At 38.8% G+C, this 65,045-nt stretch overlaps 1 pseudogene across 1 annotated transcript; it reads left to right on the top strand.

Annotated features, from left to right (window-relative positions):
* Positions 1-4,704: 4,704 nt before the first annotated feature.
* LOC149832666 (uncharacterized) lies at positions 4,705-64,434 on the top strand (annotated as a pseudogene). The gene is made up of 14 exons (XR_016433359.1): positions 4,705-5,165; positions 40,627-41,308; positions 41,456-41,794; positions 42,195-42,413; positions 44,438-44,670; positions 53,449-53,523; positions 53,845-53,916; positions 59,692-59,790; positions 60,024-60,095; positions 60,175-60,289; positions 61,448-61,516; positions 62,393-62,720; positions 63,146-63,275; positions 63,745-64,434. The product of XR_016433359.1 is annotated as an uncharacterized LOC149832666 (transcript).
* The last annotated feature ends 611 nt before the right edge of the window (positions 64,435-65,045 follow it).

The raw sequence follows: 65,045 nt of genomic DNA, 5'->3' as shown, positions 1-65,045 counted from the left end.
TCTTACTTATTGCAGTTTATGCTCTTTCTTGTCCTTTGCACTCCTACTAGTCTGTTGTGTGACTGACCCATTTTCATGGGCAGGTGGTGAACAAGTTGAGACAGCTTGCGATGGCATGATGATGCGATGCATTCAAGGCAATGCCCTTTCCTGACGTTGCGCTCCTGGGGACTCTTTTGATAGATGGTACAAGGTTTCTTTGAAAGTATCTCTTTCGATTATAACTCTGCATTTCTAAAACTGTATTACCAAAATGTGGTTCTTCTTTAATTTCAATAAAATATCTATTTGAACTACAAATCAGTTTGTAAGGGGGAAACTGCTTTTTGGTTGTAATGTGCCCAAGGTCTAGGGACTTGTTGTTTTGAACCTGATCTTCCGCTGAACTTCTGTTTTAAACTCTGATAAATGATTGATTTCAAAGCTTTCAACCTTTTTCATAAAAGGTTTCAAGTCCACGATTTTGGGGCGTTACACATCACCTTGTGTTGGGACGTTGCAAGTTCGAATCCCCATGGTATCATTGTATAACTTGTAAGGGTCTGCTTAACCTCAGCTTTCTCTATAAAAAAAAAAAAAATATAGAAGCAAATGAAACATGAAAAGTAAACACATAGAAAGTAATATGAAACGAGAATGAAGGTAAATAAGAAACTATACGAAAATGAGTGCAAAGTGATAAAAAATCAACACTTAAGCTTCTTATAAAAAAATATTATTTTTTAATATAAAAAATGTAAGAAATGAGGGGAAAGAGAATTGGAAATGATAAAAAAGCGAGGGGAAAATGCTAAGAAAGAAATGGGAGATTGATTTGGGAAGTGAGTGGGGAAGCTAGCTTTTCGCGGTCATTTTTTGTTTAAAATACCTCTATTTCATAAATAAATAAAATTTTTTTACTCTTAAAATACGCAAAACAATCATTATTATCCGATGCATAAATGATTACCAAGGCATTTTTGACTTTCCAATACGTTTGTTATTTAAGATGGAGTTAGGATTTGAAAGAATGAAACTAAAACGAGCTTTAATTATTGATGTAAGTCAAGTATATGGTTGACCCTTCAGGTTCATGGGCTTATTTAAAAAGGGTGAGGGTGGGATTTTTTAAAGAGGCGTGAGGCTGGGATTCGAACACAAAACCTCTTGGGTAAGACTTTTTTTTGGCTTTGTTTTATCAACAAAAAGTGTAGATGACCTTAATCAAATGCCTTGTAAAACTACATCAATCAAGCTTAATTAATCAAGCTCAAACACTTGATCAAGCTTGGTTCGTTTATATTAAGAAGCTAGAGCTCTTGTGCAACCTCTGCTTATTCACAAACTTGAACGAGTCCAAGCTGGGTTTAAAGAAGCAGAGCTCCATCTAGCTCGGCTCCTTGTGTATACCTTTATATTGGGGAGTGTGGTTTTTTTATTTTTTCGTATTGCCATTTGAAGTTGAGAAGAAAAAATTACCTTCGTAAGAAAGAGGTGTAAATATTTTGGTCATGGATTATGATGGGTATTATCGCCACTTGATTCAATCTGACTGAGATTTAAGTATTTTACGGATGGGTAGTTCTCTTTTTGGAAGTCCTCGACCCGTTTCTGAAAATTCAGAAGTATGAGGTTCATTTTCTAAATTATTGGCAAAAGGTTGGCCCTTAAATTCCCAAGATGAAAAAACATTAGTAGATATATAAATTAAGAAAATTTTTATTTATAACTCCAAGAAACTGCACTGGGCATGAAAACCTGGTTCCGTTGGCTCAGCTTGCTATATCTAAGATCATCACGCCGGCAACATAAAACTCCAAGGCTAGGACCCCTTGCCCCAAAGGCATGTGCACCGAAAGAGCAGAAAAAACTATTTAGCATGCAGCCATTACTCTCTCTCTCTCTCTCTCTCTCTATATATATATATATATATATATATATATATATATAAAGAAAAATGCTTTTTGAGCCACTGATTGCGCACACAATCAGCGGCAGTCAAGAACCACTATTAGACACTCTTTTTCAAAAAAAAATTAGTGTGTAGCCGCACGTTCGAGCTCCTTCAATGCCAAAGGCATATATATATAAAAGGAAGGGGGACCGTCCAACCAAAGGAAGGTTCAAAATCAATAACCAATGACAATCGATAGCGTTTTTTCTCTAACAATCGAGCTTTCCATCGATCTGACTTTACATAATAGATTTTTATCATTCATTTAGTGAGCAACATGTTTTGGATTATGAATTTTCGATGTTTAGATGCATTTTTGTAAGCACTAAAAATCAACAACCCACAATACTTTGCATTGTCGAATTTTAAATGCATGATAAGCCACGATTTTTCATGTATCAAAAAACATGTCTCTCTCTCTCTCTCTCTCTCTCTCTATATATATATATATATATATATATATATATATATATAGTAAAGTCTCCCTGTAAAGCCTATGTCACGTAGGTGAGAATGCCCATCTAGCAGCCAAGGCCCCACACTACTATGCCAACAGCCTTGGGACAACTAAAATCTTGGTTGCCTTTTTAAAATTAAAAGTACCCTTGAAATGGCATCTTCTGACCTGATTCCCTGGGGAAAGCCTTTCTTACTTATTTTGAATACTAAAATTGATCATTTTGATTGAAAGCCTTTTAATTGCAATATGAACATGTAATTCCCTTCTGAAAAGACACGTGATTCACATAGAAAGCAAAACAATGTACTAAGTTCATTACATTGAGATCTCGGATTAGCCCAAGAGGGGGTTGGCCTAGTGGGGATGGGCTTTGGCTATCACAAGGCTGGTTAAGGTTCAATCCCTATGGGGTCACCTCCCCGCACAAACTGACATTCAACATATGCCCTAAGTAGGGATGGCAGTGGACTGGGGCGGGAGACAAGGTCTCCACCCCTGCCCCGTCTCAAAATCCAAACCTCCATCCCTGCCTTCATCCCCACACAGGGATGAATTTTAACCTTCACCCTCGCCTCCATCCCCGTTTCAAGTCTTTCCATCCCCGGTCCAAACGAGGGTGAGGCGGGGTGGGGCCCCGTTTCCCCTTGATTTATAGTCATGACTTGAAGGATTGAAGATGGGGCAAGGCGGGGCAAGGTAGGGATTGTGATGGGGATGGGGCGGGGCGGAGGAAAGCGTAAGTCCATCCCCACCTCCATCCCACACGAGGATAGATTTTAACCTTCATCCCCGTTTCATGCCCTTCATCCCCGGTCCAAACAGGGCGAGGCGGGGCCTCATTGTCCTCCGGTCCACTGCCATCCCTAGCCCTAAGGCAAGGATCCTAGCCACAGAGTTTTCCCCTTTGGAAGGTCAATCTATGATCTACCCATTCCCAGTGCCTTGGGTTTTTCCGTGTAACTAAATAAAAAAAAGAGTTCACTCCATTGAAAAAATGTGAAATTATAAAAATGAACCTAATATCAATATTCAAAAGCAACACATCTATGCATTTTTATTTATTTTAAAAAAGTCAAAATCATGGTTGTCTTAAAAAGTAGTAATAAAAACTTTTTTGGGATTTATTACCCGAAGAAACCGCACCCGGAACGAAGACCTGATTGCGCTAACTCAACCTATCATACCTACGGTCGTGCTGGCAGCATAAAACTCTGAGGCTAGGACCCCTGCTATGCTATGCTATGCATTGGCTTGAGTAGAGGGGTGACACCCATGAGAATCTAACAAGGCCCCACCCCCGCTATTCCAACCCCCCTTAGGGCATAGCAATAAAGCTTAAAACAGGGAAATAACCAAAGCTAGGTTCTCGTGAGAAATTGAACTTTTGATTTTATAGTAGATATAAACATAAATATCAGGATAAATTTGTGATATTTTAGTCTAATTGGCCGTTTTAAACTGCAACTATCATGCTTTTTCATGATATTTTTAAAATATCGTCAATATTTCTCACCACGGTTCTAATGAACCCTGGCTAATCAATGGATTGAATTTTATCTATAACTGATCAAATCTTTAGTCTAGCTGGATTCAGTAAGCCAAAACCATATCTAATTATAAGGATTTTTGCATTTCGCTACAGCATCTGAATAGATGTCCGAATTTGATGGATATCCGTATTTGGTTACATGTAAAAATTTAGATATGGTATGATTTTTTCTTCATCCGGGTTCCAATTCAACTCCACTCTGATTAGATAATATCCAATTAGTCGGATATGGTATTGGCCACATAGAACCTGAGTCCAAATCTCGACTACATGCTGATATCGGTCAAGTCACATTTTGGTGGGCTGAATGCTGTCAATGGGTCGGGTTTGTACTAGGTATCCAACCCGAATTTCAGGTATTGGCATAAAAAACACAAATCCAAATAATATTTGGGTCGACCCGACCTCGACCTGAGATATGCAGGCTGGGTTTGGGTTATGATTTCTGTCAATTACCTTATCCGACCCGTCCCAAGTGTTTTATATGCATTTTAAGTAAAAGTAAACATCTGAAATTATATGAATCTGGGTTTGGGATTTCATTTTCGTTACCCGGCAAAACTCGAACCGGATACTTTCATATTTGAGCGGGTTCGGGTATACCCTGATGGGTCGGGTGCAGCCGTGGGCTAAACTTACTGACACTGGGCGTTTTTCGTGTAATTTTCAAGAAAATCAGGGCTATTATGGGCGATAAATTAACTCTAAAGCCACTGTCATTTTTAGCCTGCAATTAATCCTGGAACAGAGAGCTATACGATTTCCCACAAAATCCCAAATTCCCCGATTTCCCAGCAAATTCCCGGAATATCCTTCTATTATCCTTTCCTCATTCTCATTTCTCGCTGTTCCCGCTTCCTGACAGGACCCATATCTCCGATTCTCGAACGGAAGCGTTTTCCCTCCGATTTTGCAGACTCCAAGGCACCACAAATCCTGGTATTTCCCTGGTTCGGTGCCCGAATTCGAGCATGAATCGCGTTTGCACGATTGGGATTTCTATAGATTTCGATTCCGGCATGATTTCCGGTGGTCGTTTCGTCTTTTGATCTAAGGGATCTTCTATTTGGGTTCCCATGGCTCGTCGAGACCAGGGGCCGAATATGGAGGTGTTCGATGCGTACTTCCGGCGGGCGGATTTGGATCAAGATGGGAGGATTAGCGGAAATGAGGCGGTCGCGTTTTTTCAGGGATCGAATCTGTCCAAACAAGTCCTTGCGCAGGTACGTTTCGTAAAAATTTGATGATCTTCACTTAGTGTTTTTTGGTTCTTTTTCGTTTTCATTTCGTTCAGGATCGATTTCGTTTGCAATTTGAACTTTCATAGAGTCATTGGGGTTGTCTGTAAACCATGAATTGTAGATTTCTCTCTCTCCTTCTCTCTATGTTGTTCTTACGAAGTAATTTTGAGCTACTATACGTAGTTCATTGAGTAAATTGGAATTTGTTTTTTTCCTCATTTTGGTGATGAGGTTAGATCCGATTGGAGATGCTATATTGGGTTGATTAGTTTTGGGGATTTTTTCGTTTATGGGTATGTCTAGATTTTGGGTTTATAGGCGGGATTTAAGTGGAGGGAGTAGTTGTGGTGTTTATGATTGGAAGGCGATTCTTTGTTGATGTACTCTGTTGTTCAATGTTCAAGATTTCCAGTGCATGACATTTCCAAATTGAGCTCGGGTAACTGTCAAAACACTCAATAGACTACAATTCAGATCATCTCCATGAATTATTGCTGTTGAGTTGCAAGCGGTGGAGATTCTATGATGAGATCTTGGTGTTAACTTATGGATCTTGAGATAATAACTAGTATTTTTAAAAGTTCTTGAATATTGATTGAAGTATCTAGGTGGTTTCATTTAACAACTATGGTTTGTGATCCCAAGTTTTTTAATCTAGTTGGACGCATTTGGTTCTTAATTTTAGGGTGGTATAGCCAACCGCAATCTTCATCCCATGGCCTAGCCTTGGACATTGGCTTTCATCTCTCCCCAAGCTGGACTGGATCACTCCTCTGAGGAGTATGTTAGGGATCTGTGATCATCGCAAAATTTTTCCTATTCTCTTTGGTTTTTCTCTTTTTTCCTTCTCTTTTCCTTTTTTAACCTCTATTCTCCTCCTTTTTGAAGGGAGAAGAATAAAAAGAAAGAAAAGAAAGAGAGAAGAGAAAAGAAAGAAAGAAAGAGAGAGAGAGGAGGAACTATTTTGCGGGTTTTCACTTGACCTTTATTTGAAAAATATTTAGAAAATCACTCGCCTCCGTTTTGAAAATATTTGCGGGAAAATGGAGAGACAAGATTCGCTCGTCGGTACGAGGTTCGATCGTTCCTGGCGCCTTTACCAGGGGTAATCGAACCAAGGATCGAATCTATGCCTTTTGCTTTGCCTAAATATAATCTAAGGATTTATTCTAACTCTAAATGCACAAAGAATCATGCTTGTGCAATGCGAGGATGTATGCTCTTTTCAAAGATGTTTTGGAAATTTCCAAGTATTCTGAGATGAACTTGGTAAGGGAATGAAGAAATGATTGAATCTAACTTAGAACTTGAGATAGATCAGAAAATTTCTAAGTCTAAGTAAATCAGAGTCGAAAGAGTAAATCTTTGACTTAGAGAAAGAATGATTTAAAGTTTTTGAAAATGGAAGGAGATGAAGTTTCAGAGTCAGAGGTGATCTTTGAATTTAATCATGGATTTAAGAAAAAGAAAGTAAGGTTTCGAAAGTGGAATTGAATTTGAAATCTAGAATTGGGAATGGAGATTGGGTTTCGGATCCTAAAATAGATTCGGATCTGAAGTCTAAGATTCCAAGTGAAGTTGGAGTCTAGATCCTAAAGGAGAATTGGATCTGAAATCTGAGATCCAAAGTGTGATTCGAATTCTGGATCCTAAGATGGATTTTTGAATCTAAAAAGCCTGAGATCCCAAGTAAAATTGTATTCTGGACCCTAATTGGGAATTGGATCTGGAGTCTGAGATCCAAAAGTGAAATTGGACTCTGGATCCTAAAGAGAAATTGGATCTGGAGTCTAAGATCCAAAAGTGGAATTGGACTCTGGATCGTAAAGAGGAATGGGATACGAAGTCTGAGATCCAATATGAGTGTTGAATCCTGGACCCTAAAATGGATTTGGAGTTTAAATTCAGAGGAGGAATCAAGAATTTCTAAGTCTGATTTGAATTTGGGAAAAGGAATTTTAGACATTGAATTTTGAATATACAGATGAATCCCAAAGTCGATTTAGACCTAGGATTTGAAGCTTGAAATGAATCAAGAATCTGAAAGTTAAATTTGAACTTTTGAGTTTGATTGGAACTTTTGAAAATGAATTTCAAAGTAAAATTGAATTTTGAAAATGAATTTGAATTGGAAAAATATAAAATGAAATTGAAATCTCAAAGTTAAATTGGACTCTGAGATGGAAGATGAAATAGAATTGAATAGGATTGAAGATCGATTGAAGAAAGATATTTACATCACTTGGAGTTTTGAAAAAAAACTAATTTTGAAAATATGATGCAGTTTTATCCTAAATGATGAATGAATTTAAAGGGTTTTGAAATTGGATTTTGAGAAAAAAAAACTATTTCATTCTTTAAATGAATTAAGAATGAGATTAAAGATATAATATATCCTTGACTATGGTCATTGGATATATTATATAATAATCACATTTAAATTCAAGTGAAGAATAAAATACATTTTTGGTGCTTTTATAGAATTTAAAATGAAATTAATTCTCAATATACCCTGACTATGGCCATTGGTATATATGTTGAATTAATTTCAGGTTAAATTCTAATAAAATAAGAAAAATATTTAAAGAAAATATGATGATTTTGAAAGTGGATCCAATGTGGATCCAATGTTATTTCGTAAAAGATAAGAATTCTAAGTTTTGTTCACACCCCGACTATGGCCGTTGATGTAAATCGTCAACTTAGAATTAACTTACCTCTTACGAAATGGTGCACGTGCCATTCGTGTTTCACCATTGTGGGGATTTTGAGAAATAAAGGAAAAATGCATGGAATAAACAAATCATGGTATTCTATGATGCTCATTCATTCTACCTAAGGCAAGAAATGTAAATTCTTATTCAAACCTAGCTATTACAAGATGTGAATTTAATTTTACAACTCCAAATGACAATTTTATCCACATATTTCCTGTGAAGCAAACAGATTAGTAATAAAAAGAGAAGGAAAATCACACATGTCATGTGAAAATCAAATAGTGGAAAGATATGTAGGGCAAAATGATGACATATATATACCTATATACATATATATATATATTTATACACATATGGGTGTATTCACATGTATATGAGTGTGTATGGGTATATACATATATATATGTATGAGGGTATATACAATAGGGAGGTGTGATATTAATGAAGCCACAAAAAAAAAAAAATGTAATAAGGAAATAGATGGGAAATGTTATGAAATGGTAATTGAAAATAATATAGATGCAGCCAATGCAAATGACAGTGTAACTGGTATAGGGATTGCAGCAATTCACGGCTGCTGTAGGAGGCAAAGGTCACAGTGGCCCAATGTGAACCAGTAAAAAAAAAACCTTCTGCAGTGGATCACTTTGTTTCAGCAGTAAAATGCAATTTCCAGATATTATGCAGATGTTATGACCCATCGAATCGGTGACTACTGCTACAAAGGGATGATGATGTTACATGCAGGAAATGGGTAAGGTTTTAATACATATTCTGTGATAAGGTATAGGAAATGTGGATTGGGAGCTACAGCAGGAACTGTAATGAAATATGTACAGGGACCAATATGGGCATCACATAGATGGTTAATCATTGTAGATCCGCCGAGTATTCTAATTACTAAGTAAATTTATTATCTAAACAATGGGATCAACTGATAACAAAAGGACTAATTAAATCTCATTATAAAATAACCAAGTACTTTAACTACGAAATACCTAACAACCAGTTAATTACTTAACTATCCAGCTAACAACTTACTTAATTAACAGTTCACTTAATTAATAGCTAACAATATCTAATTAACTAATCAGTAAAAGTTACATTGAAGCTCGGTAGAAATCATAATGGAAATCAGTTTAATAATTAGTAAAAAAATCCTGTTAAATTTAACAACGAACCTAGTTAATGAAACTTAGTTAGCGATGCTCAGCAGTAGCTAAAGAACCTACCTGAAACGAGCTGGTCCTTGCTTAATCTCAAATGACTGATTGCAAGGGAGTTGAGAATCCAACCAAACCTTCAGTTACAAACAGTGCTGGAACCACTTGCTATGAATCAAGTGGGCTTTGTTTTGGTCAATGATGAAGCTTGCTGGAGTCGAACACCTGAATTACATCCAAGCTCTGCTTTGCTGAAGATTGAGAAAAAGGATATCAAATGGATGCCATGTTTAATCTATCATCTTCAAAATCTCCTGTTCCAACTTGATGGGTAGAAATCATATGAGAATAAAAAGTATAAATATAAAGGAGAAAGCACAAACTTACCTCGAAAGATTATTAATGGCATATCCCAAATTGGATGCTGAAGCTGGGCATCCCTTTTGACAATGGAATTTACAACTAATGGGACGATGCTTGTGGAAAAAAATGCTTTTATAATGTGCAACAGTGGAATATGGCAATACCCCCACCGTGATGCCGTGGAACAACCATTACAGAAACTTTATATATAATGAACACAAAACAAAAAAAAAAGTGATGAGAATATCAATCGAAACACTGAAATTAAATTGATGTTAACTTGTAAAAAAAAAAAGCATTAGATGGACATGATGCAAGGGAATTTACAAAATATGATATATGGCAATCAGGTAAAAAAAAATAAAAAAATAAAAATTCATTCATCCTTTCCTCCCATTCAGAATATCACAATAGTTGCATGGAAATAAATCCGATATAGCAAAAGAAAGAGAATCATTCAACCAAAAGACCCTAGAAATTTGGATCTAATGATCTATTACCATTTTAAACAGTACAACATGAGCTCATGGCCCCTAACTTTATCAGTTTAAGTAACACGCAGAAGACATCAACGAATATAAGGTCTTGATAACAGATCAACATGAGAATAAACAAAAAGGAAAAAAAAAATGCAAAGACTAGGAATAGAGGAGCGTTTAAGGTTTGACAAACAGAACGCAGGCAAATCGAAAGTCTGTAAGGGCTATAATGATTTTCCTGGTTTTTGGAAAACATGAATGGAGAGGGCAGAGACTTATGCTGCACTAAACATGAGATGCAGGTTGATGATGCTTACGAATTATAATGTAACCTTATGAAGTAGGCCAAAACGAGTGGGTACTTTAAGATCGATAGTCACGAAAATAAAAGAAAAAGTGAAAACGACAGAGAAATCAGATCAGAATTGTAGTCAGCGAAACAAACGAGATATCAGATGCCATATATATTCAATGAAACCAGCTATAGTAAAATCATAAAACGCTTTCAGCAAAAATGCTTAAACTGTAATTGAAAGCAACGGATGGAAGGGAATGTTGTAATGGAAGACACCGCATAAAATGTAAGGGAAAATGATCAAAACACAAGTGGAATAGCTGAATGAAACCGAGAGCTGGCTATGGTATGCTATAAAGGGGAAATCACTAACACACAAAAAAAAAATAATAATAATAATATAAAAGGTAGAATATGAAAGAGAACATGAATAAGAAAGCATACATAAACAGATAATGGGAACAAAGGATGAAAATTAAGTAATGAATAATCATTCAATCGAGATATCATATGAATCTAGGGATCACTGAAGGGATTGTTGGAGTGATTCTCCGTTGATCTGGCACAGGGATGGACTGAAGTCGATATAAACGACTCAGTACCACCTGTCGTGCTCCTGATGGGGGAGTAAAAAAAAATGAAGAAAACCTTTTAAAAGATGGGGAATGAAAATAAGAAATTGAAAATATAAACGGCAAATCAAAAGAAAGGTAATGAAAACCAGAAAGTGGGATAAAAGAGATTATAAATAGAAAATCAATATCAAAAGGGAAAATGGGGAAAAAAAAATGTCGTATACAAGAGTGATCCAGATGAAGGAAGTATCTGCTTAATTAGAGTATAAATAACCCAGAAAGGTTTAAAAGAGAAAGGAGATACTGGGGTAAAACTCTGTTAATATGGCAAGGCATAGACTGGTGATACCAAAAGCATACCAGCGCTATGATAGATGCGTTAATAAGGGCCGAAATAAAGAATTTGAAAGAAAATCTGAGATAATGAAAGGGGAGAGAGGTACTCACTGAAGATTCTGCAGGGATGGTTGATCTTTCTACAGATCACTTTATGCCGCACGGTGGGAAAGGGGCTTTTCTTCTTCCAGGGAGACTTTAAGAGAAGGAGAAAACTGAGGAATGGATGATCTTCTGCTGCCTTTGCTGGGAGCTGAAGGTCTTTTCCTTAGAAGGGCGATCCGGAGAAGATGACCAGGCGGATGATCGGATGCGAAAATGGATAGCTCGACCAGAGATAGCTCCCCCCCTTTCTTTTTTTTCCTTTTGCCCTTTTATAGAGAGGAAAGGAAACCACTGGAAGCTAGGCGATGGTTGGTGATCGAGGGTTGAGGAAGGTTGTTGGTCATGGGGGCTGTAGATGGAGGTTGCACATGGGGCTGCCGAAGGAAGCTTCGTGAAGGTGGGGGGGGGGGGGAAGTTGAAGATGAAGGGCAGGTGAGGGGGGTGCGGCAAGCTGTTGGTGATGGAGGGCTCAGACCAAAAGCCGTGGTGATCGAAGGAAAGCGTGCGAGGCCGTTGGCCCTGGAAGCTTCTGGAGATCATCGGGGATCTAGGGCTGAGGAAGAAGACGGCGGAAATCGGATGGCTGAAGGATGAAGGTTGCACATGGGGGTGGTCGGCCATGGAGGGGGGCGAGAGAGGAAGGCGAGTTAGGGTTTTCAAAAACCCTAACTCGACCTTTAAATCTTAAAAGTTAGTTTTTCCAAAAGAAAACCTTCTTTTCAAGTTTTTCTAAAAAGATGGTTAAAGATGAGTTTTTCGACAAAAATCTTTGAAATCCACGCAGTCTTTCTAATTTTTTTGGTTTTTTGCATGATTTTTCCATTTTTTTTTTTGTATTTTTAGAATAAAATCCTAAAGTTTGTAAGAAAACAAGGATTAAAACTAAATTTTTTTGTGTTTTTTCATTTTTTTTTTGTATTTTTGTAATAGAAAAACTAAGATTTAAAGTTTAAACACTAGATTTTTGTATTTTTCTGAGAAATATTAAAAAGATGTTTTTCTCAAGAATTTCGGGCCATCTTGGGGAAAATTTCTTCAGAAAAAGGGGTTTTGGACCCAGGTTTTGAGGAAATGTTCGAGTTTTAAACCTCGAATCGAGAAATACAACTTGATGGATCCAAACGGATACCAGACGAAGTGTCTGAGCTTTTCAAAAGATTATTTTGGTAATTGTTAGAATTTAATTTAAAATTGGATAATGAAGCTCAGATTTGGATTTTGATAATGGATCCGGATCCGAAATTGAGTCAGATATGGAAAATGAATTTAATTTCAACCAAATTTTGAGAAACAAAAGGGGATTTAGATTTAAAACTGACTCAATTACCCCGAAAATGGGGACAAAGGGCAGAAAAGGGGATATTTACAACATTTTGAAAAATTTGGGGTGTTCACAGATGCCCCTCTTTGCTACTAAGCCGGTTGAAAGCCGAGCTTAGTGGCAAAGAAACACTCCAAATTTTGAAAAAAATGCCCCAGTCAGCTGATCCGAGCTGGGTGTGGAAGAATTATTTTGAAAACACGGCTTGCCGGGCTTGAAATCTTATCCTGAATGGTCCCGGGGGGATGAAATCCTCGACAATGATACGACTGTATGATAGAAATCGTGATGGGACTTTGGGTGAAAATCCCAGGGGATGGCGAAAGATAAAAATTTTGATCAAGTTTCATGGGTGAGACAAGATCAACCTTTTGAAATGACTTAGGTTTAATCCTTAACCTGGATGGGACAAAGATATATCAAGATAATTTGGATGGGGAAAGGAATATAAGTGGACCTTGATGGGACATTTCTGAGGAAATGCCATGGTGAGATGAAGCTCAAGCATGATCCTTTCCTGGATGGATGTACAAAGAGCATGGATTCCTTTGTGGGAAAAACCATGATGGGATGGGAAAGATTACCTCGTCTAAACGAGGCTCAGGTTTAACCCAAACCTGAAAGGAAGGTACCTCGCGGAGCGAGGTTTAGGCTTCACCCTTATCCTGAAAGGGATGACCATACGGAATCCTCAAGCGAAGAAACCGTGATGGGACAGCAAATGCATTGCCGAAGCGAGATTCAGGTTTAACCCTTGACCTGAGTGGGAGATGATACGGAATCTTCAAGTGGAGAAACCGTGATGGAACTAGAAAGGACATCTAGTCAGAAACGGGACTCAGGTTTAACCCTAACCTGAACGGAAGATACCTCGTGGAACGAAGTTCAGGCTTAGCCCTTGACCTGAAAGGGATGATCATACGGAATCCTCGGATGAAGAAACCATGATGGGACCTTCAGAATTTGGATGAACAAATCTGAAAGGGGTCTGCGAGAAGAGAAAATCAAGGGATTCCCTAAAGCTTGGAAAATGGATGATCTTGGGCGCCTCATTATTGAGACTAAAATCAACTTTAAAAAACAGACGACCTCTCGCAGAAGGTTTGGGTTTGTACCTCGAGGGGCGAGGTAACAGGTTTAATCCTTAGCCTGAATGGATATAGAATCCTCGAGGAGCGAGGAAAACTGTGATGTGCCTCTAGACCTTGCACAACAAGTCCACGAGGGGTTTTTGCAAAAGAATGAAAATGGGGGTCCCTAAAGCTTGAAAAGGGGTTGTTCTTGGGCGCCTCATTGCTGAGACTGAAAATGGCTTTTGACAGTAACGGACCTTTTGCAAAAGTTCAGGTTTTACCCTTATCCTGAGCGGGAACTGTCTATGGCGGGACAGTGGGGGACACAGGGAAGTGTGTGGATCTGAGAGCGCTCAGATCAGACTGAAGGAAAGGACTTTTCAGTCCTAAGGAGGGATGACGTTAGGATACGTCAAAACGACCTCAAGTTCACACTTAATGTTGGGATTATTAGAAAATATTGCCAATAAGATGTCAGAAAATTGTAGTTGATTCAGGATGATTGAATTGTGCTCATGTGTGAAGATATCACCTCTTTCTACCTAGAGTATTAGCTTCAATTGGGCTAACTATATAGAATTTGAGATCTAAAATTCAAATTTGTTGCTGTTGAATTTCCTCAAGGAGGATATCAATTTCCCTAATATGACAGGAAGATGAAACATTCTTAGCTTCATAAAAGCAATTAAGCGAAAAGACATTGATAAAGAATTTCACATAGATAAAGATGATTCTTTGATAGTTTCGGGCAGTTTGATATCCTGGGCATTTTCCATGATGATCTTTTTGCACTCTTTTGAACCATTGATCTTTTCTGGATTCTTTTACATCCTCCTTTATTTTGGAGATGTCCTGACTTTTCTCTCTTTTTCGAGGAAGGGTACGTCACAAACTCCTTCATCTTGGAGATGCTCCGATCCTTCTTTCCTTTCTCAGGGATTGTGACATTGGTTCTTGGGTTGAAATCTCTAAATGATAGCAGAAATCAAATATCTTTTAGGGTTTGTCGGTAGGTTCATCGCATCCGCCTTCATCTCGACGGTGATCCGAACTTTTCCTGGAAGGATCCGTCACAAACTCCGTCATCTTGGAGATGTTTCAAATCTTCTTTGGCCCCGGGGATCTACTCGCTTAATTCGCCTTCATCTTGACGATAATTGAGAGATCCCTTTTGCGGATATTTGATTGCAGCTTAGCTTGGATGACTGAGGATATATGGATTGGGCAGGTTCTTTTTACTGCCCAGGATATTTCCACTACCTTACTGCCAAAAGAATAATCTTTAAGAATGTGCCACAGCTATGATCAATATCAGCTCACTTATGGCTTTTCAACATCATTGAATTTTCCTTTGCCGGTCATATCAAAGATTTTTTCTTCAACCTCTTGGTTGTCCAACAGAAAAAAAAAAGCTTGAATTTAGCTCTTATTTCGCAAGAGTCTTGCTCTTTTGAAAATGATACTGAAGGTAGTTTGAGATAATTCTTTGTGCGATGAAAATTTTGAGATCAACAATAACTTTTGATAGCAAATTGGCAACGTATTCTAGAAAATCCTTGACGAAGGTCGCTTGATATCGAATCGACACATCCATGACAAAATTCTCCTCTCTTTTTCCCCAAAAAGAGAGACTCAGGCTTAAGCCCTTACCTGAATGGGAAGTTGGAAATACTCCTCTCTTCCCTGAAAGAGGAGGTGTTTGCAAAACGGAACTTTCGAAGAGAAATTAAGTTTTCGTCAAAACTCCCTATCTCTAGGCTTCTCTTATGGAAAGGCGGCCGAAAAACAAAGTTAAGAAAGTATCATAGGGGAACGAGTCCATCACACTCTCCCTAGAAGAGGGTCCTCTGTGAAGGGGTTGGCCAAAGATGATAAAGACAGGGGCCACAAAAGAAACGAGCTTCCGTCGAAGCTCTCCCTGGAAAAAGGGTCCTCTTGTGTAAAGTTGGTTGTTGTTTTGCAAACTGTTCGCGAAGAAAACGAGTCCCTTCAAACTCTCCCTGGAAGAGGGTCCTTGCGAACGAAAGATGGTTGTATGCGAAAGGAACGAGCTCCCTCGAACTCTCCCTGAAGAGGGTCCTTCGCCAGAGAAAATGATTGATTTTTGATAAAGAGATGACCTGAAGGTCGAAATTGAGAATTTATAGTTTGAAATGATGATGCTTGGTTAGCGCAAAGACTGAGCCCGGCAGGCCAACTGATTAGTCAGCCAAACACTAGCGCAAGCGCTAGATGTACCAGCACGAGCACTGGGTTTCGAAGAGAAAGCCCCAGTACGAGCGCTGGGTTTTTTGAAAAATGCACACCAGTACGAGCACTGGGTTTTTCAAAAAGAGGATTTGAAGAATGAGACCGACATTTGAAGATATTTGAGAATTGAGCGAAAAGGATTGCCGGTGTTTCAGGATTATCCCTTATCCTGAAAGGGAAATAAAATGGACATTTTAATGCAAATTTAGGGAAAATGAAAAATCCTGGTCGGAACTCGGTTTTTAAATACCAGAAAGAAAGTGAGAATCGGGTTCGAAAACTCGAATTCTCAAAGCAAAGAATTATCCAACACGAGCGTTGGATTCAAAAGGAAGTTCAAGTCGGAACTTGAGACTTCAAAAATAAGAATATACAAAAGGAAAATCCGAGTCGGAAGCCGGTTTTTAAATACCAGAAAGAAAGTGAGAATCGGGTTCGAAAACTCGAATTCTCAAAGCAAAGAATTATCCAACACGAGCGTTGGATTCAAAAGGAAGTTCAAGTCGGAACTTGAGACTTCAAAGATAAGAATATACAAAAGGAAAATCCGAGTCGGAACCCGGTTTTTAAATACCAGAAAGAAAGTGAGAATCGGGTTCGAAAACTCGAATTCTCAAAGCAAAGAATTATCCAACACGAGCGTTGGATTCAAAAGGAAGTTCAAGTCGGAACTTGAGACTTCAAAGATAAGAATATACAAAAGGAAAATCCGAGTCGGAACCTGAATGAGAAGGAGATAATTCTTATCCAAGAGTCGGATTTTGGGAAGAATTGACAGAATGCATAAATAGGTTCCGACGATTACAAAGACTTATTCAAGATTCTTGACCCAAGATGGTCTGAATTTTGATGGCTTCAGGATTTTCTCTTATCCTGGAGGAGAATGAATAAAAGATTAACATGAATTGAAGAGTTTATGGGAAGTAGTTCAGGTTTTATCCCTTAACCTGAGAGGGACGTAAAATAAAAGATCGATAAAATTTAAAAGTTTGATAAAAACTTGACAAAATGATAAAATGGATAACAAATCGATGAAAATTCAATTAAATCAGAAAATGAAATAGATGTAATTAAAAAACAGATCAACTGAAAGATTGACAAGCTTTTCAGAAAGAGAGTTCGTCTAATCCTGCCTGCATATGACGAAGGAAGACATGTATAGATCAAAAATAAAAAATGCCCCAGTATCAGGGAGAAGATATGAGAATTTAATAGAAAAATCGTCGCTTTATTGAGAGAGATTCTTCTGAAGAGTACAAAAGGCTAGGAATTTAAGTGTAAAATCTCTTCAAATGTAAAGCATTAATAGGATCTGACAATTCCGCTCCATCTGCATTGATCAGACGATAGGAATTACGGGGCAATGCTTCCTTAACCACACAAGGGCCTTCCCAATTGGCTGACCACTTGCCCTTTGGCCGATGCTTGAGATGAGCCGTCGATCTGAGCACAAGATCATTAACTCGAAACCTTCTCTCAATAACGGATTTTGCATAGTGCCTAGCTATCCTCTGACGATAGGCTTGAGCGTGCTCTGCCGCCTTGAGTCTTTTCTCGTCTAATAGATCAAGCTGTACCAATCTCTGTTGCTGGTACTTATCAAGCGGAAGTTCAACGAGTGACACAAACTTGAGTGCGGGCTTCTGAACATGTAGAGGTAACACCACCTCCGTCCCATAAACAAGCTCTGAAGGCGTAGCATTGGTTGGGGTTCGAATGATGGTTCGGTATGCCCAGAGTGCGTCGTGTATCTTCTCGTGCCAATCACGTCCCGTTTCCACTGTTCTTTCCAGAATGCGGATCAAAATCTTGTTGGTGGCCTCAGCCTGACCATTCCCTTGGGGATAGTAAGGAGCTGAGAAGTGGTGGTGAATCCCGAACTTCGAGCAGAAGGTCTTCATCTTCTCATTCTTGAAATGGTTGCCGTTATCTGACACAATGTCATGTGGGACGCCGAAGCGACAGAGAAGATTTTTATGAATAAACGAAATCACATGCCGGCCTTCTACTGTTCGCAGAGTTACAACCTCGACCCATTTAGTGAAGTATTCTGTAGCCGCGAGGAAGTATTTGTGGCCATTAGATGCAGAAGGAGTGATTGGACCCACCACGTCGAAGGCCCACATTGAAAAGGGCCAAGGAGAGACCACAAATTGCAAGTATGCGGCTGGCGCATGAATGGAAGGTGCGTGCATTTGACACTTGACGCATTTCCTTACAAATTGATGGCAATCTTGTTGCATGGTTTTCCAATAATATCCTGCGCGGATAATCTGCTTGACGAGTGTTTGGTAGCCGACGTGGACACCACAAATTCCTTCGTGCGCCTCTTGGATAACTTCCATGGCTTCGTTTTTGTCTAAGCATCTGGCATACTCAGAACTGAACCCACGACGGTAGAGAGTATTGGCAAGGATAAAATAGCGGACTGACATGCGTTGAATCACATGTTGCTCCTTTCTTGGCATTTCTGTTGGAAACTCACCGGTTTCAATAAAGCTTTTGATGTCTTGATACCATGGCTTTTCCTTCTGAGCGGCCTGGTTCACTTGCTCAACTGGAATGTAGGCAGGTTGATCAAGTCTGCCGATCTCGAAGGAACGACAGGATTCACTGTCTTTAAAAGACAAAATAGAGCCCAAGCAGGCTAAATCATCGGCTATGTGATTGTATTCCCTCTTGACATGATCGAGCTGAAATTCTTCAAAGTTGCTTATGAGAGCTAAGGCAATCTTCTGATAAGGGATTAACTTTGAATCCTTGACTTGCCATTCAACATTAACTTGGCTGATAACAAGCAATGAGTCGCCGAAGGCGCGTACTCTCTTGACATCAAAGTCGTGCAAAATTTTGAGGCCTTGTATTAGAGCTTCATACTCAGCCATGTTGTGAGTACATTGGAAATTGAGCTTGAGGGAATAAGGGAGCATCTCCTTTTCAGGAGTGATTAACAAGATCCCAATTCCTATACCAGACATATTTCGGGCTCCATCAAAGAATAGAGTCCAGAGTGGAGATTCCTGAACACTGCAGATGCGATCGTCAGGAAAATCATCTTCTGCTTTGATCTCTTCTGTCAACGGGAAATCTGCTAACTGATCTGCGATGGACTGACCCTTGACCGATTTTTGAGAAACGTACTCCAAATCATACTGCATCAGGAGGACTTGCCATTTCGCGATTCGTCCTGTAAGGAAAGGCTGCTCAAGGATGTATTTGAGAGGGTTTAGTCTCGACAGGATCTTGATTTCTGATGCCATTAGATAGTGTCTCAGCTTCTGACACATCCACACTAAGGCTAGACATGTCTTTTCCATCTGAGAATATCTCTTCTCGTAATCGATGAAAGTCTTGCTGATGTAGTAGATGGCATGCTCTATCCGGCTGCCTTCCTCATACTGCGCAAGAAATCCGCCGCAAGCATTGTGGTTGACGGAAATATATAAAAAGAGCGGCTTTCCGAGTTCTGGTGGCTTCAGAACTGGTGGATTCAGGAGATACTGTTTGATGCGCTCAAATGAGAGCTGACATTCTGGTCTCCATTCAAATTTCACTTCTTTTCTTAATAGGTGATTGAAGGGCTCGCATTTCATGGCCAGATTTGAGATGAAATGCTGAATAGACTGAATGCGCCCTTGAAGGCTCCTTAATTCTTTGAGGTTGGTGGGAGGCAGCATGTCAATGATCGCCTTTGCCTTGGCAGGATCCACCTCTATGCCTTTCTTGCTGATCATGTAGCCAAGCAGCTTGCCTGACTCTACCCCGAAGACACATTTCTGCGGATTGAGTCTTAACTTGTAGAGAATAAGTCTTTCAAAGACTTGGCTGAGAGCATCAAGATGATCCTCGCCTTCTTTAGATTTGACCAGGATGTCATCCACGTAGGCATCCATGTTCTTGTGCATCTGATCATGAAAGATTACTGCCATAGCCCTCTGATAGGTTGCCCCTGCGTTCTTGAGTCCAAACGGCATGACTGTATAGCAAAAAGTACCCCAAGGCGTGGTAAAAGAAGTTTTGGATTGGTCACGAGCGGCCAATTTGATTTGATTGTAACCCGAGTATCCATCCATGAAGGAGAACATGGCATGGCCTGCCGTGCTATCGATCAGAAGGTCGATGTTGGGGAGTGGATAATCATCTTTCGGGGTTGCTCTGTTCAGATCTCTGAAGTCAATGCAGATTCGAACTTTGCCATTCTTTTTGGGGACTGCCACAATGTTCGCCAACCAATCTGGGTATTCGATGGTCCGAATGAACCCTGCTTTTAATAACTCTTCAAGTCCTTCTTTAACTTGTGGTGCCACTCGAGGATCCATTTTTCTGAGTTTCTGTTTGATTGGTTTGCAATCCGGCTTTAATGCGAGGCGATGCTCGACTAACTTGGAGTCCAGACCTGGCATATCTTCATAAGTCCAAGCGAAGACTTCCTGATGCTGTTTGAGGAAGTAGATGAGCCTTTCCTTCTCATCTAAACTTAGACTGGAACCAATTTTGAGGATTCTTGGATCATCTTCTGAACCAATATTGACATCCTCTGTTGGATCTTGAACTAATGGCGATGGTTCATCCTGCTTTTGAATGCTGGCAAATTCTGGCAAATCTTGAATTGTCGAGTCGAATTCTGCCAATTCTTCAATCTGCTCTGTCATTTTGCTGACTTCTGCCCCTGCCTTCGCTTTGCACGCTTTGGCTGGTTTGTTTTGAGAAATGTTGGCATTGATAACGAGCTTTTTGAATGATTTAGGAGCCATGATCACGGCAATCCTATAAGTAAAAAGGAGGCTTTTGAGAAAAAGGTAAAATATCTGAAAATAGCCGTTTGTACATAGATAGAAAAATGACAACATAGATAAGGATATAAGCAGAGAATTTGTGTACACCAAGATGAGCAGAGCAAACAAACTTTTCATTGATTAAGAAAACTTTGATATTTGCAAGCGACGGTTTGAGACAAGGAAAGAAATTGGGGGCGGATCTTGCCCTTACAAGATGTCAAAAAGGAAAGAGAACAGAAAACACTGGCATTGTCTTCATTACTGAGCTCCCTTGACGAAGATGGTCTTTCTGCCGGATGACTGACCTGTGAAACCCAAGCCTGTGCCGGTGACATGCTGAACAGGGATGATCGGCTCCAGAATGCCGTCTTCATTTTTGCCTAGGCCCCTGAAGGGCTGATACCCATGCTTCATCAGAAGATCAAATCCTTTCCTTGATTTTGAGAATCGAGGAAACAAAGGGTGATCTTTAATTAAGGTGCAATCGAGGCGTCCTCCTAGCTTGAAGAAGCGAGGTCCCTGCCACTGAACAACTGCAGCGACATTTTCTGTTGGCTGGATTTCCTTCAGATTCAGCATATCCAGGCTTTCACTCAGATTGATCTCGTCGACTTCCCTAATGCTCGGGATGTCGGCAGTGAAAGTGGGACGGGGAATCATCGGCTGCGGGAGTCGTTCTTCCGGATCCTCTCCTAGGACCGTGGTGATCATGCCTCCCTTCGACCATTTGATACACTGGTGCAGGGTTGATGGGACCGCATTGGCATTGTGGATCCAAGTGCGTCCAAGGAGCAGATTGTATGTAGGTGGCACATTCACTACATGGAAGAGTACAGTATGCACCGAATAGTTGATGAAGATTTCAAGAAATATCTTCCCCTTGGCTGTCTGTCCATGGTTATCAAAACCGTAGATAGTGATTGGATCTGGGGTGTATTCCTCTTCTTTTAGGCCCAATGCCTTGGCCGTCATCTCTGGACAGATATTGAGGCTGCTACCTCCATCAACGAGCACATGAGGGACTGTCATGCCCCTGGTCCGCACTACTATGTATAGGGCGTTGTTATGAAATGAATGAGGCTTTGGCAAATCCTTATCAGAAAAGGTGATTGGTGCATTTGTCATGGCCTGATTGACAATCTGAGCCATATCTTGTGGAGTCGTGCTAGGCTTGACTTTGATCTTTCTAAGGAGATCTTCTAGCACTTGCTGGTGCTCAGATGAAGCGTGAGTCAGGTCCAAGATAGAGATGTTGGATAATGCAGTAATCGGCTTCTGAATTGACCCTGAAGCCTCTTCTTTCTTCGAAGCTGCCTTGATAAAGCGCTTCGGGATCCTGGGGACTACTTTGGCAGTTCCTGTTGCTGCCTTTGTTGATTTATTGGAAGGTGGGGTGACATCCGCCCTCTTGACGGATGACTGTGCCTGGCGAAGGACTAGGACCTGATGTTGATCCTGAATGTCCTGCCTAGAACATGGTTGGATACTGCCTTGCAAAGAGAATGTTTGCTCTGAGATGACCGAAGCTGAATGTTTAGGGAATGGTTTGGACAAGATATCCGGCTGCTGCTCATCCTCGTCCTCAATTAACATGTTCTTGTCAATACAATCCTGAATGATGTTTTTGAGGACAAAACAATGCTCGGTGTCATGTCCGACAGTCCGATGGAATTTGCAGAATTTGTCAGTCCATTTACCCATAGCGACAGGAGGATCCGCCACCTTGGGGAGCTTAATCATTCCTTTTGACATCATATATTCTAAGATGTCTTCGCGGGACTGTTCTAAGGCTGAGAATTCCCGATCATAACTCCAACCTTCGTGCTTCGGCTTTTCTGGCTGCTTCGCTTCTGGTTGGGGCGCTGGTTGGATGGGCTTAACAAATTTTCCCTTCTGGGTTGTCGAGTTTGTCCTTTCGGCACTGGGATGTCCTAAGTTCTTGTTGCGGCCCTTCTTGTTCTTCTTTTTGTCAGAACCATTGCTGCCCTGATCTGTCAATCCTGCGGTATAGGCGACGTGCGCCTTTTTCTTTTGATCTGGATTTCCTCTGACAAAAGGATATCCTTCGTATAGACCATTGTCCAGGCCGGTCTCGAGCCACTCGGCTCTCTCAATTAATTTAATGAATGACTTGGCAGGCGAAGTGGAAATGAGGTTCCTCAAAGGCTGGGCGAAGTTATTCAGAATAATCTGTAGGGCGTGCTCCTCCGGGATGGGAACCTTCATTCTGTTACATGTGCTTCTCCACCTGTGGATGAATTCACTGGCTTTCTCATTCTCCATCTGTTTTAAATTGTACAGATGATTGAGGGTTGGTGAGGCTTCAACATTAAACATGAAGCGCTCAATGAACATGTTCACAACTTTATCGAACTCTCTTAGTTCGATAGGATTAATGTGGTCTGCATACCACCTGACCGCTACCCCTTCTAAGCTGCGAGGAAAGCATATGAATAACGCCCGATTGTCTTTCCTGAAACGGCCGCATTCGGCATAAAAGGTGGCCAAATGAGCCTTGGGATTGCTAGTTCCGTCGAATTTAAGGAACTTGCGAGGGAGATTTTCCAAATTGTCATTCTCGTCCAGACCATGATAGAAGTCTTCACCGGAGTAGGTCTGCTTGCCCTTGCTTTTAGCTTGAATATCCTTGATGGCCCGATTCATTTCTTTCATTTGCTCCTGCATCGGATCATTAACTGGAACGGGCTTGTTGATTGATTCGGGCTCTGCAGCGGTCTTTGCAAACTGCGGTGGAGGATTCTGATAGACAAGCTGCTCTTCCTCTTCCGATTCCTCAACTGATTCTGTTTTTTCAGAAGTAGTGTCGTGCTGTACTTGCTTTCTAACAATCCTGACTAGCTTCTTTACAGCCTTCTTCCTTGGCTTGCTCTTTGGAACAACTTCTTTTTTACTGGCCTCGGCCTGCTCAGCCATCATTTTGGTCATCATTCTTTTAAACAGATTATACATGGCTGGATCGATATCATCTGTTTGATTCTGTCCTCTGACCGATTTGGGAGAATCCATCCTTTCGGCCTCGCTGTCGCTGTGTTGAGGAACTGTTTCTTTTCCTGCCCTTGTTACGACCATTTTGTCAATGCCAGTGATTTCCTGTGGAGGTAAAAAGGATGATTAGGGTTCAGGAGAGATTTTTGGAAATGTGATTTTTAGGAAAAGACATGAGGGAAGGAATTGACAAATGTTTGGAATGATCGTGCCATCTTTTTATGGTGACAAAATGTGCCTTATGATCTAGGCGAGGTCGTCTGTTATGACGAGGGATAGAAGAAATAGACAGAATGGGTCTCATTACTGGGGATGAATCCGTAACTATATGAAATAAAATAAGATTTGGCCACAAAAATAAAAGCTTGCATTTTCATTGATTGACAAAATTCAAATACAAAGAGAAGGTGGGCAGACAGTTTACCACCATTCTCGATATTCTGATGATACATTAGGACCAGGAAAGATAGACAAAGGAATAAAGGAGTCCCAAGTGTATTTGGCGACGTGGTATGCTCCAGACCACTGATCTGACCGCAGATCGAACTCTGGCATGCGGCCTGTCGGGAAGCGAGTGTTGGCACGAACCTGCCGCTGCGAAAACTGTCTGAGACACCTCTCTGGCTGATAGTCTACGCAGAAGAACGGGCCGAGCAGTTTGTAACGTTTGTCACGAGCATAGGTGTAGCGAGGAATGGTCTCTCTTCTGTCGAAGAAGTCCCAAACGATTTCCTCCTGATGCAGTTTCTCGATCAAAGCTCGACACTGAATGACTGACTTCGGCTGCTTGCTGCTGAATCTGAAAGAACTGGCTTTTGTTGGTACATGCCGCAGGAACCATGACTGCAAGGCAAACGTGCATCCTTCCACCAGAATGGTCTCTCCGAGGGCGGAACGTGCTAAACCTCTGTAGAGAAAAGCTAGAGCTGCCATGGATACTGAAAGCTGACGGGTCTGCTTGCTTCCCCATCTTTGGAAAAGCTGGGCGACTCTGATATCGATGAAATTCTGACCATCCTGAAAGAATGCCAGCCCCACTGTGCATAGGACCATGGCATGCTGGATCCTTTCTTTTGCTGCTCGAGATAAGGTATCGACTTCTTCGTAGGCCCCATATTTGTTGTAGAGTTCGAACAGATCGATGAACTGATTTCCGCTGATCTGTGAGAGGCCAGGATCTGCTCCCTGTAGCTCTGGCCAATGCTTCTCGAACATCTACCCCTTTGACATTGATCAAGAATTGCTGCTCGACTGGATCATCTGGTCGACCAGTTGGTTCTGGCAATCCCATGATATCATTGAACTCGTCTATTAGCATAGTAATCTCTCCCCACGGAAACCAAAACGTGCAGGTACGCGGATTCCATCGCTCTGCCATAGCTTGAATCAGACTGCCGTTGATGGTTCGCTTGCCAACTGCCGATGCCATCTCCAATCCACAATCATCCAAGTGGTCTGGGAACATACGCGAGAAGGCGGTGAACCAAGAATAGTACCACCGAGGGAAGAAGGTACGAGGCTGAATGACCCGATGATCAGGGGTTCCATCCCTTACTTGATAGAAGACATGATCCCAAGGAAAGATAGCATCGGGAGATTCGGATGCCATCGGAGTGATACTGAGGCAAAGAAGAGGAAGAGAGTCAGGTAGAATGCAGGACTTACGGATAGACTTTTTCGATGAAAGAAGGGGGCAAACATTAATCCTGGAAATTTTGAAAAGCACAGGGGGTTTGAAAAGGACTTTCCAGGGTTTTGAAGAAAAAGTTTTGTCATAAAACAAAAAGGAACAGAATATAGGCAAAGGGGAAAAATATGCACCTGGGGTTTTTGAAAATAGAGGAAGTTTTAAAGAGTACAACCAGGGTTTAAAAAGGGGTCGATATAGGAGAACACAAGAAAAACATCGCATAATTATAGCTGCACAAACAAGGATGCGCACACAACACTCCCTAAAGTCTGACTCTATATGCAATATTTGAAATAACTTGTAGGACCTTAATCCTAACTCTATGGTTCAGATCATCTGATTCCAATCAAGGTATGCCGATATACTCAAGCCGAAGCTCGAAGTACGTGGCATATAAGATATTTCTCCGGTTCTAAGGTAAGGGCTTCCCAACATCCTTGAGCACCTACCGATATACCTCAGACTATGGCCCTTAGGTACGTGGTAGGGGGGCGCGAACCCAAATAAGTGGTCCAGTTGTGAGGCTCTCTCCCGAACTATGGTTCAGTGAGACAGCCCAGCAACGTGAAGACCGGGACAATATAGGTAGGGATGTTTTCAAAACATGATTAACATGCAATAAAATCAGAAGGCTCTAATGCAAGTCCTAAAGAGATAGATTTAAATGAAAAGAAGCATACACTTGCATACATTGTTTGCATTCAATCCCTAGAATTGAGGAGAGTTGTATTTAAGACCTAAGTCTAATGTGAGCATGGAATAATCTCCTCAATATAGTCCTACCAAACCATACTTAGATCCTATATGCAATGATGTCAGCTTAGGACAAAATCTAGGTTTCCTAAGGTTTGCATGAAAATGTAGCTGACATATGTTAGAATAAAGACTTAGATTATATAAAGGCAAAGCAAAAGCACAAATTCGACCGGACGAAGACGAGTCCCATCACGGTCGCCAAAACTGTGATCATCGCAAAATTTTTCCTATTCTCTTTGGTTTTTCTCTTTCTTCCTTCTCTTTTCCTTTTTTAACCTCTATTCTCCTCCTTTTTGAAGGGAGAAGAATAAAAAGAAAGAAAAGAAAGAGAGAAGAGAAAAGAAAGAAAGAAAGAAAGAGAGAGGAGGAACTATTTTGCGGGTTTTCACTTGACCTTTATTTGAAAAATATTTAGAAAATCACTCGCCTCCGTTTTGAAAATATTTGCGGGAAAATGGAGAGACAAGATTCGCTCGTCGGTACGAGGTTCGATCGTTCCTGGCGCCTTTACCAGGGGTAATCGAACCAAGGATCGAATCTATGCCTTTTGCTTTGCCTAAATATAATCTAAGGATTTATTCTAACTCTAAATGCACAAAGAATCATGCTTGTGCAATGCGAAGATGTATGCTCTTTTCAAAGATGTTTTGGAAATTTTCAAGTATTCTGAGATGAACTTGGTAAGGGAATGAAGAAATGATTGAATCTAACTTAGAACTTGAGATAAATCAGAAAATTTCTAAGTCTAAGTAAATCAGAGTCGAAAGAGTAAATCTTTGACTTAGAGAAAGAATGATTTAAAGTTTTTGAAAATGGAAGGAGATGAAGTTTCAGAGTCAGAGGTGATCTTTGAATTTAATCATGGATTTAAGAAAAAGAAAGTAAGGTTTCGAAAGTGGAATTGAATTTGAAATCTAGAATTGGGAATGGAGATTGAGTTTCAGATCCTAAAATAGATTCGGATCTGAAGTCTAAGATTCCAAGTGAAGTTGGAGTCTAGATCCTAAAGGAGAATTGGATCTGAAATCTGAGATCCAAAGTGTGATTCGAATTCTGGATCCTAAGATGGATTTTTGGATCTAAAAAGCCTGAGATCCCAAGTAAAATTGTATTCTGGACCCTAATTGGGAATTGGATCTGGAGTCTGAGATCCAAAAGTGAAATTGGACTCTGGATCCTACAGAGAAATTGGATCTGGAGTCTAAGATCCAAAAGTGGAATTGGACTCTGGATCGTAAAGAGGAATGGGATACGAAGTCTGAGATCCAATATGAGTGTTGAATCCTGGACCCTAAAATGGATTTGGAGTTTAAATTCAGAGGAGGAATCAAGAATTTCTAAGTCTGATTTGAATTTGGGAAAAGGAATTTTAGACATTGAATTTTGAATATACAGATGAATCCCAAAGTCGATTTAGACCTAGGATTTGAAGCTTGAAATGAATCAAGAATCTGAAAGTTAAATTTGAACTTTTGAGTTTGATTGGAACTTTTGAAAATGAATTTCAAAGTAAAATTGAATTTTGAAAATGAATTTGAATTGGAAAAATATAAAATGAAATTGAAATCTCAAAGTTAAATTGGACTCTGAGATGGAAGATGAAATAGAATTGAATAGGATTGAAGATCGATTGAAGAAAGATATTTACATCACTTGGAGTTTTGAAAAAAAACTAATTTTGAAAATATGATGCAGTTTTATCCTAAATGATGAATGAATTTAAAGGGTTTTGAAATTGGATTTTGAGAAAAAAAAACTATTTCATTCTTTAAATGAATTAAGAATGAGATTAAAGATATAATATATCCTTGACTATGGTCATTGGATATATTATATAATAATCACATTTAAATTCAAGTGAAGAATAAAATACATTTTTGGTGCTTTTATAGAATTTAAAATGAAATTAATTCTCAATATACCCTGACTATGGCCATTGGTATATATGTTGAATTAATTTCAGGTTAAATTCTAATAAAATAAGAAAAATATTTAAAGAAAATATGATGATTTTGAAAGTGGATCCAATGTGGATCCAATGTTATTTCGTAAAAGATAAGAATTCTAAGTTTTGTTCACACCCCGACTATGGCCGTTGATGTAAATCGTCAACTTAGAATTAACTTACCTCTTACGAAATGGTGCACGTGCCATTCGTGTTTCACCATTGTGGGGATTTTGAGAAATAAAGGAAAAATGCATGGAATAAACAAATCATGGTATTCTATGATGCTCATTCATTCTACCTAAGGCAAGAAATGTAAATTCTTATTCAAACCTAGCTATTACAAGATGTGAATTTAATTTTACAACTCCAAATGACAATTTTATCCACATATTTCCTGTAAAGCAAACAGATTAGTAATAAAAAGAGAAGGAAAATCACACATGTCATGTGAAAATCAAATAGTGGAAAGATATGTAGGGCAAAATGATGACATATATATACCTATATACATATATATATATATATATGTATATATATATTTATACACATATGGGTGTATTCACATGTATATGAGTGTGTATGGGTATATACATATATATATGTATGAGGGTATATACAATAGGGAGGTGTGATATTAATGAAGCCAAAAAAAAAAAAATGTAATAAGGAAATAGATGGGAAATGTTATGAAATGGTAATTGAAAATAATATAGATGCAGCCAATGCAAATGACAGTGTAACTGGTATAGGGATTGCAGCAATTCACGGCTGCTGTAGGAGGCAAAGGTCACAGTGGCCCAATGTGAACCAGTAAAAAAAAACCCTTCTGCAGTGGATCACTTTGTTTCAGCAGTAAAATGCAATTTCCAGATATTATGCAGATGTTATGACCCATCGAATCGGTGACTACTGCTACAAAGGGATGATGATGTTACATGCAGGAAATGGGTAAGGTTTTAATACATATTCTGTGATAAGGTATAGGAAATGTGGATTGGGAGCTACAGCAGGAACTGTAATGAAATATGTACAGGGACCAATATGGGCATCACATAGATGGTTAATCATTGTAGATCCGCCGAGTATTCTAATTACTAAGTAAATTTATTATCTAAACAATGGGATCAAATGATAACAAAAGGACTAATTAAATCTCATTATAAAATAACCAAGTACTTTAACTACGAAATACCTAACAACCAGTTAATTACTTAACTATCCAGCTAACAACTTACTTAATTAACAGTTCACTTAATTAATAGCTAACAATATCTAATTAACTAATCAGTAAAAGTTACATTGAAGCTCGGTAGAAATCATAATGGAAATCAGTTTAATAATTAGTAAAAAAATCCTGTTAAATTTAACAACGAACCTAGTTAATGAAACTTAGTTAGCGATGCTCAGCAGTAGCTAAAGAACCTACCTGAAACGAGCTGGTCCTTGCTTAATCTCAAATGACTGATTGCAAGGGAGTTGAGAATCCAACCAAACCTTCAGTTACAAACAGTGCTGGAACCACTTGCTATGAATCAAGTGGGCTTTGTTTTGGTCAATGATGAAGCTTGCTGGAGTCGAACACCTGAATTACATCCAAGCTCTGCTTTGCTGAAGATTGAGAAAAAGGATATCAAATGGATGCCATGTTTAATCTATCATCTTCAAAATCTCCTGTTCCAACTTGATGGGTAGAAATCATATGAGAATAAAAAGTATAAATATAAAGGAGAAAGCACAAACTTACCTCGAAAGATTATTAATGGCATATCCCAAATTGGATGCTGAAGCTGGGCATCCCTTTTGACAATGGAATTTACAACTAATGGGACGATGCTTGTGGAAAAAAAATGCTTTTATAATGTGCAACAGTGGAATATGGCAATACCCCCACCGTGATGCCGTGGAACAACCATTACAGAAACTTTATATATAATGAACACAAAACAAAAAAAAAAGTGATGAGAATATCAATCGAAACACTGAAATTAAATTGATGTTAACTTGTAAAAAAAAAAAAGCATTAGATGGACATGATGCAAGGGAATTTACAAAATATGATATATGGCAATCAGGTAAAAAAAATAAAATAAAATAAAAATTCATTCATCCTTTCCTCCCATTCAGAATATCACAATAGTTGCATGGAAATAAATCCGATATAGCAAAAGAAAGGGAATGATTCAATCAAAAGACCCTAGAAATTTGGATCTAATGATCTATTACCATTTTAAACAGTACAACATGAGCTCATGGCCCCTAACTTTATCAGTTTAAGTAACACGCAGAAGACATCAACGAATATAAGGTCTTGATAACAGATCAACATGAGAATAAACAAAAAGGAAAAAAAAAATGCAAAGACTAGGAATAGAGGAGCGTTTAAGGTTTGACAAACAGAACGCAGGCAAATCGAAAGTCTGTAAGGGCTATAATGATTTTCCTGGTTTTTGGAAAACATGAATGGAGAGGGCAGAGACTTATGCTGCACTAAACATGAGATGCAGGTTGATGATGCTTACGAATTATAATGTAACCTTATGAAGTAGGCCAAAACGAGTGGGTACTTTAAGATCGATAGTCACGAAAATAAAAGAAAAAGTGAAAACGACAGAGAAATCAGATCAGAATTGTAGTCAGCGAAACAAACGAGATATCAGATGCCATATATATTCAATGAAACCAGCTATAGTAAAATCATAAAACGCTTTCAGCAAAAATGCTTAAACTGTAATTGAAAGCAACGGATGGAAGGGAATGTTGTAATGGAAGACACCGCATAAAATGTAAAGGAAAATGATCAAAACACAAGTGGAATAGCTGAATGAAACCGAGAGCTGGCTATGGTATGCTATAAAGGGGAAATCACTAACACACAAAAAAAAAATAATAATAATAATATAAAAGGTAGAATATGAAAGAGAACATGAATAAGAAAGCATACATAAACAGATAATGGGAACAAAGGATGAAAATTAAGTAATGAATAATCATTCAATCGAGATATCATATGAATCTAGGGATCACTGAAGGGATTGTTGGAGTGATTCTCCGTTGATCTGGCACAGGGATGGACTGAAGTCGATATAAACGACTCAGTACCACCTGTCGTGCTCCTGATGGGGGAGTAAAAAAAAATGAAGAAAACCTTTTAAAAGATGGGGAATGAAAATAAGAAATTGAAAATATAAACGGCAAATCAAAAGAAAGGTAATGAAAACCAGAAAGTGGGATAAAAGAGATTACAAATAGAAAATCAATATCAAAAGGGAAAATGGGAAAAAAAAATGTCGTATACAAGAGTGATCCAGATGAAGGAAGTATCTGCTTAATTAGAGTATAAATAACCCAGAAAGGTTTAAAAGAGAAAGGAGATACTGGGGTAAAACTCTGTTAATATGGCAAGGCATAGACTGGTGATACCAAAAGCATACCAGCGCTATGATAGATGCGTTAATAAGGGCCGAAATAAAGAATTTGAAAGAAAATCTGAGATAATGAAAGGGGAGAGAGGTACTCACTGAAGATTCTGCAGGGATGGTTGATCTTTCTACAGATCACTTTATGCCGCACGGTGGGAAAGGGGCTTTTCTTCTTCCAGGGAGACTTTAAGAGAAGGAGAAAACTGAGGAATGGATGATCTTCTGCTGCCTTTGCTGGGAGCTGAAGGTCTTTTCCTTAGAAGGGCGATCCAGAGAAGATGACCAGGCGGATGATCGGATGCGAAAATGGATAGCTCGACCAGAGATAGCTCCCCCCCTTTCTTTTTTTTCCTTTTGCCCTTTTATAGAGAGGAAAGGAAACCACTGGAAGCTAGGCGATGGTTGGTGATCGAGGGTTGAGGAAGGTTGTTGGTCATGGGGGCTGTAGATGGAGGTTGCACATGGGGCTGCCGAAGGAAGCTTCGTGAAGGTGGGGGGGGGGGGAAGTTGAAGATGAAGGGCAGGTGAGGATGGGTGCGGCAAGCTGTTGGTGATGGAGGGCTCAGACCAAAAGCCGTGGTGATCGAAGGAAGGCGTGCGAGGCCGTTGGCCCTGGAAGCTTCTGGAGATCATCGGGGATCTAGGGCTGAGGAAGAAGACGGCGGAAATCGGATGGCTGAAGGATGAAGGATGCACATGGGGGTGGTCGGCCATGGAGGGAGAGAGAGAGAAAGTGAGGGGGGCGAGAGAGGAAGGCGAGTTAGGGTTTTCAAAAACCCTAACTCGACCTTTAAATCTTAAAAGTTAGTTTTTCCAAAAGAAAACCTTCTTTTCAAGTTTTTCTAAAAAGATGGTTAAAGATGAGTTTTTCGACAAAAATCTTTGAAATCCACGCAGTCTTTCTAATTTTTTTGGTTTTTTGCATGATTTTTCCATTTTTTTTTTTTGTATTTTTAGAATAAAATCCTAAAGTTTGTAAGAAAACAAGGATTAAAACTAATTTTTTTTTGTGTTTTTTTCATTTTTTTTTGTATTTTTGTAATAGAAAAACTAAGATTTAAAGTTTAAACACTAAATTTTTGTATTTTTCTAAGAAATATTAAAAAGATGTTTTTCTCAAGAATTTCGGGCCATCTTGGGGAAATTTTTTTCAGAAAAAGGGGTTTTGGACCCAGGTTTTGAGGAAATGTTCGAGTTTTAAACCTCGAATCGAGAAATACAACTTGATGGATCCAAACGGATACCGGACGAAGTGTCTGAGCTTTTCAAAAGATTATTTTGGTAATTTTGAGAATTTAATTTAAAATTGGATAATGAAGCTCAGATTTGGATTTTGATAATGGATCCGGATCCGAAATTGAGTCAGATATGGAAAATGAATTTAATTTCAACCAAATTTTGAGAAACAAAAGGGGATTTAGATTTAAAACTGACTCAATTACCCCGAAAATGGGGACAAAGCGCAGAAAAGGGGATATTTACAACATTTTGAAAAATTTGGGGTGTTCACAGGATCACGGTCACATAATGAATGGAACTACTAGTTTTATGTTATCCTGCAGGAGCAAAATCAATTCACCGAGTATACTATAATAATGGTTATAACATTATCCTTTATCAAGGTAAGATTGTTATATGTAATAGGTTACCAAGAGCAATAGGTAAAAGTGATTTCCACCCAAGATTTAATAGTTGGTCTGTTCTCATCCTAGGTAAAGTCCATCTTGTTGAGATAGGAAGAATGAACATGAACAAATAAGCTTTAGCTAGTGTAATGAGAAGACTAATTGTTGTTCCAAAGTCTTCACTAGTTTTATTTTTATTTTTTTGAAAAGTTCAGTAATTGTTATATATGGAATAGAAAGATTCCACCACCTCCATTTGCCAATGCAGAAGGATTCTGCTTCTTGCTACACAATAGAAACCTTCCATGCTGCTTCAATGGCACTTCTTCACCTTCCCTTTGCTCTGGATAAGAGCACTAGACATGAGGAAGGAGCAGGCAAAGCGTGTCATTCATATGTGTGGTTCCATGAGCAAACATAAATCAGGTTACTTATACTTGTAGATATGGGAGGAAGACATTTAGATTTATGTACCAATATTATCATTCTTCTTATTTATGAGCTGTGTTTTCAAACTAGTTATTATCTACGTCACATAGATATGGCTGTGGATATGGGAATATGGCAATTTTATTGAAGTTTCCCACATAACTGGTATATAAGTGGACATGGAACGTAAGTCAAAATGGAGTATCAACTGTGTCTTGGGTTAATATACTTACAATGTATGGGAGTAATGTTAATACAAATAATTAATGTATAGGTAGTTATCAATGTTGATTTTTTTTTGACATACATATTGACATGCCTGTTACCTAAACCTAAACCTATTCATGCTTCTAGTTCTGCTAATCGCTGCTAAACTGAGTGGTTAAGATAGAGGAATTGCTTGGGAGCTGTCTTGTGTGCTTTGGTTATAGTTTCGATAGATGATGTTATTTACACTAATATTCTTATGAGGTTTCCTGTATACACCAAGAAGAGTAAGAAATTTATGCTTTTCTATGACCTATTTTATGATTTTCTAATGATGCCGGTAGTGGTTTAGAGCCATGAGTTTCTGGGTTTTGATGCCTCTGGATCAATCCTCTGTTTGTTTGTTCTGTATCTTTAAACCAAAAAGGATCCTGTCCTTTGACATAGGACGAGTTCCATCATATGTCAATCCTAGCCGTCCAGCTGAAGCATCTGGACGGCTAGGATCAGTCCACATCCAAGTGAAAATGTGCGCCAATCTTAGCTGTTGATTGGACGGCTAGGGTTGAATGTAGGATGGAACCTGTCCTATGTCAAAGGACGGGATCTGTACTCTCTTTAAACTGCTAGTGAATTTACTCTGTCTTTCTTTCTTCTTCTTCCTTCTACTATTTTCTTTGGAACTCTTAAGTGCTTAGATTATTGAGAAATTTGTATGAAGGATCTTTGTAACCTTGATTTGGATAGATAATATGTAATGAAATGGTGGTCTTCAACAAATGCACAAATAACTCACAAACAAGTGTCTATTGGAGACACTACAAGCATGACCCTTGAAAGGGTATAAAGGGAAGAACACTTGAAAAATAAATAATACTTTATTCATGAACAAAATGCTTAAGAAGCATGGTTATTTACATTGAAGGGGTTCACCCCTATATATACAAAACAATGGGAGAGAGAGGAGAGCTCATTTTGAGCTCTCCAAAAAGAGACGTTGGATTCCAACGTCTCTTAATATAGCTGTTGGACTACAGTCCAACAACATTTATTATTATAGCTGTTGGACTATAGTCCAACAGCATTTATTATAGCTGTTGGACTATAGTCCAACAACATTTATTATAGCTCTTGGACTACAGTCCAACAGCTACTTGCACAGTCAAGTTCCAACAGGAACTTGACTGGATCAAAATATCTAGTTTCTATTGAACTAGATGCTAAAAAAGAAAATAAAAAAAATAGAAAAAGAAAATAATAAAAGAAAATATAATAATATTAAATAATATATATATATATATATATATATATATTGCAGTTTACATTTTAACACTCCCCTTCAAACTTACGGTACAATGAGCGAAAGTTTGTCTAAGAGGAAGTGAAATCTGGGAGCAGCGAGAGGCTTGGTGAAGAAGTCTGCTAATTGATATTCTGATGTAACATATGGCAGATCAATGGTTACATGTAAGTATTCCTCTCTGACATAGTGACAGTCCATCTCAATGTGTTTAGTGCGCTCATGGAATGTCCGGTTGCTTGCAATGTAGATCGCACTTTTGTTGTCACAACACATCTTTGAAGCTTGCGTTGCTTTAGCTCCCATATCTGTTAGCAATCGTCTGAGCCAAACAACCTCCATAGTGGTGGTTGCCATGGCTCTGTATTCAGCTTCGGTGGAGGAAAGAGAGACTTTCTGCTGCTTCTTGCACCTCCACGAAATTAAGGTTTCACCTAGGAACACACAAAAACCAGTAGTTGAGTGTCTATTATTGGGATCACCTCCCCAGTCAGCATCAGTATATGCAATTAAATTTAATGAAGATGAAGCAGACAAGAAGAGTCCTCGTGAAAGAGAGGATTTTAAGTATCTAATAATACGCAAAATCGCTCCCATGTGCACGGAGGTGGGAGCATGCTGAAACTGACTAACTGTATGAACCGCATGAGTTATATCTGGCCTAGTAATGGAAAGATAAGAAAGAGCTCCAACAAGTTGTCTATAAGGAGTAGGATCATCAAGAAGTTCTCCATCATCAATTTTCATTTTAACATTGACAACTTCTGGAGTGTCTACTTTCTTATCATCTGTAATTCCAGACCTGGAAACGATATCAAGAGCAAATTTAGATTGAGATATCAAATACCCCCGAGGGGAATAAGCAACTTCAATGCCTAAAAAATATCTTAATAAACCTAAGTCAGTCATTTCAAAGTGAGTTTTAAGAAGAGATTTGATATTTGCAACTCCCTGTTTGTCGCCTCCGGTGATGATCATATCGTCCACATAGAGAAGAAGAATAATGATGCCTGCATCAGATTTCTTAACAAACAAAGCAGTGTCAGTTAAACAAGGTTGAAAACCAATATCAAGCATAACATGACTAAATCGGTCATACCAGGCTTTTGGAGCCTGTTTAAGACCATAAAGAGCTTTTTCTAGACGAAGAGCTTTACCCTTAGGGATACTAATACCAGGTGGGGCTTCCATGTATACTTCTTCAACGAGATTCCCATTCAGGAAAGCATTTTTGACATCTAATTGAAAGATAGGCCATGTTCTAATGGAGGCCAAGGCTATTAAAGTTCTAACAGTGGTCATACGGGCCACAGGAGCAAATGTTTCTTCATAATCGATGCCATACTCTTGGGCATATCCTTTTGCTACTAAACGGGCCTTATATCTTTCCAGGGTCCCATCACTTTTGGTTTTGACTTTGTATACCCACCTACAACCTATAGGTTTCTTACCCGGAGGAATATCTTGTATCGTCCAAGTATTGGCCTTTTCTAGTGCATCCAATTCTATTTTCATGGCTTCTATCCATTCTATATGATTTTTTGCTTGAGAATAGGATGATGGTTCAACATATGATTGTATTAATGTAATGGCGGCCCTATACGTGGGTGAAAAAGATTCATAAGACACAAATTTTTCTGGAGGTTTAGAGATTCTAGACGTTCTTCTAGGTGGGACTTCAGAGTATTTTTGTAATGCACATGGAAGATTTTGCTCTCTACGTCTTGAATATTGTAGACTAACATCCCTATGGATTTGCTCTTCATTATCATCATTTTCAACAACAATAGGACTTTGATCATTGTCAAGGTCATATCCAACATCACATTCATTGGATTTTGAAGTTGGATCAATTAAAAACGAGTATTCAGTGACATCCTTGGATTTTTCAAATTCAAAGAAGCTTTCTTTTTCCAAAAAAGATACATTTCTTGACACATATAATTTGTCATTTTGAAAATCGAAACACCTGTAGCCTTTTTGATTATCAGCATATCCTAAAAAGGCACATGGGATTGCACGAGGAGAGAGTTTATCATTTCTGTTGGTGAAAACAAAACATTTGCATCTAAAGACTCTTAATCTAGAATAATCTGGAGTTAAATTAACAAGCTTTTCTATTGGAGTTGTATTCTTTAATGAGGAAGATGGCATCCTATTAATGAGGTAGGTGGCAGTTAGGACCGCTTCAGCCCAAAAACTTTTTGGAACTTGATTTGCAATTAGCAATGTCCTAGTAGTTTCCATAATGTGCCGATGTTTGCGTTCGGCTAGGCCATTCTGTTGTGGAGTGTGTGGACATGATCTTTGATGTGTAATACCATGTAAATTGAGATAGTCTTTGAATTCGTTGGACATAAATTCTCCCCCTGAATCAGTGCGAAAAACAGAAATATCATTTTGAAACTTATTTTTAACCATTTTATGACATATTTGGAAGTTAGCAAAGATATCAGATTTATGTTTAAGAAAATAAATCCAAGTATGTCTAGAAAAGTCATCAACAAAAATGACATAATATGTATAACCACCTTTGGAAATAACTGGTGCGGGGCCCCAAACATCCGAATGTATTAACTCAAGTGGTCGTGAGGAAACAAAAGTTCTACTAAGAAATGGTAACCTTTTCATTTTGCCAAGAATGCAGTCTTTACAAGAAAAATTTTCAGAATTACAAAATTTTTCCAAACTTGAAAAATATTGAATTTTAGACATATGAGGATGGCCAAGCCTTTTGTGCCATAAATCCAATTCTAATTTCTGAATATTATAACAAAATGCATTCTTGGGTAATTCCAAAAAGTCCATGTAATAAAGTCCTCCTTCTCTATGGCCTTCCCCAATCAGCTTCCCTGACTGGCGATCCTGTACCCAGCAACCATGAGAAGAGAAGGAGATATTACATCCATAATCAGATATTTGCGAGACAGATAAGAGATTCAAATTAAGTTTAGGGATATATCTAACTTCTGGGATAAAAAATCTTTTGGATTTTTGAAGATTTTCAAAACATCCTATTCCTTTTACTTCGAGAGATGTGCCATCGGCTGTAAAAACCTTTGACACACTTGAGTCATTTTTAAGACATTCGGATAGACTATTAACATTTGGGGTCATATGAAAAGAAGCACCAGAATCTAAAAGCCAAGGAAAGTTACCTGGACCGGAGAAAGATGCAACTGCCGCTCCAGTTGAGGCTTCGGTTGAGGAGGATACCCCTTTGAGAAGAGGTTGAAGGATTTCCATCAGTTGAGCCATAGACACAGGTGCATCTTGATCTTTTGACTCAGATTCAACAGATGCAACTCTTTTTTCTTCTCTTCTTTTTAACTTTGGACATTGAGGCCTATAGTGCCCCGGTTCATGACAATGATGACAAATAACTTTTCTTTTATCAAAGTCGCCGTTTTGCCTTCCAAAATGAGGCGGCTTGTAAGTACGAGTATGATTCCCCGGTCTAGATACAGCTAAAACGGAGTCATCATCAACTTTTGGAGTACTTTTTCTAAGTCTATTTTCCTCCATAGTGAGCTCTTCTATAGTATCAACAATAGAAGGAATTTTTCCACGATGGAAAAGGGCCGATTTGGTGGATTCAAACTCCGGCCTTAGACCATTCACAAATTGATAGAAATGTTCCATATCGAGTTGCTTTTGGCGAAGCTCGATGTCTTCGGCACAATGCCATTTGGGCTCAAGAAGAGCCAACTCTTCCCAAAGTTCGGACAACTCATTATAATATTCTCGAATAGTTTTATCTTTTTGAGTCATTGTCCGAACTTTATCTTGTAAATTGCATACATGTGCAATATCTTTAAGGGAATACATGTTTTTGAGGTATTCCCAAGCCTTATCGGCATGCTCAAACTTAGCTAGACTAGAGCATTTTTTAATGTCTATGCTATTGATGAGCCATGACATAATTTTTGCATGTCCTATCCTCCATTCTTTCCATTTCTTTTCATAAGTGGCTAACGCCTTACTCTTCTCTTCTTCCGTTAGAGGAACCTCTTTATCACCCTCTTTCTTGGTAAGAGATAGTTTAGGTTCCAAATCAGAACCATCCACTGTACCCCATAAACCTTTTCCCCAAATGTGGTGCTTCATAATTGAAGCCCACATTACATAGTTAGTATCATTTAGCTTCATAGGAATGATGGTGATCTTATCATTGTCATCCATCTTTTACAAGGGTAAGAGAGGAATAAATAGGAGAGAGAGAGAGAAAAATAAAAAGAAAAGAAAAAGAGTAGACAAAGGAATAAGAGAGGATACAAAACCAATTTTTTTTTGTAGCACAAGTTCGCCTTTCTTCAAACAAATCTTCTTGAGCCAAGAACAAGGTGATGAAACACCTTTTGTAAATGTGGCACGGAAATCGAGGCGGAAGCACTTCAAGATCTAAGGATTTCGTAGCTCTGATACCATGTAATGAAATGGTGGTCTTCAACAAATGCACAAATAACTCACAAACAAGTGTCTATTGGAGACACTACAAGCATGACCCTTGAAAGGGTATAAAGGGAAGAACACTTGAAAAATAAATAATACTTTATTCATGAACAAAATGCTTAAGAAGAATGGTTATTTACATTGAAGGGGTTCACCCCTATATATACAAAACAATGGGAGAGAGAGGAGAGCTCATTTTGAGCTCTCCAAAAAGAGACGTTGGATTCCAACGTCTCTTAATATAGCTGTTGGACTACAGTCCAACAGCATTTATTATTATAGCTGTTGGACTATAGTCCAACAGCATTTATTATAGCTGTTGGACTACAGTCCAACAGCTACTTGCACGATCAAAATATCTAGTTTCTATTGAACTAGATGCTAAAAAAGAAAATAAAAAAAATAGAAAAAGAAAATAATAAAAGAAAATATAATAATATTAAATAATATATATATATATATATATATATATATATATATATATTGCAGTTTACATTTTAACATAATAGTCATGGTTTTCTTTCAATTTTTGGTTCCAAATCGTATTATTTAACCAATATTATCCTGGTTAACTTACTCTTTAATATAATAGTCATGTAGATCTCTCTCTCTCTCTCTCGCCCGTGCTCGCGTTTGTGCAGTGAGCATTAAGAATAGGTTGTATTTTGGCCTTTTAAATAAGAAGAGGTTTGTGTATGTATAAGAGCAATGATGTAATTAAATGCTGATTGATTAAATAATCCTACATGGGAGACATAATGTGCTAAATTGCTAATTCACTTTGGATGATCCCTTGACTCCAAGTCCCCATCTCTCTTTCTTTCTCCCTTCTTCTAGTGGTGCAGGTACACATTCCAAGGTTATATTTTACAGGCCTGACTATCTAAGCTTATTCATTGGTTGTGATTGTGTCTGTTTGTACTTCTTACTTTTGTTTTATTGACAGGCATTGCTGGAAGTTATCATTTTAATGCCACAAACATTTTTTTTAATAACATTCATTAGTTCTGAATAAAAAATAAAATCTGTATTTTGGCTTGGTTCATCCTTTTTCTTTCCATCAAACTTCATTCAGATGTAACATTCATGTCGTGAAACTGTAACCGTCGTTTTTCTGAATGATCTCCTGTTTACTGTATTTACTGGTTCCCTGCAGATATGGATGCATGCAGATCAGAACCGGACAGGTTTCCTAGGTCATCTAGAGTTCTATAATGCTTTGAAACTTGTGACAGTCGCACAAAGTGGGAGAGAATTAACTCCAGACATAGTTAAGGCAGCTTTGTTTGGTCCAGCTGCAGCTAAAATTCCTGCACCACAGATAAATCCTGTGGCCGCACCCACGGCTCAGATGAATGCTGTTGCACCATCTGCAATGCAGATGAATGCCGTTGGACAACCTGCACTTCAGATGAATAGTGTCACACAGCCAGTGCCTCAGATGAGTTCTAGAGCACCACCTGCAACTCAAAATCCTGCCCTCCCAGGACCACAACCAACAAGTGTTCTCAGCCAACAGTTTGCTCCATCCCTTAATAATCAATCTATGAGACCTCCAGCTACACAGGTATCTTCATTTCCAATACAAGAAATTAATCAAGGAGTCCCTCCAGGTAATGTGACGGGGCCACACCTTCCAAACTCAAATATATCAGTTGATTGGCTTGGTAGTAGGACAGTCAATACATCAACAGGGGTTGGTTCACAGGTTCTTAATAGAGGTGTAGCTTTCAGTACATCTATGGATTCATTAACTGCAATAACACCATCAATCCCTCCAAAACCATCTCAAGATGCAACACTGTCTACTATTCAGGCTGTCACTAAAGATTCTAAAGGTATTGTTTCTGGAAATGGTTTGTCTTTGGACTCGATCTTTGGAGGCCATATGTTTTCTGCCACTCCATCTCAACCTAAGCAAGAGATTGTCCCATCACCAACATTTTCTGTGTCCAACATTTCAAATTCCTCTGCCATTGTTCCAGTAACTTCTGGGTCCCAATCTTCAGCAAAGCAGGGCCTTGACACAATTCAGAGCTCTTTGACCAAGCCACCTACTGGAGGCCAGCTCCAGCGACCTTCATCGTTGATCAAGCAGAGCCAATTTGATTCACCACGGGCTACTCCAGCATTACCTGGACCTGTAAATTCAGTCGGATTTGCTGCTTCGGCAGCCAGTCAGGTGCAGCCTCCTTGGCCAAGAATAACCCAGTCTGACATTCAGAGATACAATGCCATCTTTGTTGAGGTAGACACAGATCGTGATGGGAAAATCACTGGTGAGCAAGCTCAGAATCTTTTTCTCAGTTGGAGGTTGCCCAGAGGTAGGAAGTGTTTTCTCACAAATGTTATTTTCTTCTTTTCTTTTGTAAATACTTGGTCAGAAAATATGCTACTGATAGTGTGTTAAATTTCATGCAGAAAAGTAAGGCAGTGTAATGCCACAACCAGAATGTACACAACATTTCTACCTTGTTTAAGTCAAGATGCCTATGGCTGATGATGTTATGTGCTTAAAGATTCATCTTGCATGTCATGGACCTTTTACAGCTTCTTCCAAATTCTTTTAGCAATGAGATGCATTTGCTGTACTTTGGCCTTGTTTGCATGTGCATAATAAATGTTATTCTATTTCTTTTCAGGAATAAATATTTGCTTTAGAGCTAGTTGTAATAACATCCATCTTCTTTATGCTTATTTCATGTTTGTTTCATGTTCTCTCAGAGGTTTTGAAGCAGGTGTGGGACTTATCTGATCAGGACAATGACAGCATGCTTTCATTGAAAGAATTTTGTACCGCATTGTATTTGATGGAGCGGTACAGAGAAGGCCGTCCTCTTCCAGCTGTACTTCCAAATAGTGTACAGTTTGATGAAGCACTCTTGCCTGCTGTTAGTCAACATGCTGGTATTTTTGGTGGTGCAGCCTGGCGGCCAACATCTGGTTTGTTTCATGGTTCTTGCATATGCTCTTCTCTTTTTGGTATAAACTATGTCACAGGGACCCTGCAAAACAGGTGCCGCACCCGCGTCGACGCGACGCGGGATCGCGTGCGGGTGCGGTCAACACGACCCTGGGTGCGGTCAACGCACCCAGGGTCATTTTTGTCCAAATTTTGGGCGAAAAAAATTCCCCCCCCCCCCCCCCCGATGAAAAGGAGGAGGATTAGGGCAAAAAATTTTTTTTGCCCTAATCTCTCCTCTCTCTCCCCCTGAGCTCGAGCTCTCCCATCGCCGCCGCCCCAGCGCCGCCGCCCCCAGCTCTGCCGCCCCCAGCTCCGCCTCCCAGACTCCTCCTCTCGGCTCGCAGGTATGTCTCTCACTGTCTTCTTGGGTCGGCTGGGGAGGGGCCGAGCACCCCCCCCCCCCCCCCCCCTCTCTCGGTCTCTTGTTGGGTCGGCAGGGGAGGGGCTGAGCCTCCCCTGCTCCCTCATTTTTCGGCACAGGAGGGGCCGAGCCCCTCCCCCATCTACCTTTTTTTTTTGGGTCGACAGGGGAGGGGCCGAGCCCCTCAAATATATGTTTTTCTTTTTTGGGTCGACAGGGGAGGGGCCGAGCCCCTCCCCCATCTTTTTTTTTTGGGTCGACAGGGGAGGGGCCGAGCCCCTCCCCCATCAGTTTTTTTTTTTTTTTGGGTCGACAGTCCCCCATCTGTTTTTTTTTTTTTTTTGGGTCGATAGGGGAGGGGCCGAGCTCCTCTGTCACCTTCAATGCCTACCCTTTGGTCTCGATGATTGCTTGGCCACGGAATTGGCTTCCAATGCATGCTACCAGTGTACTTATTAGTGAACCGAGGAATGGAGATAGCCTCTCCTTTAAGAGCCTTTCTTGCAGCAGAGAATCAACTAGAGAGTCCTGAACATTGGGGAGTATGATGTTCTGCTCCACTGTGAGCCTGAGATTCCCTGTTCCATAGGTGTCTGAGCGAGCTAGCTCAAGCATGTCGTCGGCCTGGAGGCGGCCCACTAGCACATGGAGACCAACAAAGTTAAGCCCTTTCTGCTTCTGGGGGTGAACACCCAGATACTCTCTTCTAACCCAATTCTTGTGTACCATATCTTCCTCTGCTACCCTCTGTAGCTCCCCTGCTGGCATTCTCTTTGCTACCTCTGCTCTGAATCCTACCACTCCCTAATTGAGCACATACCAGATTACTAGTTAACAACACCATAGAAATTGAAAAGAATAATACCAAAATGCATCACTACACTGAAAATTACTGGAATTAATTCTAAACTGTATATTATTTGGAAGTTTCCCTGACTTGCTATCGCATCCTGTGCCACAATTATCTTGATGAGCACAAAAATTCCAATAACAAACTCAGTTGAAAATCTCTTTCATGAAGAAAAACATTGAACATCCAAACATAATACTGAGGCACTGAAAATTTCTCATAGTTTCATAAAGGCAACATTATCAACATCAAGAAGTGATATTTAGAGAAGCATTATATCAGTTATCTAATAAAAGAAAAAAAAATAATGCATTGCTTGCTTGATTATGATGCCTCACGTAACATTGATTGCATTGATTGATAATTTGATATTTAGGTTGATATACTGCATGCATGATGAATCATATTATGAGTTTATGACAATGTTTACTGTTAAATGTTAAACTGTTAAAACTTCAAAATTATATATATATATATATATATATATATATATATATATATATATATATATAAATTTTTTTTTTACATTTTTGCCCCTGCCGCACCCCCGCACCCGGTTTTTTTGGAAGTGCCGAATCCCCGCACCCGCACCCATGTGACATAGGGTATAAATTATGATTATTTATAAATTTTCTACATGAGATAATTTATTAGGTTTAGGCAGATCCTTTTTTGAATTTTTCTTTTATCTTCGACTACTTTTTCTTTTAGTTTCAGTCCTTTATTTTTAATGTACATTATGTTTTTCTACTCTTTATTGGCAGAACCTGACGATTAATTCTTCCATGTAGGTGTCCCCCAGCAAATGGTTTCTGGAGCACGTCCTGTTGCTCCTGCAACTGGACTAAAGGCAACAGGACAACATCAGATGCCTCCTCCAAGTGATGGAGCTAATCCAGCACAACCTTTACAGAAGAAAACTAAAGTTCCAGTGTTAGAGAAGCATCTTGTGAACCAACTCAATTCAGAGGAGCAAAATGCATTGAACTCCAAATTCAAGTAAGCTACAGAGTCTGAGAAGAAGGTTCTTCTTTTGTCCTTTTGTTTATTTGAATTTCATGGTTGTCTTTTTCATCTAATTGTGCTAGGGACCATGACCTGAATAATCTATGAACCTCACTCGTTGCATTCTATTAGGGATTTCAATGATGGAGTTACCGAAGTAAAATTTTCAGTAAGTTATCTTGGTATTTTATTTTTGCTGGTTTGGCAGCCATCGAGTTATGCTCTTTTTCCCTTCCTTTTATTTTGATAACTGAAGATCAAGAGAATGAGAAAACGATGCATGTGGATCCAACTGGTTGTTTGCTTTTGGCAATGAAAAATTCTTCTACTTTATGAATGGTCAAGGCTGATGGTTGAAAATTAAGAAAATCAGATCTTTAAATCTGATGATTAGACAATTGTTTTTGAAGAAAAAGAATGGAGTCTGCCAGATAAAAGGAGCAGATAACAGGGATCCATCCTATTGAATAAATGCTGATTCTTACAAATAAAAATGGAGTGCTGTTGTACAAGCCAATAGGAGATAGTCATGTGTTCAGATAGCTGCATAGCAAGGATCAAAAGGTTTCCAGCTTTGGAGTTTCTTTTATGAACAGTATGAAGAACTTACCATCCAAAGATGTAAATCTGAGAGCTGATCCCATTTCTGATACCATCAACGCTACCAAGGGAAGATGGGTTGAATTGGGAATGAAGAGCTTTGGACCCAAAAATTAGTCTTGAACTGATGTAATTAACACTCATTTCAGAACCTTTGGCATAGCTAGATATTGTGAGCACTCTTCTTGAAATGCCACATATTGATTGTAGCACCTCACAATGAAAGGAACAGAGCCAAAATCATAATCAGTGGAAATCTGCCAGGTCCATGTTGTCGGAATCCTATATTTCCTCAATAATCAAAATTGGACTGTTTCTGCAGAAGCTGTTAAGCATCATTTTCATAGCATGGATAGAAACAAAGGACTAATTTCTTTTTGAGCATCCAATAGTTCACTAAGTTTTGTAGGTAGGTTGGACAGTAGCACCTAAAGTTTCCAATTCCAAACACAAAATTATGTCCAGAAGGACCAAAACAAATGCTCTCACAGTGGTGTGGGGTTGTTGCAGTCTGGATTTGAGGCATCTTATTACTTCAGAATTGTGCTTGACTGAATGTAGGCTTCTGTGCTTTCATCTTGCAAACCTTTGCTACGAGACTATCAGAATTGCCTTTCCTGTCCTTTTAGAATTTTGTCTGCAGTCCAGGGGCTGTGGCATTTCTGTTTGGACCATGTTCATTTGCTATTAACCGACTTCAGGACTTTATCCTTCCCTACGCTGTGTCAAAGGAATATCTTCCATTTCTTTTTATGAAACAAGTTTTTGATTCTTGCAAAAAGCAATCATGTAACTTTTTAAAATTTCCACAAAACAATCTGCTGCTATGATCAATGACATCATACATTAATAACATTGAAGGGGACTTTTGGTATCTCTGGATTCTTTGTATTACCTTACAAGAAGCTTGTTCAAGTTCACAGCTGAGGTTCTTGTGCATATTCTCAAAAAGTCGTTTTGATGTTTATTTTATGTGATCAAGGGGCTTCATTGAAGATGCAAAATCTTGGATGGATTACTGGTGGCCAAGTGTCTCTTCACTCCATAGGGCAAGAAATCTTAAAATACCTTCATCCTCAAATTCCTTGGTCCAAGCAATTGACAAGCTAGATGGAAGCATTTTACTACTACCTATGGGAAAATGACAATTGTGGTGGTTAGTATAAATTGATTTGGGCATATATTTCTACATTCACTTTTAAGGCAGTTAGTAAGCCTAACGAGGTCTACAACATGGTCCCTTGTTCTATCTTTTTAATTTGACGTCTTTGATGAAGCTCCCTGCGAAATTTATGGAAATTTAAATCAGACAAATAGTAAGAGCCAAAAGTTTATGTTAGGGGCAATAGGTAGAAACCATCATCAGTAACTTGGGATGATATGTAAAAATAGGCAAGGAGTTTCTGAATGACTTTTTGATTGAGGTTGTAACTAAAGCATGTGATCCTTTAATCTTTGTCAGTCCTAGTGTCAATCGTTTCATACACACCTTTATAGATGACAAGACAACACTTGGTTAGTGGCATGTTTAGCTGGAACAAGACTATGAGTCTTTCTGGGTATTGAGGACTTGATCTTGAGTGTCTCTTGAGTTATTTGTGTGGATATTGCAAATGGGATGAGTCGGATGACAAAGTTTCAGTAAAGCCAAGATCAGAACATAGGGTGATCACTCTTAGTGCCTTTGTAACGACTCCAACTTGTACTCGTGAAAAAGTAACATTTTTTTTTAAAACAAGTGCAGAAACATTCTCAGAAATCCGAGGCCTTTACAGTTAAACACAACCACCACCACAAGAGATCTTATACTCATCTTTCAAACCAAACCAAACCAAACCATAATTTATTTAATTAAAGTGCATATACGTGATATTACAGCCTTTTGCATTCCTCTGTGTTCTTCTTAGGGGGCGTTTGATCCCATGGGCAGTGCTGTCCACGGGATGCTCACCACGTGGGGCCCACGCTTCTCCGCACGCCCATGCAAATGTGGGCCACGTGGGCTGCTGGAACGTGGTGTCGCCACACCACTTTTTCGTTGTCTCTAGCTGTTCCACCCTCCCCCTTGGCACGTGCGTGTTCGGACAAAAAAAGAAAAAAGAAAAGGAAAAAGCGTCCCCCAAACTCCCCTATCCTTCCTGTGAGAAATCAGATGTGGGAGTCACCTTACTATCGTAGCAAGAGATAGAGAGAGAGGTAAGAGGGAAGAGAGAAAAAATGTTGGGCGGCAATAGGATCTTCTCCCCTTTCCATTGATATTTATATGCTGTACAAGTGGTACAATACAGTAAAGTGGTACAATACAGTACAGTATGCTGTACAAGTGGTACAATACAGTACAGTGGTACAATACAGTCCATGAAATATATCCATTTACATATACATATTTAACAGCCTCCCTCAAGTTGAGGATGATCTTCAATCATGCTCAACTTGCTCTTAAGTAACCAAAATTGATGACTAACCAATCCTTTGGTGAAGATGTCTGCCACTTGGTCTTCTGATCTGACATACGAAGCCTCAATTTCTTCTGTTTCAATCTTTTGTCTAACAAAATGCTGATCAATCTCAATGTGCTTCGTGCGACAATGATGAATAGGGTTAAAAGAAATATTAATGGCACTTTGATTATCACATAAAAGCAGAGAGGAAGAGATGGGTTCATTCAACTCTTGAAGAAGATGCCGTACCCAAGTGACATCAGCTGTCCCTGCTGCCATTGCCCTGTACTCTGCCTCAGTGCTGGATTTAGCAATGGCCTTTTGTTTCTTACTACTCCAAGTGACAATATTTGGGCCAATGAAAACACAATATCCTGAAACCGACCTACGCTCATCAGGATCCCCACCCCAATCTGCATCACAATATGTAAGTAAACGGTGTCCTGTAGTGAAGCTTTCATCTTTATGATAGAGCAATCCATCTCCAATAGTCCCTTTATACCCATCGGCATATCCCAAAAATCTACACTGAACTGCTCTGTCCTGAAACTTGTTACGTAAAGAATGATCCACATGGACATAACAAATGCATCCGAAAGCATGCAAATCATCATAAGAAGGGTGAGAACCGTGAAGCAAATAATAAGGAGACTGATCTCCTAATAATTCCATAGGCAACCTGTTAATGATATGCACTGCAGTGTGAAAGGCCTCAGTCCAAAGAGAGAAAGAAATATCAATATTGTGCATCATACTTAACGCGGTTTCAACAATATGCCGATGCTTACGTTCTGCTACTCCATTCTGTTGTGGAGTGTAAGGACAAGAGGAGTTACGTGTGATGCCATGGTCCTTTAAATATTCACTAAAATCATGAGATATGTATTCTCCACCACCATCACACTGGAAATAAGTGATATTTGAATTGAAAAGGTTCTGAACAAGAGCATGGAATTGTTTGAAAAGTTTGAACACTTCAGATTTAGATTTCATAAAGTAAATCCAAGTGTAACGAGTGAAAGAGTCAAGAAATAACACATAATAACGAGAGCCAGATAGAGATGAAACAGGAGCTGGGCCCCAAACATCAGAGTGAATAATTTCAAATGGCTTGGAAGCTCTTTTATTGATACTTTGAAAGGGAAGTACATGACTCTTGCAGACATTACAACTAGGACACTTATGATCTAATTTGACTTTGGGAATAAAACCCTGAGAAGACAATTTGTCAAGGAACCCTTGACTACAATGACCTAACCGACGATGCCAAGAAACTGGCTTATTACATTGCATAACAGAAGAAGACTGACTCAAATAAGTAGGAAAAGATGGAGTCACGGTAGATGACGTCTTCAAAGTCCCGGGGGCTGCTTCGAAGACGTACATGTTTCCGCGTCGTTCACCCTTAGTGAGCATCTTCTTGGTTCGAAGGTCCTTAAGACAAACAGAAGACGGAGTAAATTCCATGGATGAATTTGTTTCATCAACCAATTTAGAAACAGATAAAATGTTTTTCTCAATGGCAGGAGTGAGTAAGACATTTTTCAATGGTAGTGTAGATTGTGACAAAGAGAGAGATGCATTTCCAGTATGAGAAATAGGGTGGTGGGAACCATCTCCCGTGACAATAGTGCCAATGCCAATATAAGGAACCATGTTGGAAAGTTTACCTGCATCAGAAGTAACATGTGCGGCTGCTCCAGAATCAATATACCAAACTCCATCATCATTCTGACGCAAATTCATGTTGTTAAATGCAGTCATCAGAATTTGTTGCACATCATGTGGCAACCCTGCACTCTGTCCCTGATCAGTACCCTGATGTGCTCGAAAATTTCCCTACGGCTGCCCTTGAAACTGTCTAACATTCATTTGTCCAGCTCTTGGTCCTGGCCTCCCTGCCTTGTTGCGATTCTGTGGGTTGTGCCAACAATCTGCTTTCACATGGCCACGCTTGTTGCAATGGAAGTAAGTAGGGACACGGGTACCTCTAGTGGCAGGTGGAGCAGTAGGAGTAGGAAGGAGTCCTCCACGGCCCATATGAGCAGCAGGTGGACGAAATGAGGTAGACCCAGATGTAAACATGACAGGGTGAGGATCATCAATAAGATGATCTTGAGTCAAACTAACTTCATACTGTAGGAGTTTGGCCTGTAAATCCTCAAAGCATGGAAGTGTAGAGGCAACCTGTAATGCAGTGCAAAACATACGATATTGGGGCCCAAGGCTTCCCAATACCTGCTGAACAACATCTCTGTCAGAAACAGGATATCCAATAGCGGCCAACTGATCAATGATAATTTTGATATCCCCTAGAAATTCAGTAATGGTCTTAGTTCCCTTTCGCATAGATTGGAACTGCCATTTCAGTTGAAGTGCACGTGATTCAGAAACCTGTGAATAAGAGTGAGCAAGATGTCTCCATAGTTCTGCAGCAGTAAAATGGTCAGAGATAGTTTGTAATATACGATCAGATAACGTGGCAGTCAAATAGGCAACCACAGATTGGTCCTTCTGAAACCAAACATCATACGCAGGATTTGGAATAGCAATGCAACTCACCTTCCCATCATTACCAGTTACCTCTTGCGTAATAGTCATAGGTGGGGCGGGTGATCCCCCATCCAGATGCCCGGAAAGACCATGACTTCGGATAAACGGCAGAATTTGGCGTTTCCAAAGTAAGTAGTTATCATGAGTTAATTTGTGAGAAACAAGTTGAGAAAGAAATCCGGGGCTGATTTTAGAATCCATAAGGAAGAAGATCAAGGATGAATCAAACAGCACGACAGAAATTCGTAGGTTGTACGGACAGAACCGTACGGTTGTACGGACAGAACCGTATGGACAGAAATTTTTGAGTTTTGGAAATCATGATTTTTCAGTTAATCGTGCAGAATGTACGATTTATCAACTATATTGCAAGAAATAGATAAGAAATCACAAGAAGTTTGAGAAAAGAGGCACTTTTGAGAAATGAGGGTTCCCAAATTTGGGGAAAACAAAAATTAGGTTTGATAAAATTGAAAACAGAAATTAGGGTTGATAAAATTGAGGATAACAGAATATGTAAGAAGGAAAAGATGCACGATATGAGGAAATGAAGAAACGACGTCGAAATATAGTGATTCAACGGAGAAACAACAGAGAAAAGATGAAAAAAAAAACACTTTCCTTGAGAACGCCCAAAAACGCGCGTCAAGGTCCTTAGGGGCCTTCCAGATGATCGTGATTACCACACCCTTGGCTTTGATACCATGTGAGAAATCAGATGTGGGAGTCACCTTACTATCGTAGCAAGAGATAGAGAGAGAGGTAAGAGGGAAGAGAGAAAAAATGTTGGGCGGCAATAGGATCTTCTCCCCTTTCCATTGATATTTATATGCTGTACAAGTGGTACAATACAGTACAGTATGCTGTACAAGTGGTACAATACAGTACAGTGGTACAATATAGTACAGTGGTACAATACAGTACAGTGGTACAATACAGTACATGAAATATATCCATTTACATATACATATTTAACACTTCCCCCGACTGCTCTCTCTCTCTCTCTCTTTTGCAAAAAGGAATGAAGTCATCCTCGTCTCATCGCCGTTGTGTAGAGGAGGGAGACTTGAAACCCTTCGCTGATGAGAGGCTAGATTTTTTCAGTTGATCGCCCAATCGGTTGTTGATGTAGCATCTTGGGCCGCATCGGTTGTCGCCGGAAGCTCCACCGTTGACTCGCCGACGAGCTTCAACCCCCCTAGCGCATACGCGTCTGATTTTAGTGTTAATGCCTGAAGTGGGATGATTCCATTCTGGTGTTTCTCCGACAATGTGTCCCCTCTTTCGAACCCCAGTTGGATGGATGCGTAATAGGAATCGTTTTTTTCCTTTTCCTTCTCAAGTTTGTAATTATTGTTTTGATCATAGAGAGTTTTGGTGTATAGACATGGCGGATTTTGCTGGGATCCGTTTAAAAGTAAATACAATTTTTTTTTTGAATCCTTAGATTTTAAGGTTTTTGTTTTTTATTGCTTATTTTTGTAATTTATTGTGTAGATGCATACTAAGTCTGATTTTTTTTCTGGTGTGCTTAGATTTTAGTGGTTTTGCTATTTTAATCTTCATTTTTGCAATTTATTAATGTGAATGCATGTTAAATTCATTTTTTTCGGGTATGCTTAGATATTAAGGGTTTTGTATTTTTGCAATTTATTGTGTGAATGCATGCTAAATCTGAATTATTTTTTGGTATGCTTTGATTTTAAGGTTTTTGTATTTTAATCCCTATTTTTGCAATTTATTTTGCAAATTTTGCAATTTCGATATTTGGATTCGATACGATATCGATATCCAAGGTTAAAATCCTGTCAAAAACTATGTCACAGGGATTCGGCTAGCAGGGTGCTGCACCCGCGTCGACGCGACTCGACGCGGGTGCGGTCAACCCGTCCCTGGGTCATTTGTGTCCAATTTTTTTATTAATTTTTTTTGTGCAATTTTTTTTTATTTAAAAAAAATTTTGTGTCCAATTTTTTTATTGATTTTTTTTCTGGGGGGTGCTGCCCCCAAGAGACCCCGCCAGGGGCGGCCCCCCCTGGACCCCCGCCCGCTGATCGCGCAGCGGGACCCGCGTCGGGGGGAGCCCCCGACCCCCTTTCTACAATGGCAAAAACTCTGAATCAGGCTCCACAACTCATCAGCTCAACTCCTTCCCTGCACAAATTATATATATATAATTTTTTTGCCGCACCCAAGTTTTTTGAAAGTGCCGCACCCGCACCCGCACCCGCACCCGCACCCGCACCCATGTGACATAGGTCAAACTCATTCAAACACTATTTTTTGGTATTTGGATCCAGTACGAGACCTATATCCAGGGTTACAATCCATAAATTTTTGACATATTTTCATAGTTGGATCCAATATAATACCCATTTTGCATGTATATATCCAAAGAATATGAATTTCTTTTTCTTGGGTCAAAATACTCAATTAAAACATTTTTTGGTATTTGGATCCAGTACAAGACTCATATTTGGGGTTAAAATCGAGTCTAAATTTGTCTAAACACTAATTTGGTGGAACAGATCGGGTCATACAATCCAAAATGAAGCTATTTGACCCATATTATATATGTGCCCAAGTTGTCCGTGATGATGAATCAAACACGGGACACATTGACAGTAGCGTTCTAAAGTGGTCAATGCAAACACTGGACAAGGACACCTTGTTAATGTCCTGGACAGGGTCAGAACAGTACAAGACAGAACATTGTGTCCTTGTCCAGCGTTGTCTGCAAATCAAACGGCCAGTCTATCGGTTTTGTGCTCTTAAAATTATCTTTTACATGTTTTGACAGAATGTGGGAAGCTTTGCTTCCAGCATGCTTTTTATGTTTTATAGTTCTATTTTAGCCTTTTTGGAGTATTCTCAAAATAAAAAACATTCTAAAAAAATTAGCTTTTTGGAGGATTGCATTATCTAAATTTGTATGTAAAGGATTTCTCCTGTTTTATTAGATAGAATCTGAGCAATAATTTTGAGAGAGAAATTTTAAGTTCTAACCTTGAAATCATGAGAAACTTTTAGTACTGACTGAGGTTTAGATGATTTGAGGGTTAAGGATATACCATGGCAAGATGCAAACTTAGTCTGTTATACAAGGTTCTATTTGTTACGTCTTTACAAGTTTTATCTTTTCAGCATGTGTTTCATGTTCTGCGTGTATATGTTTTTGATTAACTAGTCTTTTTGACTGTTAGGTTGAAGAGTTGGAGAAAGAGATACTTGATTCTAAGGAGAAGTTAGAATTCTATCGGACCAAAATGCAAGAGCTGGTCAGTTATTCTTTTATGCTAATGTTTTATTGATCCACAATTTCATGTTGTTGAACTGTATAGGAGTTTTTTTTTCAGAGCATTGGAATCTGGACATTAACTCCATTCACTGTGCCAAAAAAATTTCATTCTCCAAACACTATCCTGTTAAGTGTATGTGTCATTCTGCTTGCAATTTTAAGCTTTTAGTAGAATTAGGTTTTAAGCACAATATGCATTGCCTTGTTTTCTAAATACTGTGCCCCAAGCAGTCCCAAGATCAAAATTGACCTGCAAAAGTTTTTTTTCTTTGACAGCTGTATGTTCAATATTTTGATACAGGTTTTATACAAGAGCAAATGTGATGGCCGTTTGAATGAAATCAGTGAAAGGGCTTCTGCTGATAGGCGCGAGGTAATGGGTTCTTCTTCTCTTCCTTGTGTGTATGTGTTATAGATTTGAGTCGCTTTTGGAAAGCAATGGATGATTTGTTCTCCCTCTTATGGTTTGGATGGTGTTATGAGTGCTTAGAATCTATTGAGTTATGTCAATGAAACAAAAATAAGATCTTGCAAGTTTTGACATTGAATATTAAATCAAAATTTATAAGATCTTAATTGTTATTGTTAAAATGTAAAACTGTATATATATATATATATAATAATATAATATTATTATATATACATATATGTACAGTTTTACATTTTAACAGTTATAACATCTCATATTAATGTGACAAGAAACACATTCCTGTTTCTAATATTTTCTAACATCAGACCACAAATACTAAAATATATAACACATGTATCCCTCTTACTCTTCTAAATTCCCCCTTCAGTGTGACCTTTTGATTAATTTGGGTTTTTTTTATCTCCACTTCATTGTGGAACCTCATCTGATATCATTAGTAATTAATCTTAGCAGTTAAATAAGTTGAGATGTCAAACAAGGTTTAAAGTACCACAAAATGTCAAAATTGTCACATTTAAATAAGAATCATGAATTTGAAAACTAGATCCTTGTTGAAATGGTGTGGATCCAAATCTAATCCATTCAAGTACCAAAGTGTGTGGGTGTTGTTCATTTTCAATTTCGAGCTAAAAAAAACATAGTTATAAAAAAATGGCAGGTTTAATAAGAGTCTTTATTTTTGTTCATAAGTGGAGCTAGATCCAAATTTGCCCAGTGTCAGGCTGCACACTTGAACCAAAGGGCCACGGTGTGGCGAAGAAGATACGTGAGAGGGAAGGAAAGGCGAGAGAGAGAGAGAGAGAGAGAGAGAGAGAGAGAGAGAGAGAGAGAGAGAGAGAGAGAGAGAGAGAGAGAGAGGTGCGTGTGAGGAAAGGAAGATATCCTTAGGCAAGAGTCCTAAGGAGCCAATCTTCTGTGAAGGTGTCTTCAAAAGAGACACTATGATCAAGACACTTAGCTCTTGATGAATGAAGTGTGCACAAAGGCACAATAAGAACACTTGTGCACGAAGACACCACCCACAATGGCTCACAAATGCACAAGGCATAAAAGAATATGGAAAACTTTATTGAACAATTAATGGCTTTGACTCAAAGCACTATTTAATACAAGAGGAGAAGCCCATATTTATAGGGCATTAAAAGAGCCTTGGAGGGGCTCCACATCTAGTCGTTGGAGCCCCTCCAACGGTCACAAATGCGACCGTTGGAGGGGCCCAATGACTAGAGTGTGCCCCCCCCGCCCCCCAAAGGTACATAAAGAACATAATAATAAAAAAAAAGAATGAAAAATAAATAAAATACAAACATATTAAAAAAGATTAATGTGTGTAAAATAGAAGAAAAGACTAAAATACCCCTATGGTTAATACAAAAGGGAAAATATATATTTGTATATATATAAGTAGATAGATACATGTACATATATATGTATATGTATCTCTCTTTATATATATAAAATATATATGTAGGATTACAAGTTATGAAATACAATTTAACATCTTCCTTGGAAGAAGCCAAATCTTACCTCTAAGGTAAGCCAAGAAAAACTCTTTACTAATGAAATAAAAAACTGAATTACAAATGACAATGCTTAAATAGAAAATAAGGCACACAAGAAGGAAACAAATCACAAAAATATGAGATCAAGCTGGACGTCCCTAACTAGGGGAATTTTCCGTTTCATCTTTTCCATTTTGCCCTTCATGTGGCGCCATCTTCAAAAGACAACACATTTGCCCTTGGGAACTTGAGATAGTGCTGTTTCTGTCCCTGCATACCCTTTGGGTTGCCTCGTCTGCCCTTTTATTCGTAGATGATTGGACCATTTCTTATCCTAACCCTAATTTTCACTTACACCCACATGGATCAGCAAACCCATTTATCTAACAGGGATGTCCAGATCCAAAACACCTAAGCTACTTGGGTCGGGATGCTATTAGTGTCATTATGTGAAGTTCATTCAATTGCCAATTAGTAATAAACGGATGCTAGATGTCACCCTTCAAGCTATCCAGGAGATCATGAATGTTATGGAAATCACATGACTTCATTTAAATTGGTTTTGACATTTGAGTTCAAGCAATAATTAGAGTTGATGTTATCAATGAGGCTATCCAGGAGATGATGAGTGTTATGGAAACCACATGACTTCATTTGGATTGATTTTGAGCTCGAACAAAAATTAGAGTTGATGTTGGGTCCCAGTACACATGTGTGCTCAATATCCAAGTTCAGGCTGGTTTCCTTGTATGCTAGCTGCAAGACTTCAAGTAAGGCACCATCTCCTTGAAATCACAATTATGAGATCTTTATCAATTATCAATGCATAATGGGCGAGTTTGGGGATGTGTTGCTCATCTTAAAACTGCCTTGGCAAGTATTCTTGGTATCAAGAGCTATCATGTGGCAACTTACAAATGATCTCATCCTGCAAAGATTATGGTTAGGAATTCACAGTATACCTGGAGATCACATCATGCATGAAACATGTTAACCTGAACGCCTTTGTGAAATATTACTAATTTTAATCAAATTATCTGCAATGAACAAACTACAAAAGGCAATGAAAATCATAAGGGATTTTGTGAAAAGTTAGCTTTTGAGTTTATCCCTTTGAATTTTCTATTGTTCCATCAGTTTCTTGCAACATCATCATTTGTTGTCTTCATTTAGCTATGCAGTTTGTTACAGTTGAAGTGCAACAATGCTGCATTATGGCATAAGATAGTAGTGCATCTTGTTGTTGACCTCACTTGATTATACAACCATGGTTTTCATTTTGTTGTCACAACTTAATGTATAACTGTTGCATGGTAGTAGTTACATTGTTGTTCCGTTCAGTTTGTCTTGATTCTGGTTACAGGTTCTAAGACCGTGGCTGGTCAGCAACTCTTCATCATTGTAGTTGTCATGATTTACAATATAATTAGTGCACAACCATTAGAGAGGGAGGAAGGGAGAGCGGGATGGATTAGAACCAAATTTCAGGAAATGCATCCAAACACCAATATCCGTCGATGCATTAAGAAACACAAGAGGGTTCCTCAAGCTATACCCTTCATAAGGAAACAAATTTTGTGCTAGATGGAGATATTCTAGTGGCAGGATAGCAGTGAGAATTTGCTTATTGTTCCAAGTATTAGCATAGGCTAATCCCCTCCACTTGACATTCACAGGGACCTTACTGGGCCTATATATGCCAATTTTCCTTTCTTCCCCCCATCCATTGTCCTTCCTTTCACCCTTACAGCAAACCAACTCCTTAAATGTAAACTCTCTCCATCCGAACTTCACCACATTTAACACCTTGTTTCACACATCCCAACAGTGTCCTTATCAAATCTATTTGGACTATGAGTCACATTGATATGGAAAAGAATTGTTGTTATTAACTCTAGACAGATCATACACATCCAATCTCGATTGGATCTGGTAAACATCTAAAATAACCTAAAAGCACAAAGTATGCTGTTGTCACTTCTAGTTTAACTTCAATCATCTTAAGACTTAAACTAGAAGTATGCAGGTTCAGGAAAATTTCTTTAGCTTGAGGTATAGGCGTATAGCCTTGTGTACTATCTTGCAGACTAAGCCCCATTTTCAACCATCCCTTTCACCAAGAGATGAAAGGAGGGAATGAAGCAGGCTCTTTCAACGCCTATTTTGAGAGGAGGGATTGTTCTCCCTCTTATGGAATTTATGCAGGAGGGCAGACACTGCCTCTGTATAAACATTGGGACAGTTGAAATAACAGGGTAAACTCCCTAATACCCCAGCAGCTTGCTATAAAGACTGGATGATCCATTTGAAAAACTGGTAGATATCCATACTATTGGTGATCTCTATAAAATGCATCTGTTGTGAGCTATATTACCTGTACACTCCTGCCAGCTGCTTTGCTTTTGTCCAACACATGGTGACATTGTCACCATAAATGACACTTGTGGATGGTCCAGTTTTTAGTTCATTTAATGTTCTTCTTTGTAGGATTTAAGTTTTATTTTAGCCTACTTACTATGGTTAATTTTGTTATTTTAGAGATTATGGGGTTTTTGGAGTGACTAGATGTACATTTAAGAGATTATGGGCTTTCTGGACCGCACATACATTTAGAGGTGATGGATTTTTGGAGTGACTAGGCATCTTAGTTCCTGATATGTTGTTTGAAGTTTGAACGTGAGCTTGGGCGACAGTCATTTGGAGCAGCTGAGCCACTGTCTGCTACATCCTGTTATTAGCACTATTTGAACCATGACCAGAGTACACTCACACAAAACCACATTAGATTTGGGCCCAATTTGTAGATCATTTGTTTTTCCTGAATGATGGAAGCAGTGTTATGTTTGCTATAAGAATTTAGAATCCACTAACACACTGGATTCTCCTACTTATCACTACTTCTCAGGAATATGCAGATTAATGGAAGACAATTGGACACAAAATGAAGCTGCCTAGCACTTCATGTGTAGTGTGAAGTGGGAAAGTTGGTTGGTAGCTTGGGGATTATGGCTACAAGTTATTTAGTGGTTGCTATGGTTGAAAAGAAAAAAAAGACATTTTAGCAATGTGGAGATGACTTGGCAATCCAATCACTTCCACACCCAGGTGGGGAGCTGTAGCATCTCTCTCTATGTGCTAATAAAAAAAAAATGGGATCCAATTGGCTTTTGTAGAATTATTTTTTCCAAGGCTTAATTCTCATGACTGTTACTATTGGCTTTGCTCATGTTTTCCTGTCCTTTATTTTATTATTATTATTTTTGAATGTTTTCCTATCCTTTTTCTTTTGTGTGTGAAGGTGATCTCTCACCATGTTCTTGTATCCTGCTTTATGGTTTTAAAGTGTGGGGCTTTTTGCTGGGCTAGGAAAATATATCTATCTACATATGCTTTCTAGTGTTTGTAATTGTTCATTGGCACTCTGATGCTGGATGAGAAGCTAGTGGTATAATATAGAGAACAACATTGACAGTGGAACCAATCTTAACTTTAACGTGCATGTGTGTGAGTGTGTGAACATGTGCTTGGATGCTTGTGTGGAAAAAATGCTACTTGATAATTCCATTGTTTGAATCTAAAATACATTTGGTAATTGTGATTGACCATGAAGTAGAGGCTTGGGTGAACTTTGGTGAATGCAATAATTTCGAATGTCATCATGTCTATTAATAATTCTAAAAAATGTACTACAATACCATACTTCCATTTAGCTATTGGAGTTTGTGATGCTCAGAAGCTGCAAATTTTTCGTTGGCAAATCTGTCTCTTGCAAGAATGAGTCATTAGTTGAAGTTATGGGATAGTCTTTCTGTATTTTGTCCTTCCCAGGAAGTAGGAACTAGCAAAATTAATTGCACAGTTGGCACTTGGGGCAGAAAGAAGGCTTCAATTTGTCTAGGATATTAGCAAGCTTATGACTGCATGTTGTCAAGAAAACATCTACCTCTATCAAAATTTACTCTCGGAAGTGTTGGTTAGTTTTAAAGATCCCTTTTGGCTTGGGTCCGAGTTTGTGATACTTCATTTAACCCTTATTTTTTGCTGAAGACTATGAGTGCTTTAGATTGAATTCAAGATGCATTATTCAAGTTTAATTTGTAATTTGCTGAAAAGTTTTCTTTTTTCAGAATGATGAAAGATCATTCACTTTTTTGTTGATGGAACCCAGTATACTATTTTTACAACTGACCTATTCTTCTATGAGCTATAATTTCAGGTTGAGTCATTAGCAAAGAAATATGAAGAGAAGTATAAGCAAGTTGGTGATGTGGCCTCCAAGTTAACTGCAGACGAGGCTACATTTCGTGACCTCCAGGTGTGTTGCTCTTTGCTTCACTGAACAATCATGGTTCTTGAGAGTTGGTTTTTTATTCATTGTTGCTTTCTGATACAGTTTATAAAAAATAAATACAATACATTGTTCATCGTCATGAACTTGTTATAATTCTTACTAATATCAACACCGCAACTTCCATTCCTTTTATCATTTATCAATTCTTATGTTTGAACTTTGAACTGTAAGTTAAAGTAGTTTTAATTTGAATGTAGGAGAGGAAATTGGAAATATACAATGCAATTGTTAAGATGGAACAAGGTGGAAGTGGTGATGGTGTGCTTCAGGTAAACTTTATAACACATCATTAAATCCTTGAAAGCATTTTCTGCTAACCTAGTATATATTAAATGCTGTTTTTTCCAGGGACGTGCAGATCAAGTACAGTCAGACCTGGAGGGACTGGTTAAATCTTTGAAAGAACGATGCAAACGCTATGGGTTGTGTGTGAAACCATTTGTCCTAGTGGAGCTTCCATCTGGTATCCCAAGAATTCCTCCTTATTTCATTTCTGTTTTAGTGCATATTTACTTTATATCAATCTTTTATTTGTTGGAAATACATTAAATGCTGGCAACCTTGGGGGAGATAATGTTCCCCAGTTTAAATGTGTCTCATATGTGGATGCAAATACGTGCATAAGAAAATATTGCAGCCACAAGGTTCTTTGAATTAATGGAAGTGATTAACCGCACCTGAATAAATATGAAGCAGGTTGCAGTATTGTAGCTTGGCCAACATAGAAGCAAAACTTGCTTTTGGAAGTGGTTCTGATAGGAAATTTTTTGTCAGGCTCAAACCCAAAACCCAAAAAAAAAGAAGCTTTTTCCAGGAAAAAGTCTTCAGCGAATTTAAGAAAAGAAAAGAAAGAAAATTGGTAAACTGAATCTTTCTTTTCTGGATGAATCAGGAAAATTTTGCAAGAATACTATCATATCAAATGGTTCTGATGAGAAATATTTTGTGAGCTTCTCAAAAACAGAAAATAAAGAAGCTTTTTCCAGGAAAAAGTCTTAAGTGAATTTAAGAAAAGAAAAATAAAAAGATTAGTAAACAAAATCTTTTTTTCCTGTGTAAACCAGGAAAATTTTGCAAGAATACTATCATATCAACCTGAGATTTTTCATGTTTTCTGGAAGATTCAAATTTCAGAATTTTTTTTATTATGAATTTGTAATTCTTGGAAATTCAAACTGCCAATTTTTGTTACTATGTAATAGAAGAAAAATACATAATGAATAAAGAGTAAGTTATTCATCATGGTTTGCCAACTTGAGTTAATCTGGATGTATCACTAATACCAATGAATAATCAGCTCTGATATTAATTACTCTTGGACTATGTCTAATAGTGCTCACAGCTAGCAGAGATATGGGACTTAGATAAGAGAAATTTTTCTTCTATAGTCTACCCCAAACTACAATTTGGAAATTTTCTTAATGTGCACTGGTTAGAATTGGCTTTTCTATATTCCCCTCCAAACGGCAGTTTGTAACTTATATCTTACTGTAGGTTGATCACTCTTAAGGGGTGGTCTTGATGAATATAGTTCATACAATGTCAGGACAGAAGCCTAAGATCCATACTTCGAACCACTGTTCATATAAAGTTCACTCAGACATGCTTGGTTTATTTCTAGGCTGGCAACCTGGAATTCAAGAGGGGGCTGCAGAATGGGATGATGATTGGGATAAGTTTGAAGATGAAGGTGAGCTGGTATAAATAAACCTTTTTATCAAATTTCCCTATGAAAAATTTTCAGTCCTGGTTGGTTCATGAATGTTTTCATTATGTCTTAAAACACTGTTCCATGCTTGTCCATGCATATAAGCACGGTACTCAAAAAAACGTAAGTGGTTTATTATATTCTTCTTATTTGGTCAAATTACTGAATTCGCCTATTTTTTTCTCCATATAGTGAACCTTGTATTGTGGTAATACTGGAGCATTTTAGTATTTTGTATGGATAAGAGCTCTTAGGAGAAAAGAAGCTTTATCTTTTCTTGACCGGTGTTCAATGCTAAACTGAAAAACCAATATGATCCCTGCCAGTGCAGGGTAAGTGTGATGGAATGACTCGAGCTTTCTGTCAATGTCATCTAAATTGTTGGATTCTTAAATCTTGTACATTGGAGGCTGGAAATTCCTTGTATGTACATGTGATCAGCATGCATATGTACGTGCATCTGTATGTAGGAGTTTATTGCTTTTAGGTCTGGGCAACATAGACTGATTCACCCTTGGAAGAGAAAGAAGGGTTTGGCCTTTGTGACCCGGGAGGGCCAAAAGTGGTTTGGGATGCCCGTACATAGGTGCTTCATCGGCACCTTGAGACAGTATTTTTGCTCTGTTTTGTTTTCTTCTTTTCTCCTCCGTGCTTGGCACCACTGGAGTAGCTAGTGTTAAAATTCAACATTTAGTAGGGCACTGATTTAATGTGCCCACAATAATCTCTATGATGCCACAAACTGGTATTTTCATGTCAAATCACAAGTTTGATCTTGTGCATCTTGAACTGAGGGAACTGGAAAGAGATGCATTCATATTTTCTATCTGAAGAGTGGATATTTGTTTGTTCCTTCAGGCCTCACGATTGCACAAGAACTTAGAGTTGCAGAGAAAGTAGTGACCAGTGCAAAACACATAGATGATAAAAGCATGAGTGATGAGGGATTCTCTACTACATCATCCTCAAATTTATTTAATTCAGTGGAAAAGCCTTCTAGTATAGGTCAGTATGTCACTGAGGGTGAATCTTCTTATGCTCAAAGTGAAGATGAATCGACAAAAAGTGGAGCTTTAAGTCCTTCAGCAAGAAGTGGATTGGGTAGTCCATCTCACGAGTTTCCTGCCTCAGGGTATGACAAGAACATTGGGTTCAATTCTTTTTCCAGTGCCAAGGAAAGTCAGAGGTAGGTTGCATCACAGTATGGTATTACACATTGTGTTTCCTCAGTCAAATTAATTTTCACCATTTCCTTGGGACCTTCAAATTGCATGTGCAATCTGAGAAGTTAATGTACTACAAATTTTGATGTTTAGGCCTTGAATTGTTCCCCTAAACAGAAGACATCCAAATTATTTTATTTAGTTTGCTGTGTTGCACCATGTCAGTACAAGACTTGGCAAGTTTATGATTTACAGCCTGGTTTAAACATTAAAGAGATTGGTCCCATTGTTTGTGTGAGATAACCTATTGTGGCTATCTAGTTTGATAGTCTCAATTTGGTTGAATTTTGGTTCCTGGAATCCAATCATTTTGACTCATACTAAGGCCATGTTGGTGGGGTACTCGGCACATAATGGAATTGGAATTGATGGTTTTCATCTGTTGCAGTGATCATGGTGCTGGTGAATCGACTCGTTCTGGTGACAAGTTTGCTGATGAACCCTCTTGGGGTGCAACCTTCAGTGATACGAATGATGGTGTTGATTCTGTGTGGGGTTTTAATGCCATTAGCTCTAAGGTAATCATTCTCTGATTGCACCTTTTCTGTTTCCTTTTCATTTTTTTCACTGAAAGTGATGACTATGCGTGAATGTTTGTATTCTTTTGTGGGTTCCTTACCAAATTTTTACTGGTTTTGTTGTACCCCTGTTTATCAGTTTGGTACATGAGCAAAAATTTTCTTTATTTAGGGCCAATTTCCAGATATCTCTCTGTACCGAGTTACAGGTCTGAAGTATCGTTTGTTTTCTCATCTTCTTAATGAGAAGGGAAAGACCAAAATATGGCTATTTAGAATCTTTTGTAAGATGGTTATATATAGTTAACATGCATATATTGATGGACAAATTGTGGGTTTCTTCTGTCATCCATTTTTTTGGCTTCTTAGTGAGAAGGGCCAGAACCAAAATATGTCGCAAATGCAGTCAAACAATCATCCAAGTCTCTCTCTCTCTCTCTCTCTCATGTTTATACTCATGTTGCTACAGGATCCTGAGCATGAGAAAAACAACAAAGACTCTTTCTTTGTGTCTGATGATATGGGCTTGGACCCCATAAGAACCGGCTCTCCAAGTGAAAGCAGTTTATTTGGAAAGAAAGAGAAGCGCCCATTCTTCTTTGGGGATTCAGTACCCGGTACGCCATTGTTTAATTCAAATTCACCTAGCTACAGCATAGCTTCCGAGGATCACCAATTTGGCAGCTCTTTCACAAAGTTTGATTCCTTTAGCATTCATGACAATGCTTCTCCTAGACATGAAGGCACCCTTTCTCGGTTTGACTCCATTCGAAGCGCTACAGATGCTGGCCATAGCCGTGCTTTCTCATCTTTTGATGACACGGATCTATTTGGGACAACTGGGCCATTCAAATCAGATAACAGTACGTCAAGACAGACTTCTAATATTTGGAATGCATTTTAGAGGATTCAGCCCTGCTGCTTCTTTTGCTTTGTCTTTTTTTTTTCCCCTCATTCTGGGATAGTTACCTGCGCTTGATATCTATATGGATGAACGATGAGTTTGTACCTTATGTTTTTTTTCCTTTTCTAATTTTTGTACTTTGTGAAAATCTTTTTTTTCCCTGAGTCCATTTTTGTATAAGAATGTCAATTTGTATTGTTTTTTTATCTGGCAGCATTTGGTCTGAACATATGAAATTATTTGCACCATTCTTCTGATCGAGCTCTTGACAGACTGGTTTGGATTTTGTATAATTCGCTGTTGCAATACTGCCGCTGTTTTTTATCAGATAATGTTTTTAGTATGGGTTCGTATGGTTTCACCTTTGTTGCATGCAAGTTGCATATTTTTTTTTTGTGGATGTGCTCTGTGCGATGAACATGGCTTTACATATTGGTGGCTTTTTCTTGTTTTTTAAAGAACGTTTCTGCCAAGCGAGCATTCCTCTAATTTTCCTACAATCATCGACAAGGAGTGATTTAGTCTTGCTTTAAGCACCATGTGCATCATTGTCATCTCAAAGATGGATGGTAGATCTGATAGATTTAGCCGTTGCCTTTGGATCTTTTGCTCTTCAGTATCAGTATATATAGATTGTTTTTTTTTTTTCAGAAATTTACGCAGAACAATCACCTACATCCTTGGATTAAACTCTTTCTTTAGGTGCAGGTCTTGGGATTCACATGCGGGTGCACACACACACACACATGCACACAGCCACACATACATCGTGTGGGGCTTGGTTCCGTGTTGTTACCAAGCTATGTGATGGCTGGAAATTGGGGCTTCACCGGCAGAGGATTCAGTTTCAAGTTCTCCTGAACATT

This window comes from Nuphar pumila, chromosome 7, assembly GCF_984573655.1.
Source record: "Nuphar pumila chromosome 7, dmNupPumi1.hap1.1, whole genome shotgun sequence".
Taxonomy (NCBI): Eukaryota; Viridiplantae; Streptophyta; class Magnoliopsida; order Nymphaeales; family Nymphaeaceae; genus Nuphar; species Nuphar pumila.
Note: the sequence above shows the minus strand (reverse complement) of the source record. Positions and strands in the feature narration are given on the sequence as shown.